General features: G+C 38.1%; 3 protein-coding genes across 3 annotated transcripts; 2 read left to right on the top strand and 1 right to left on the bottom strand.

The window, feature by feature from the left end:
- The first annotated feature begins 43,026 nt into the window (after nt 1-43,026).
- Nucleotides 43,027-49,056, top strand: LOC4335699 (poly(A) polymerase I). The gene is made up of 13 exons (NM_001419308.1): nt 43,027-43,259; nt 43,379-43,501; nt 44,382-44,479; nt 44,994-45,080; nt 45,250-45,380; nt 45,466-45,538; nt 45,649-45,694; nt 45,789-45,898; nt 45,983-46,090; nt 46,446-46,505; nt 47,054-47,115; nt 47,360-47,672; nt 48,358-49,056. Exons 1-13 carry the CDS (start codon nt 43,064-43,066, stop codon nt 48,577-48,579), a joined length of 1,629 nt encoding a protein of 542 aa, NP_001406237.1. The 5' UTR covers nt 43,027-43,063; the 3' UTR covers nt 48,580-49,056.
- A 1,596-nt stretch (nt 49,057-50,652) lies between these two features.
- LOC4335698 (protein TIFY 9-like) lies at nt 50,653-55,302 on the bottom strand. Its single transcript, NM_001419574.1, has 5 exons — nt 55,136-55,302; nt 54,827-55,017; nt 53,227-53,314; nt 53,048-53,102; nt 50,653-51,070 (listed from the first exon to the last, which is right to left on the bottom strand). The coding sequence occupies exons 1-5, from the start codon at nt 55,254-55,256 to the stop codon at nt 50,959-50,961; spliced, it is 567 nt and encodes a 188-aa protein (NP_001406503.1). The 5' UTR covers nt 55,257-55,302; the 3' UTR covers nt 50,653-50,958.
- Nucleotides 55,303-63,501: 8,199 nt separating this feature from the next.
- LOC4335697 (histone H2A.Z-specific chaperone CHZ1) lies at nt 63,502-68,103 on the top strand. Its single transcript, XM_015778581.3, has 2 exons — nt 63,502-64,159; nt 67,786-68,103. Exon 1 carries the CDS (start codon nt 63,582-63,584, stop codon nt 64,128-64,130), a length of 549 nt encoding a protein of 182 aa, XP_015634067.2. The 5' UTR covers nt 63,502-63,581; the 3' UTR covers nt 64,131-64,159; nt 67,786-68,103.
- The last annotated feature ends 1,260 nt before the right edge of the window (nt 68,104-69,363 follow it).

Here is a 69,363-nt window from a genome sequence, read left to right as displayed (position 1 = left end):
CCGGGGTACATTAAAGTTTGGCCAGCCCTTCAAAATAGACCAAGTTTGGCAAGCCCTTCGAAATAGACATTATTACATCCACTATTCTTAACTCACCAAATTTCAACAAAAACGTTCGGAAAATTGTCAAATTTTGAGCCTCTTTAAAGAGGCTTTGTGATTCTTTTGAGATCCGTCGTTATCAGTTGTAGGCTGCACAGTGGTGTGGCTGCTCCTTGGATAGTTGCATGGATCGTCAACCGCAGCATTACTACTGCACAGGTATATAGCAATCAAGCAACAGGGACAGGAAGAAATGGATGGATCTCTCTCTCATGGATTGATCAACCGAAAAGTAACCCTAGCAGTCGTAATACTAGAGGAGGAGAATGAACACCAACACATGTAAGGAACTCGCTAACCCTAAAATAAATAAGCCTAATAAAGAATATGATATATTTTATATTATAAATCTGAATAAAATAATAAATAAACAAACTTAATATAAGATGTGATATAACATTTTAATATTATAAATCTGAAGAGCTGAGCTTATATATTAGAGGTTTATTTATTTGGTAAATAGAGCAGTAGTCCTAGTACGATATGGTATAGTGTGGTTAGCTAGCTAGGCTCGTGCATACGTGTGCAATCAATCGTTCATTTCGATTCATTGGCCACACGTGAATGGGGGAAGAAATTGATGGAGGAGTGGTTTTGAGTGGCACCATGAAACGTTGCTTGTCACCTCAAGATAACATCACCTCCAGTACTGTTCCTTTCTCTGCATTTATTTTGCTGTGCCAACTCGAACCCCTTCGTTTCTTCGCGGTTTCGTCATCCTCTCATCACCAAGCTCGTCATGCATCGCATGCATGCATCACCATATGTATGTGCCTATGCGCCGGTGCACGTGTGTGTGTGGGGTTGTGGTTGTTACTCTTAGAGCACGTTTAATAGTATAGCTTACTACTAGCTCCAAATTATCTATAGTCAATGTAATAGCCAATTCATACAATAATTACTTACTATACTATTAATATCTGGTCCCACGTGTCATACACACATTACGTTTTGTAATCCGTACTGCAGCTGGCTACAGATCTGTAACCCGCTGCTCTTCTCTATCTTCCTTTATCTCTTTGAAATATATTTATAGCTGGCTTATAGCCTGCTATTGTACCTGCTCCTAGAGAATGGACATGTTAGGCAGGCGAGAGCGCTGTGGTTACGTGTGTGCGGTAACATTATTGATCGGTGCTATTTGTTGACACTTAAATTTGACACTATTTTAGATTTATAGCAAGTTATTAATTGTCAAATTTGTGTGAAGGCTGGGTCTGACCGTTACTGTGTGACCAGTTAGATCGGATAATGAACCATGGTCAAACTGCAGGTGCCTGATCGATCAGACTCTTTAGCGCAGAGTAGTCTTAATCCTAATAGACTTTCCTCGTGTTTCTCTTCTATGATCCTAGGGTTTTATTAATTGTAAAACTATGCAAGACCTATTAGGACGCACTAATGACGCACTAATAGACTGCTTTGTTTTCCGTGCTGGAGGGATGGATTCCCAACCCGGGCAAACGAACAAAGCCTTACAGGATATCCTTGTTGGCCTGTCGAGTTTAGGACAAACATGCGATGGTGCGTCTCTAGGTTTCGATGGTTATACATAACATGCTTCAATGTGTGGTGGCGCATTTTGGTGCCAACACCATTTTCAAAGAGCTAACCATGTTACTTTTGTCAACCGGCACTGATGATCTCTCTTGCTAGAACCAACACGGATAGCTTTTCACGAGTAATAAAAAACAAAATAACACTAAACCGACTCGATTGAGCTCAATACTTTGAGCTCGATGTATTGAGACTATGCTTCGAACTAGAGGATTAAAAAAGTAAATTACATGGAAGAATCTTAAATCATTCATACAGTAGAATATGTATATATATGCTTCAAGTAAAAAAATAGAAAAGGATCCGAATAACAAATCCAAAAAAAGAGGGTTGCACCACATGTAAGACACGGTGAACTTCTCCTCATACTTCTTATCATCGTCAATGGAGTCAGCGGCGTGGTACATGACGAGACAAGATGAAAAATGAAAAAAAAAGGGGGACAAAAGTCATGCTTAATTTTATTCTTAATTAGTCTAAAGTAAAAAGACGAGATAAAAAAAAGTGACACAAAATAAAACTTAGGTAATTGTGTGATTCACTCGAATAAAGTATTAGTTCAATTCTCGTAGAAATTATTAGTGACATATATACTAACATGACAACTTTAAAAAATGCTTAACTTTATTCTTCCGACAAAAAGAGAGAAATTAAATTAGTCACGCAAAATAAATGTTTTTTGTTTATTTAAAGAAACAAAGACAAGAATTTTTAAATATTTTTAACCTTTTTAAATTTTAAATTTTAAAAACAAATTCTTTCAAAACTTATTTTCAGCATTTGAACCTTTTGGCCATGCCACCCGAACTAGCGTGACAATTTAACACTGCAACGCCGATTTATTCGGCATGACAGTGTTATTTGGCTACGACGGTTTTGTTGGCATGACAATTTTATTTGGCTACGCTTGTTGTGTGTGACGTCTTAGTGTTGTCTTGTTACGTCAAACGAACTGGCATGGCTAAAAAGTTTAAATTCTGAAAATAATTCAGTTTTAGAAGTGTTTATTTTAAAATTAAAAATTTTAGAAGTTCAAAAAAATATCTAGCCGAACGCGTGCACACTCATAAACAGTGGCAACCAACCATATGTAAACAGCACCCTCGTGGCAAGAAACTACTAATAGGCCATTCATGGCGGCACCGAACAAATATAAAGACAGGTACTTGATCGGTCAAAAATTAACGTTTGCATGCATATGCCGGCCGGGCCTGCCGCTAGCTGCAAAGCGATGATCGATCTGCGTCTCTTTTCGCGATGGGTGTGGGTATACAATGGCAAATAGCCAAATATAATGTCGACCTGACGACAGTCCATTGGCTAATGAGGCTGTCGTTCAAGATCTTCAGGTTGGTTGTTGGTCGATCGATCGATCGAGCATGCCTAAGCTTTTTGATAAAGGGAGATCGTAGGATTATATTCCTGTACTGTACTGATGCTCTCCTTTGGCGTCTTTTTGTTCTTTGTTGTAGCAGCTGAGGATCCAACTGAAACTTCTTTTTGTTTTTTAACAAATCGGTACAGAATGTACCCCAATTTCATTGAATAAAGGAGAAGTAAATTATAAATGTATATCTATGTTTAGTTATACAGGGAGAAAGCGGGGGAGGAAGGGATAATCTAGGGAATGAACTTGGACAAACATTATGTCTCTGCTAAGGCCCTTATCTTTGCGGCTTTGCCCCCACCTAGATTTTTCACGATCAAGGATGGTACCGGTAGCTTCATGTGTTAGAAAACTCTCTGGTTTTTGTCTGGCCTTCCAAATTTCCCAAGTAGCTTCATGATGAATGTTATGACAAAGATGTCTTAGCTCCATCTAGCTCGTTCATTCGCTAGTTTGAGTTTTAAAACTTAATTTGAGAGTTGGTATTTCAAGTGTTTCATCATACTTTATTTTTCAACATTGATGTTTAAATCACTAAGAATACAATATATAATATAAAAATTTTACCTGTAAGTTATTTTCGCAGGAATACTAATTATCGGGATTATGTTCACTCCATCCGAATGGGAAACTCCACCGCCGCCGCAGTCACGTGTCGAGGAAGGAAGCAATCGTCACGGTAGAAATTGGGACTTCGCAGTTCCAATGATGGGGAATGGGATGGTTGAACAAATACCTTCAGCCTCCTCATTGCTCGTTTAAGGTGGATTTCAAACCCTGAGATCCCTTGCCATCGGATTGGGAGCTACCCGAGCTCTTCGTCGTCATCTCCAGGTGAGAGAATCAATGTCGGTAACCATCCCCATCCCTTATTCTCTCCACTCTCCCAGCTCAGATCTGATACCCGATGGGTATTGGTTGACACCGTTAGGTATCAGGTCTGGTACCAACGTGTATCGGCTGGTACCAAAAAAGTATCGGTTGGAACCTGACGGCTATAGGACCATAGCTATAGGGTACTAGATTTGACACTTACGGTATCAGAAATTTGATATACATGTTTGGTATCATCCCGTCCGAAGGGTATCCATGGTATATCAACCCTTCTATTATTTATTTATTTTTTTACGACTTATCAACCGAAAATGCTGCAACAAAATCTACCCAGGTTAATTATGGGTTTATTTGGTTTAGTGCCATACCAAAACATTGGTAATAAGATATTTTGGTAGGGTAGCATTCTAAGTGGGTTTGAATTGATACCAATTGAGAGCATGTGTTATGACGGAAAAAAAGTTCTAGAATTACATCAAATTAAACATGGATATTAATTACCATCCATTTAGCTCCAAAGTAAACCATCATATTTACTATTCTATTCAAACTAAAAAAATCGGTATGACATATTTTGGTATCCTTTTACTCTGTAAAAAAACAAACCTAAAAATTTGTTTACATTCAGTTCTAGATTTTTTTTTAACGGAGGGTGGATGCATGCCTTTGAGACGATGTTATATTTTTTTTCAATGCCACTCCATCCAATATGTGGAGTACAGACGGACGTACAGTCCTACAGGACTAGGAGTACACACGGCAGGACACGGTGGGCCCCACGTGGGAAGCTAGCCAACGCAGCAATGCACCGTGAGATGAGAGGGAAAGCTTTTTGTCACACGCACGCGTGCAAACGTTGCAGTACTAGTACGGAGTGATTGTCACGCATGGATGACGACGACGACACAGCATCCATCTTGTCTTTCTCATCTCTTTCACACAGCATCCCATATAATGCACACTCCTCGTAACTTCACACAGGTTTCTTCTCTTTTTAATTTTTCCTTTTCGTCGTGGTCTTTGACGCGATGTGGAACTCCACGTCGTCAGTCGATTCGAGGGCCTGTAAGGAGGCGTCGACAGCTGGGCATGCATGCACGTACGGCATCAGTTTGCCGGGAGATTTTTTTTTTCTTTTGGGGTTTTTTTTTGAAAACTATAAACTTTATTAAGCAAGAACAGATTTTAGTGGATAAACCCCATTACATATCCAAGGATAATATCTGAAAACAACAAGCCATCCTTATAAAAAGGATGGTTAACTGAACTAGTAAACCAGCCATCTTGATGTAATCCAACAGTAGAAAGAGGAGCAGATCGACAGGGAGCTGCGACACTGCAGCGACGATTGCTACCTTGGGCCTCATATGATGTGCACTCCACTTGACAAGCCGTTAATCCCCATCGGCTGCCTCCATGGAAACGTCACAATACAGAGGTTTGTTGCTGGACCGTGGATTTTGGTGTGAGCATCACCGGACTCAGCAAAAGATTTCCACGGAGCTCGTCATTAGATCTGAGGAACTCAAATAACAAACCTGTCAACCGAAGTTGCGAAGGTGGTTCGAGCTCAACCCGAATGACAAACCCAACGTGGTTTCTTCTGTTAGGGAGCAAGGAAGAGGGCAAATTCAAAGACCAATCAATCTTCAACAGAGATGCATTAGAATGGTTGTGTAAAAGCTTCTGTCTTGCTGGGAGGACGATGATGGTTGATGAAGAGCTGGTCTGCAGATTGAAATTAGAAGATTTTGGACAGTGCATGCATCCATTAAAGGTCTCAAAAGTTTTAGACAAGAGAGGATTGACAATGTGGAACCTGCTTGGATTTGATACAAAAGCCGGAATTGCCACTGATAGGCCTTTGATCGTCAGGACTACCATCGGAAGGGCATCCAAAAGAGGAACCAACGACAACAAAGGCCATAAAAGCAGATCATACCAGAGCACTGCCATAGGAGAGCAGTATCGGAAATCGTCAACAACAGCAATGCAGGGTCGGCGAGCCATCATCCAAGGAAGATTCTTCAGCTTGAGAACGAACAGGGATTATTTGGCGCATCATGGCAAAAGAAGTCTGCGGTTGTGGTGCTGTGGCCCCAACTTCAATATCTACGTAGGGGAAAGCATAGAGAGGCTAGAGGCCATTGCCACCATGAGGACAGGCGGCCTCGTCTCCACCGCCCCCATCTCCATCGCCAGGGAAGGAGAAGGCACAGAGAGGCCTAAGGCCACTGCCCCCAGGAGATTTGGCGACCCCGTCTCCACCGCTGACAGGAGCGACTCCAACATTGCCGAGATCGCCGCCACCTAGCCCCGTCAAATCCACCTCCAACAGCCATAGAGACCAGAGCAGGAGGGGAGCTCCGCCGATGGAGATGCAAAGAAATATCGAGAAAACAAACCGCCTCCACCTCCAATCTTCATCAACCCTAAGGATTTCTAAACCGGAAATTGCCATAGAAAGCAACACCGGAAAACTATAGAACACGAGATTAACTCAACTAACAGGACTACCCGACAAACTATATAGTGGGGGATGATTGCTGGACCCCTCTTCCAACCTTCGCCGGTGGCAAACCGCCGGAATCAAAGGGGAAGAGGGGCCGGGGAAGAAAAGCGGTGAAATTTACTGTAGCAGGCGGAGGGGAAAGGGGAAAGGTTCTCTGGTTTATGAAGGAGTAGTAAATGTTTTGTTTCTTATGGGTAACGGGATCCCGTACGAACGGGACATTTTAAGGGACTCCTCTTTATTTTCTCTGTCATCCAGTTGAGCTTTTACCCATGAGCGCAAAACAACTGCACTCCTCTAGCTCCATATCTCGCTAGCACATCAACAACTGGAAATGAGGGACCGCATCGAGGAGAGGAAGGGACAGGAGGAGAGCAGGAGCTGGTGGTAGGTGGCTCATCGACTAGGTGGTGACGGCTCGTGCTCCCTCCTCACACCACGAAACCTGATACCTGATACATGATAGTAGGTATCTGGTACCTATGGGTACCAAACATTGGTACCTAGGTATCAAGGTATCATGCCTAATATCTAGTATCAACCGTGATACTCCAAAGTATCAGGCATGATATCTGGTATCAAACGAAGATGACGTACTTGCAAACAACGCGGATGAGCAACGCGACAAAGCTTGTGAGGAGCACGACCTCAAGATCTGCACAGACCACCTTGTGACCACCCCCTCGTCCGCTTGGTCAACCGAAAAGGTCAATTAGGCTTAGAGGGGGGGTGAATAGGCTAATTTAAAAACTTAATAAATGCGGAAGCAGTAATTTTTGAAACTTCCGAAAGGATTTTCGGAACTTTCGAAATGCACAGAGCAGCGCACACAAGATGAAAACTCTAGATCTAGAAGTCTATGACAGGGAAAACAAAGCAAAATCAGCAACTAGACCAATAGCGGCACAACCAAACAAAGCTAGAGGAAGGGGATGAAGAAATATCACCAAGACGTAGCTTGCAAAGTTGATCCCGGAGTTCAAATCCTTGAGGGGATTCTACTCTCCATTGAAGAGCTCACTAAGAGCCGGGTCTTAGCTAACCCTTTACTCAAGAGGTTGCACTAAGCACTCCTCCTTCCACTAAGAGGTATCTCTTCCCTTGTGGAGGCGAGATCCGGCCTTCACAAACTTCTCCCAGCCAACCACAAGTAGATCGGTGGCTTGGGAACGACACCTAGCCGTCTAGGAGTCCTCAACCTCCAAGAGTAAAAGATGATGCAAAGAACTCTTAGAGGTGATGCAAGTGCTCACAAATCTTCACGAAGACCACAAGAAGCACCCACACAAACTCGAATCCACACTCTCACACACACACACCAAATCCGAATCAAACCCGGGTGGAGAGATGAATCGAGAAAGCAATTGCTCAAATGACTAGAGAGAGAGAAGCAAGCCAAGGGCACACAAATTTGCAATGGGAGCAGCAGCCCTCACAAGTGAGGGGAGTGGGCTATTTATACCCACAGCTCCAAATCTGCCCGTTGGAGCGCAATAATTCTGATTTTCGGAACTTCCGAAAATCATTATCGGAACTTCCGAAAAATTCCAGATCTGAAAAAATCGAAGTCAACGCACTTTTTGGAACATCCGAAAATACTTCTGAAAGTACTTCCGAAAATTTCCAGAAGCTTAAAATCGGTTCTGTATTTTTTCGGAACTTCCGAAAATACTTCTGAAAGAACTTCCGAAAATTTCCAGAAGCTTAAAATCGGTTCTGTGTATTTCCAGAACTTCCGAAAATACTTCCGAAAATTTCCAGAAGCTTTAAACTCGTTCTGTGTATTTTCGGAAAAGTATTTCCGAAAGAACTTCCGAAAATTTCCAGAGCAAACCAAATAGAGAAATGCTTCCAAGAAAAATAGATTTTGAGCACACGCATCACCCCTTATATGTCTATGCATCATCCCCCTTAATAGTACGGCTTTCCTATGACACAATGCAAAGTAAAAATACAATATACCATTTGATCATTGCCGCATTGCATCGTGATGTCGCATTCACGGGGTATGCATCTCATTACAACATGTCGAGGACATAACAACCTTCACATTTGCTTGAATAAAAAAGTTAGTCCTCTCTAATCGCATTGTTATCAATCATCAAAATCATTAGGGGCCTAGACGTACTTTCATACAACGACCTCCATACTGAGAATGATTGCATCTGACTTTTATCGTCGATGCCCCAGACCTTGTCCCCCTCAGGCTCTCTCTTCTCCCTCCTCAGCCACATCAACACCGACCTCCCCATAGCTGCTTCCTCCTAGCTGACCTCATCAATTCTAATGGATCCTTGACCTAGCTGGCCTCCACACTATCGTTGATACCCCCCCCCAATTTGGTGTAGGAAGGGAGAAGAGGATGTGGCATGCTGTCGATATTGAAGACGACGATGATTTGTTCTATGGCAATGGGAGACAAGATCGATGTAGGCAGAGAAGTATGAGGAGGGGGGAAGGGAGGAAGAGGGGGACAAAGCTTGGAGAAGGGAGGCAGGGAGGAAGAGGAGGACGAAGCAAGCGGAAGAGAAAGACGGGGGAGAAACGGATCTGGCTGAGAAAAACGGATCGATGAGAAATATAACGTTTCGTATTAAGGCATCCCGTTTTGCACGGGATTCCGTGCCATAGTATTTGGCAAAATTAGCTGGAAGACAATGTAAAATCGCGTCACTGCTGATGGATGCCACAAAATTCGTGTAATTTACTGTATAACACCCGAGACAACATTTTATTATTTCTGATAAAAAAGGGGAGAGAGAAATTTAAAACGACAATATCATCTCAGCCCTATCTAATCCCTATTGCCGGCTTTGATATTTTCCCATCGAGTCCCCCACACACAAGCTCGTCTATTTCATTTTGGAGTAATATTGTTGCCACACCCACGTGCCACCTTGATGCGAAATGACCATGTTTTTGTTGCCTCGCACTCTCCGAGCCACTCTTACCTTTGGTGCACTTGGACACACTGTTCCGGTGTGATAGTTGCGCACTTCTGTTGCCCTAGCGTCGGTTGTGATCATGAACTCCACTACAAGTGTGAGTTGTCGCTCTCTCTGCCGATGTGTCATTTTCTTGTCTAGGATCAGCAAGCAACCAATATGGAGCCGTGATGCCCCCCTGGCTCCTCCTATGCTACTATGGATCATCATCCTTGTGGAGAGTATGGGTATCAAATTACCCATATGGCCTACTTATCTGACTAAAGATATGAGGTGGACCGAATACATGTAATATGAGATAGAGTAGAATTTGGTTACTATGTTGTCTCGTATCACAAGGCAAGGTAAGGTAACCAAAGTTGTATAAGGTAAGGTAACCAAATAATACTATGTATACGTAAGTTAATCAAAGTTGCACCTGACTAGATTTCCTGCCTTATAATCCTGGCCTCAACCTATATAAGATAGGCAGGGAGTCCCCTTGTGGGCAACTGAGAACACACCAGAAACACCAAGTTTAATACATCCGGTGCCAGAACACAATCCACTAAAACAAGAGCAAGGTATTACTAACTTATATCGAGGGTCTGAAACTATGTAAACCATTGTCTTCCGCATTCATCGCTTTTCTATCTCGTGCGTAACCCACCTAAAAATATTGCTGGTAGAAAATATCAACAATCCCATCAACCTCGGCTCTGACCCTAGCAAGGCTCCATATCTAGGCTCTGACTACAGTGGTTTCTCTAGCTCCTCTCTTCTTCTCTGACTTGGAGTTTGCCGAGGCCATCACCAGATGCCTTCCTCTTTATCCCTAATTAACTAGGGGCCGGCTAGCAGTCCTCACTGTTGGGAGTAAACACCCTCCCTTTTTGTGCCTTCCGACCTGCTTGGTTGCCATCGTTGGGAGCCAAGGGGACCCACCTCCTAGGGGCCAAGTCTCTTTCGCCGACTCTAGGGTCCCTGCTCACTACCATCGGCCCATGTAGATCTAGAATCGGGGAGCCCCTCTATGCCTCACTAGTAGGGACTCGCCTCTCAACCATCCTTGATGCCTCCTCTATGACTACCTGCCTCCCGACCCCCTCTACAACCTCTGCCTCTAGATCTCCACCGACCACCACCGGCTCCATCTCCGTGTCTAGCTGCACCGAAGGGGACAGTGAGAGGAGCAGAGGCAACATGGTCATTCCTTCAAAGTAACATGAGAGTGTTTAGATGTGGGAAGTCGTAAACGATATATATGGTCGTTCCTTGAAAGTGACATGAGAGGGTTCAGATGTGGTAAGTCATAAAAAAATAAAAAATCAAAATTAGGGAGTGCACCAACAAGTTAAAAGACCTATTTGGGAGAGCTTAATAAAATATTCTGAGAAACAGCTGGTTGGTACTAGTTTATGAGAATACGAAAAAATGAAGTTTTCTAGCTTCTAGTTTATTTTATGATTAACAAATACAGTTTCTCAGAATCTAAAAAAAATTAATTGTTTAGGGAAGATTCTAGTTCTAGGAGAAACTGCAGCGGCCAAAAACTTCCTGAGCAGAAGAAAACTCCCTTTGTAAGGCCATTAAGCCTCAACCAAAAAAGCGAATATTCATATGCCACGCCAGTCAACCGCGCGCGCGCCTCAGCTCTGCGTAGCCAAAGTTGGCTACGCATTCTTCATCTCAGTGGGCCCACAGGCGGGACCCACACCGCCACTAGAGGAGAGAGGGGAGAGGGGCGAGGCAGCCGAACGCTAGGGGAGGATGGCGCCGATCGGGATGATGGCGCGGTAGGGCTCGTTGGCGGGCTGGCCAGGGGAGGACGGCGCCGACCGACGCCGATGCCCACCACCGCGCAGCCACTCCTCGCCGGAGCCCGCCGCCTGCTAGGGTCGCGCCAATTTCCTTGAGAACGGCGGCAGTGGAGACGCCAACTCCCGCGGCAGCAGCGACAGCGAGTCCGACCACCTTGCCCACCTCGCTGACCGGAGATGATGGCGCGGTAGGGCTCGTCGGCAGGCTAGCCAGGGGAGGAGGGCGCCGACCGATGCCGATGCCCGCCGCTGTCGCCGCTCGGGCCACGGCGCGGAGGCCGGAGAAGGAAGGGGGGAGGCGCGGAGGCCAGACACCGCTCGTCACTAGGGAGGATGCCGTGCCGGCCGAGCTCCCGCGCCGCTGAGCTCCGCCGTGCCGTTCGCCGATGCCGCTCAGGCCGCCGATCGGAGGAGCAGGAGAGGCAGCGCCGTGCCGCCGCCGGTCCGCTCGGCTCCGTCAAGTAGTCCGCCGCGCTGCCGCTCGCTTTCTACACAAGAAAAATTGCTGAGAGAGGAGAGAGATGGGGAGGAAAAGTGAAGGAGAGATAGTAGCGGGACCACCACAAACAATATGCATTGTGGAGCATGTGGCAAATATAGTTCTTAGTATAGGTGGCACTGGAGGCTCCTCAAATATTTGGGACGCACTGTGAATCGCCTAAGAAGCAGCAAGGGCGCATGATACCCGGTGGTTGTCCCATAAGTTGTGCTATAGAATCTCAAATTTGACAGTACTATGCAGGAGTACAGGAGTACTAAAATTTTGTCTACTTCTACTGTTCTACACCAGATTTGTTGTGGCGTTCTGTCCATTCCTTGGGCTTTGACTTTGGGACGATCGAGGGGGTTTGGTAGAGAGAGTTGCAGCAGCAGCGAGGCTAGCTAGCCAAGCTATTAAAACGAAAGTTGACTGCCTTTTATGTTTTCATCCCATCTCATGGCTGTCTCGCTCACCATCGATCGATCTATCGGCCGCCCTGACTGGCGATGTGACTTGACGCATCGATCGATCTTGTTTTCACTCGTCTCTCTCACATTCTGGAGCGAGCAGTGGAGGAGTAGTTGTGCACTTGTGCTTGCAAGTGCAATGCATATGCTACCTGCTACTGTTTTACTCCCTGCCCTGGCCTGCACTAGTGCACTGCTCTGCTGCCTGCCCATTCATGAATCATCATGATCTGGTCTACGTGCAGGCAGAGCCAGCCAGCTAAGCCACCTGTCTCTGCAGGCTCTCCCTCCTCCTCGGTAAAGAAAAAACCATGGCCGGCAACCTCTGTCTTTGCCCTGCGCGGCTCAGGGTGCTGGAATCAGGGTTATTTTAGTTTACACGTTTTTTTCTCTATCTAGAGTTAAATAAAGATTAAGATTTTTATGGCACGTTTTTTAAATACTAAACGGTGTATTTCGTGCGAAAACTTTCTATATAAAAGTTGGTCTAAAATATCATATTAATCTATTTTTCAAGTTTTTAATAATTAAAACTCAATCAATCATATGTTAATATATACCACCTCGTTTTACGTAAAAAGCTTCATCTTCATCTTTTGAAGAAAAGAACCCCAGCTAAGTTTACACGTTCTTCTCTTAGTAAGATCAACTACTTCGTTATTACGCTTTTTAAACTATTAAATGATAGTTTCGCAAAAAAATCTATATGTTGAAGTTGCTTTAAAATATCAAAGAAATTTATTTATCAAGTTTGTAATAATTAAACTTTATTACCCGTATGCTAATAGCTTTTTCGTTTTACTTGCACCAGCTTAATCTTCATTTTTATCGGTTTCAAACACGATTGAGTCCCGAAATCGTTGGTTATTGGTTTATGAGAGCCAACCGGTATTTAGCCAGTTTTCGTACGACGTTGATTGATAGTTATTGATTTTTTTATCAGTTTTGGTAGATCGTTGGGAGCAGTTTTTACTTCGAAAACGGAAAGATAAAACCCGGCTGGAACTGATTCAGTAAGGTGAAATAGTCTAAATATACAGTATTTTACTTCCCTAAAATAAATTTACTTTTGTAAATGAATATGTGATCAATGTAGAAACAAAAGTACACTTATTTTAGGAACCTGGAGCAAACTGGCCGACTTGTCAAGCTACTAGAGGTTTCGAATTAGCTTGAAATTTCAAACATCATGGCCTCTGTCGACGTTTGATGTCGCGATTCCGGTATTTGCATATACGAGGATCGTTCGTACTAGGATGTATACGAGATTGTAATAAAAGAGATGGAGACGAGGATTTTTATACAGGTTCGGGCCCCTGGATTGTCAGGTAATAACCCTACTCCTATTGGCTAAAGCCGGTCGTTGCTCTTATTCACCATAATCACACCAGTACAATATTTGGGGTAGCCTATCTAACTGTTGTCGACTTGGCAGTCCGAAGTGCTGACTCGTAGTCGACAACAGGGTAGCCTTCCTCCTCAAATCCGCATCCGGCAAGATCAAAGACAGCGCTATGTCTCTCCCATCAGTATCCGTAGACACCGTATGGGACTAGCCATGCTTATATCTGAATTCGATATCCGGCGTCTTGTCTTGGCGTATGTTGGCTTGTATGTTGATCTTGTGTCTTGATCTATTATTTCGTCCCCCGTCTCCTCCTAGGGGGTCTTGTATTTATACCCATAGATATCTCCTTGTCCAAGTAGAACTAGGGAAACCAATGTAGATACAATCCGAGTAGTTCTTGTCGTTTCCATGTAGAACTCTATTTATCTTTCCTTATCTGGAACTCCTTCTATACCCGAAGGTTGTTTCCGTATAAAACATGGTATGTGATGGGTCCTGCCGAGATTTAGTCAACTACTATTAAGTATGTGGTATCCATAACCCTGACAGCCTCATGGGTAAACCGTCCTTTTGTTTAAAAAAAGAGAAATAAAAAGATCTAACTGAAATCGACTAAGATTTCGATGGGATTTGTTTGAATTGAAATCTGAATTTAACAATTAACGAAAATGGAAAAAGGAAATCCTACAAATACTACTTCCTCCATTTCATATTATAAGACTTCCTAGCATTGCCCAAATATGTGTCTACATTCATTAACATCTATATGAATATGAGTAATGCTAGAAAGTTTTATAATATGAAACGGAGGAAGTAGCTAGTAACAGGATTGCAGTACTTTTTGGTGAAGACACTAGAACGGATACCATCATCTCAATCGGGCGGCAACCCCCATCTCAATCGGGCATGGCGTCTGTCACAAGCTAGAAGTCACTGATGTGAAAAGTTATCTCAATCGGGCAAACGGCCGTCACGGATGAACCTATCTCAATCGGACCATAATTAAAGCACGTCACCGATAGCTTTGACCCAGACCATCAGTTAAACTATAGCCCGTCACGGATGACCTATCTCAATCGGGCCTAAACTATAGCCCATCACATATGACCCTTATCTGTAACGGGCATTAACTATAGCCCATCACAGATGAGTCATCTCAATCGGGCCTAAGTTAATAGCCGTCACAGATGAGTCATCTCAATCGGGCCTAATTTAATATCCGTCACAAATGAGTATAATCCCAAAAAAAAATTACTTTTTTTGCTAGCCCCAGGCCTTTGGTAGCCAAAGGCATGCCGTCCCGCCTCTCTCAGGCAGTCTTTTTTGTACTAAAACGCGTGCACCTAAGAAGAACTTCCCAATCGGTCACCCATCGAAAAATGACTCCAGGCCAAGCACATTTAACATCAAAGTTTTTTGAAGATCAGCTTCCAGAAGAGTAGTTGTAACTTGTTGGTATGAATATTCTATTAATCGTATTAAGCCCTAGGCCAGGATGTCACACCACAACATCCCTCATTCATATACATTTATTCACATACACAACCATCAAAAATCATAAACAACAAAATTGTATAACTCATCCAAATCTACAACTATTGTACCGGTCCTTTGTACAAATAAGTTCATTTGAACAATTCAAATTTTGAATTTTTAAAATTTGACAACTTCGAACAAAAATTAGGATTAATAAATGATTTCAAATGGAAAAGTCACCAAAACCAAAGTTGTAGACCTCATCAAGGTGCAAAATTTTTATTTTGGTCATTTCTCCATCTGACTCTATATAAACAATTTGAAATTTGAAATTCAAAGTTTGAGAAATTCAAATACAATTTTTTTGTTAGTGAACGACTTCAACTAAAAAAGTCATTAACAACAAAGTTGTATAACTCATTAAGATCTATAACTTTAATTTTGGTCATTTTTCTATATAACATTTTTTGAACCGTTTGAATTTGAATTTGAAAATATGACAACTTCAAACAACATTTTCAAATACTAAATGATTTCAACTGAAAAAGTTATCAACAACAAAGTTGAATAACTCATCAAGATCTAAAACTTTTATTTTGGTCATTTCTTCATCTGATAAAGTGATAGTAACATTGTTCATAAAATTGACATATTTCTTATATGGTTTTATAAACAATAACACATATATGTAAAATTTGTGAACAATGTTACTAACATTTTATCAGAAGAAGAAATGACCAAAAATAAAAGTTTTAGATCATGATGAGTTATTCAACTTTGTTATTGATAACTTTTTCAGTTGAAATCATTTAGTATTTAAAAATGTTGTTTGAATTTGTTATATTTTTAAATTCAAATTCAAACGGTTCAAAAAAGTTATATAGAAAAATGACCAAAATAAAAGTTATAGATATTGATGAGTTATTCAAGTTTGTTGTTGATAACTTTTTCAGTTGAAATTATTTAGTATTTGAAAATGTTGTTTAAAGTTGTCATATTTTTAAATTCAAATTCAAACGGTTCAAAAAAATTATATAGAAAAATGACCAAAATAAAAGTTATAGATTTTGATGAGTTATTCAACTTTGTTGTTGATAACTTTTTCAGTTGAAATCATTTAGTATTTGAAAATGTTGTTTGAAGTTGTCATATTTTCAAATTCAAATTCAAACTGTTCAAAAAATGTTATATAGAAAAATGACCAAAATAAAAGTTATAGATCTTAATGAGTTATACAACTTTGCTGTTGATGACTTTTCCATTTGATATCATTTACTACGCGTAAAATTATTCTGACTCATAAATTGAATTATTATACTGCAAGTTAATTATTTTGCTATAGTTCAACTTACAAATATAAACATTTCATATGTAAAATGGAAAAATACTCATCGATGACGAGCTTTAGTTAATGTCCGATGGAGATTAAGTCATGTCAACCGGGGATTAGTATATAGCCCGTCACTGATGAGTCATCCGTGACGAGCCTCAAGTTGGTGCACGTCACGGATGATGGTCATCTGTGACGGGCCCCAACTTAAGGCACGTTTGAGATATGGAATGTTATCTCAATCGGGCCTAAAGTTGGTGTGTGACGGGCCCCAACTTCAGGCCCGTTTGAGATATCGAATGTTATCTCAATCGGGCCTAAACTACAGCCCGTCACTGATAGGTGTGATTCGTGCCGGGCTTAATTTTTATACCCATCTAATATGTCTGTGCGACCATATCTCAATCGGGCACTTTTTCGGCCCGATTGAGATGACTTTCTTGTGACGGCCCACTATTTCCAAGCATGTCAGAGGCCATCACAGATAGAAAGATCTGTACTAGTGAAAAAAAAATAGGGTGAAAAGATTGACATTCCCATGGATTTATTAGCGCGAAGCCGAATAAGAAAAAGAAAAGATAAATATTAATGGGCCACGAGCCCAATACCATTCACAAGGCCTAATATACACATTTTCTAGGAAAATGTGATTTTAACTTTGTTTGAATATTCCAGATATATCAAAAGTCATACTAAAATTTTCCCCTAATTAATATTTCTACATTTTCTACATTTTTCTATAATTATCTAAAATGTCCATGCATTTTTCTAGATTTTTCTAAGCCGTCTTCTAATTTCATGATTTCTCGACAAAAAATCGTTGACTTACCAATAAATCGTCCATATTTCACAAATATTAATGATAGTTGTTTCTTGTCAATGAACTCTAGGTTACCGATAAATATTGATCGGTAATCGATACATATATACGAAGTTACGAACATAGTCGATCTCAGTATGAGTTGGTGTCCTATTTTGAATTGAAATTTTGTTTGGTATTTTTCTAGATAACCGAGTGGTTTCATAGTAACCATTGTACCGATGAATGCAATAAACCCCAGAGGTCAATGATTTTAATGAAAACAGGAAAACCGCTTCTAGGAGTAGTTTTCCGAGATCTGTTTGGGTTTGTGAACCATTAGTATTGGAAGTGGCCGCAGATATTCAAGAGAATCTTAGAGAAATGGCGTAGTGCTACCGTGCTCCTAAACTCAACACTTTACGTGAATAGTGATGTGACCACTTTAAACACTACTTGGAGCACATATTTATCTTTTTTTTGTTTTCTCTACGTGTACATCGAATTCTGAGCTGATTTTTTTTCTTTTGCTATATGTCATAATATTGTACATCTAAGATTTTTTTTCCCATTGTCTTCTCTTTTTATAATTTTGTAAGTCTGGCATTCAACTGTAGCACGTCACCCTTTTATAATAGTTGAGGTTCTGGTAGACCTCCTGCACCTGCAGATGCTCGGTGGGGGCGAATCCACGAAGGTTCCGGTAACTCGAGTTTCTTCCTTCTGCTTGAGCCGGCCCACTACTCTTATCCCCCTTCGCTCTCTTCTTCTCTCCATCGGATTGGATCTAACATGATAGGGTAGCTTGAGCGTGCTCTCTAGTATCCACGTTGGATCCACCCCTACTCAATAAGTGCGACTAACACGTGGACCCCTAAATAGCAGTAGGGTCCCGTAGCCCACGTATCCCTGCGGTATCCTAGTAATTGGTTGATGGGAGGTACGCACGCACGTATGCACCGAAAGGATTAGCTATAGCCTTTACGACCCGTTTGGTTGGAGGGAGTTTTTAGGAGGGATTGGGAGTTTAGAGGGATGAGGTTATTAAGTGTTTTGTTTGGTTGGGAGACATGAGAATTTTAGTAGGACGGGGATAGGAAATTGAGGAAGAAACTCCCTCCTTTTCAATACCTGTGTAGAGGCAGGTAATTGGGAGGGAATTCCTCCTTTACTTTATCTAAGCAAATCTCAGCCATCCGTTTTTATTAATGACCTAATCTCTAACTAAACTCCCTATCAATTCCATCACCTCTACCAAACAAGATATTAGGATTAAAAATCAAATTCCCATCTTAATCTCATCATCAATTCCCTCGTGTAAACTCCCAATCCCTTTCCCTCGAGTTACCAAACAAGCCGATAGAGCTCTCTTCTGAGTAATTAATAATTAAAATAATTAAAAGGCGACGTACCCGTCGACAGCGAGGCGCCTGTGGTGACTTCGTCAATCTCTCTAGTATTTGCTGGCCCAGTCTTCGAAGATGCTCATAGCGGTAGGGTTTGTGTGCGTACGTTCATAGGGGTGAGTGCACGTGCGTTGTGAGTGTCGCGTTGTACTGTCTAATTCTCAAAAAAAAGAAAAACAGAGAGAGAGAAGAGTGTAGTATGACGTGGCATGCATGGATACTGTTGCAAGAGGCTGCTTGTATTTGGATTTGGATCTACCATGTTTGCAGATTGGACACGAATGGCAGAACGAAGATACGCACGCCCCGCCCTACTCCTACTAGTAGCTTTTGATTGCCCCTACTGTAGTAGTGCTCGCTGTACAGTATTCGTACAGACCGATGGGTTTGCACAAATTGTTAACAAATTTTAACAGTTTGACCCATTCCGAAAACTAATTTTACAAATGAATCACGGCTAAAACTTATTTTTTAAAAATAACCTTTTTTTCAGCGCCAAATCGTATGGCGCTGAATTTAGACACCTCAGCGCCAAATAGCACGGTCCTGAATGCACGTTGGCACGCCGACTCAGCCTCTCATCTACGGTGGCACGGTATTCAGCGCCAGTTGACGTGGCGCTGAGGTGTCTAAATTCAGCGCCATACGATTTGACCCTGAACAAAAAGGTTATTTCTGAAATAAGTTTTGGCCATGGTTCATTTGTAAAATTAGTTTTCGGAAAGGATCAAATTGTCAAAATTTGTGAATGGGTTTGCTTGTTTGGTCACTGCTTGCGAATCGTAATGTATACTTCCTCGATTTGTTCCAAAATACTATATAAGTTTAATTTTAAGTAATCATTGTGTCAGAATTTATGAAAGTAGATAAGATAAATATATTGAAAGTGGATAAAAAGAAGAGTAATTACATTGGGATTTGATAATGTGAAGTATTCTTTTTTATTATTTTCGTATTCTTATAAACGGGACATGTAAAATGACCTCAGTTTGGACGCCCGATAGCATAGTACAACGAACGTGACGCTGGCTTCGCAAAATGGTACCTGTAACAAGTACAATAATCGGTTCTTCTCCCATCTCAAATAATAATCCAATCTAAAATTCGCTAATAAATCAATGCAACCACTAGGCTACTACATGTCCTTTCACACAATTATATTCCTATATAGGAGTATATATCTCTTGCTAATGTAGCTAAACAAAGGCCAAGAAGATATGATATGATGTAGCTTTGCTCCAGGAGAGGAAGAGGATCCCATTCAATGCGATTCACATCGTATAGTGCGTGCAGTAGCACATGATATACAAACACTATACATGCATATGCCTTGTGCCTAAGCTTACCTTGTATGCCTAGCAAGCAGTGATCGATCTCTCTCTAGCCAGTAGTACCTTTTCTTTTTTGCTCCCTTTGGGCACGCAACATGGTAAGATCAGTACACATATATGATATACATATATGTATGCTTATATGTGTGTCACGAACTCACCATACTAGCTACTCCCTCCGTTTTAGGTTATAAGACGTTTTAACTTTATCAAAGTTAAACTACTCTAAGTTTAATTAATTTTGTAGAAAAAAGTAGTAATGTTTTTAACCCAAGACAAATATATTATGAAAAATTATTCAACTATAGATTTAATTAATGAAACTATGCTGGTGTTGAAAGTATTACTATTTTTTTCTTATAGAGTTAGTCAAACTTAAAGTAGTTTGACTTTGACCAAAGTCAAAACGTTTTATACTTGAACGGAGGGAGTAGCTAGTACCTCGATCATCTGCATCAATCGATCGAGATATATCACCCTTTCAAACTGCGATATGATTGATGATTTCCCGTTTATTTGTCTTCCTCTCTCGTCTTCATATCCTCCTGCGCATGATATGTCGTATGACCATGCATGCATTCTTGGCATGCAGCTACCAGAGATGGATCGATATATTTCTAGGGTAAATATGTTGCAGGCCCTAATATTTATAGGTAAAAACAAGTGTAAATATGAAAAATACATAGTACAAGAGTACTACTTCCGCCCCGAAAATACTAAATACTTATTGTTTTGAGTTTTTTTTATGTAAAGTTTGACCATTCGTCTTATTTTAAAGATTATGTAATTATTATTTATTTTGTTTGTGACTTGCTTTATTATCAAAAGTACTTTAAGTATTACTTATCATTTTTTATATTTACACTAATTTTTTAAATAAGACGAATGGTTAAACGTTACGAGAAAAAAGTCAAAACGGAGCGGCATCTAATTTAGTATGGAGGGAGTATATTTAGGCACCTGGTTTTAACTGCATGTGTGGCTGCATGTTGATGTGGGAGTTATGGTTGATGTGGTCCTATTACAAGCATGCAGTCCTTGCAAGGAGTTTGAAGGAGAACAATTGGATTGGTGGGAGAACACAACTTTTTAGGTGAGGAGCTTGAAGGAGTAAATAATTGCGGTATTTTGACAACAATATTCCAAGATTATTTATCTTAGATGTAGATTTCTCATGGATTTCGTTATTTGCATTGGTCTTTGTGATTTCTCTTGGATGTAATTTGAATCGTAAAAAGTACTTGTATTAGGAACGGGGAAGAAGCATATATATATATATATATATATATATATATATATATATATATATATATATATATATATATATATATATATATATATATATATATATATATATATATATATATATATCTATATATTTACTAGTAACTTTGCATGATGAATGAATTCCTCCATAATGACCATATATATATAAAAGGCCCCTTTACACTACATTGCTATAGTCATCATGATCAAGTTTTCCATTGGTCGTCCTTTCATGTCAGTGTGTCTTTTTCTTTGTGGCATCCCCACAGGAATCATATCATGGCATACATGCATGCTCGATCGAGATCAACCCCAGTAGCTCCAGTCTACGCTCCACTCCATGCAAAGACGACACACCACCAATTTTCGGATGCAGCAGCATCAGCAATGCATGCATGCATGCAGCTAGCTATATCTAGCAGAGATCAAGGGGGGATCATCAGGTATAGGGAAAAGGAGATGAAAAAAAAGGGCCAAGATGCATCCAGCATAGCTCAAGATGCTCTGATCATATCACTTAGCTAAGCTACATCCATGAAGCCAGTAGTACACTGTTTCTCACCTACTCCATCGGTCCAAAAAAAAAAAGGGACAAACCCTGGGGTTTCCGTGTCCAACGTTTGACCGTCCGTCTTATTTAAAAAAATTAAAATGACAAGTCACGCATAAAGTTTTAATCATGGTTTATCATCTAACAACAATAAAAATACTAATTATAAAAAATTTCATATAAGACGGATAGTCAAACATTAGATACGGAAACCTAGAGTTTGTCTTTTTTCCGGACAGAGGGAGTACACACTGAGTGAGAGAGAGAGAGAAAGAGATCAGGGCAGCACTCCATGGTGATCCTTAGTCCATTCTCATCATCATTCAGGCTTCCCCAAATGGCTCCTTGCTGGAATTATAGATGGGTGGGGTTCTCATGCTACCTTAGCTTTTGCTTTTCTAATTTATGGCCTGGATCACTACTGCTATACTGCTCATCTGTTCTCACTGTTGGAGTTTAGCATCTCTCTCTCTCACACACAGTGTGTGCCTGGACTGGACACATGCATGGTGCCACAGGCCCACAGCAAGAACATACTCCCATGCATTGGAAACATGTTCTTAAAATCCTGGTAGAATTAGGTATGTATGTTGGAATTTCATGGCCTTTTGACCTCTTTTTTAGTGCTACATGTAAAGGTGCTACTTAATTTTAAGCGAAAAAGAGTATCCCAGTTGAATGGTTGGCAAGTATATGTTGCACTCTACGTGGGGTGCTTGTTTCGTTAATTAGTTCCTATACTTTACCAAGCCACACTTAGTCATACTACAATATATTTCTTAAACGTGTTTTTTTTCTTTCTAACGGTTGTATCGTACCACACTTTTTTAGCCTTAGATTTCACGTGTCATACTATCAGTTTAGAACTAACTATGCCACACTTATGGTCAATTATTTTTTAGCTACGTACAATTTTGCTTTATGCCATAATTTGTCTAAGTCTTAGTTCTGGTATCCTTAGGCATAATCCAAATATTCCCTACGTATGTCTAACCATCTATCTATATCTATATTAAACTAGAATCAATGAAAAGGTGTTTACTATGCTAATTCAAAATTCATTTAAATTACATACTCCATATGCGATGCATTTTTAGCAAAAATTTAGTGATAGCATAGATTTGCCATTGATGACTTCCATCTCTTCTAGCACGCGTAAAAGGGGTGCACTCACAGACATGTGCGTGTGTATTCCATGTAATCGAACAATGCATTGCTCATTTATAAACATATGGCAATCTAACTTAAACTCACTACTTCATTGGGTGCATGCCCCCTCCGTACTCGTAAAAGTAAAAAAAGTCGTTTAGGATAATGTTTAAGTCAAATCTTAGAAATATAAATCATAAATAATTCTCAAGTTGTTGAGTTTGAAAATGTAAAAATTATATGAATAGATTTGTCTTGAAAAATACTTTCATAAAAGTATACATATATCACTTTTCAATAAATATTTTTGTAGAGACAAAAAGTCAAAGTTGTATTTTGTAGACCATGTCGCTGTCCAAAACGACTTCCTTTATGAGTACGGAGGAAGTATATAGTTAGAATTGTACTCCCTCCATCCCAAAATGTTTGACGCCGTTGACTTTTTTAAAAAATGTTTGACCGTTCGTCTTATTCAAAAAATTTAAGTAATTATTAATTCTTTTCCTATCATTTAATTTATTGTTAAGTATATTTTTACGTATACATATAGTTTTACACATTTTACAAAAGTTTTTAAATAAGACGAACGGTCAAACATGTTTAAAAAAGTCAACGGCGTCAAATATTTAGGGAAAGAGAGTATTAATTCTTTTTAGACTGGGGTAATAATATTAGTTCTATATATACCGCCTCCTCTGCACACAGGTACGTATCGGTGCATGGGATCAATTGAAGTATGCATGTACTACTCATTGATGATCCATAATGTGTTAACCCGATCCCCATTTATAGCATTCGCGTGTGCATGGAAGAATGTGCATGTGCATATGCACTTCTGCGGCATAGTTAATGCGCAAACACATAGTACTCCCTCATCAGGCCCAAAATGTAGCCCGCCTTCGCAGTGATGAAAATTTATCTCACAAATATCATAACTTCTCCTCTTACTCCTTCCTCTCAACCAATCATAAATATCTATCATCTAATTTATCCATACGCTTTACATCTCGATCACAACCGGTTTTTATTTAATTTTATCTTTATCTGAAATTAGTTAACCTATGTAGAGTGTAAAAGAAATCCTTCGTGAAAGAAGTGATTATATTTTAGTACTAGGATGGAGGAAATGGTAATCCCTCCATCCCATAGAAAACCAATATAGTACCGGATATGATATATTCTAATACTATAAATATATAGACAGCTGTCTGTTTAGATTTGTATAGTACTAGGACGTGTCATATATCTGGCACTAGATTGGTTTTTTTTATAGAACGGGGGATATATGGGCTGATGCTATAGTATTTGCGAAGAATTAACTGCTTGCACACATGCACATATGATCATAATGAAGCCGTACAACTACTACATGGTAAAGCAGCTAGCTAGCAGCAGGAGCAGGGGAGGGAGGGCCGGCCTGCAGGAGAGGTGTGGCACCACCATTACATTCATTCATTCATTCATTCATGTACAGGAAGCAACACTGCAGCATAGCATATGAGAATGATGGCTCTCTCTCTGTGCCCCTTGATTTGTGCTGATAGCTGCATCCTGCATGCCACACCCCCTTCACCTTCGCTGCACTGCATGCAGCATATATACACATGCAACCATGTACTGTGGAGAGTACTCCTCTCTCTCTCTCTGGACAGCACGCATGGTGATTGTGTGGCAGGGGCAGGTAGCACAAACACACACAAGAAACAGCAATGCAGAAGCACTGCAGCAGAGAGAGAGAGAGAGAGAGAGGGCATGCAGGTGCAGTATATTTGCAGGACAGCAGCAGGAGAGATTAGGCTTGGCAGGAGCTCAAGGGCATTTATACTGGGCCTGTCTAGCTAGCTCGACGTATGCTGCCTTCGTCCTAAAATATTTATCGTTTAATTTTTTTTTATAATATTTGATCATTCGTCTTATTTAAAAGATTATAAAATATTATTTATATATATTATCAAAAATACTTTAAATATAACTTATCATGTTTTATATTTGTACTAATTTTTTTAAACAAGATGAATGGACAAACGTTGTAAACAAAAAGTCAAAACGATATCTAATTTGGGACGGAGGGAGTATATATATACAGTACTGTGCTATACATGCCATTGATTGCATATAAATGTACATATGGCGCCATTCACATTCAGGTGCCTGTGCCTGCATTATGCTCTGCTCAATCACTAGCTAGCTAGAGAAAGCTAGCCGGCCGCGCCGGCTCCTATATGTTACAGTATGTGTGGCAACATCAACATGCGATGATGACACTACGAGACCACACACATGATCAGTTTATATCACTTGAGTACCAAGTGCATGGATGCATTAATATGCATATAAACAAATTAAATGCTCTCTCTGATCATTAATTATATTTCTCAAATATTCACAAATAGATATCGTCCGTAGTCGAATAATGTGTGCAGACAAACCTCGTAATCTTGTATGTAAGAATTTTTAAGATTTTATATATCTGAAAATGGTACTAGCTAGTGGATTCTTCATTAAGGCACTGTTTAGATCCTCCAAAATGGTAAAAGTTTTGCCATTTTGTAGCACTTTTTATCATTTTGGATCTAAACACTAGTAGCAAAAGTTGGCAATTTGGTATTTGGCATTTGCTAGTCCATAGTAGTAAATTGTGCCAAAAAGTGCTTTGGGACCACTCCCTCTCTCTTTCTCTCTCTCACTTTAGTGCTAGAATGGCAAAACTTTAACATGCATCTAAACACCAACTAGTACTTTTGTAATGCCAAAACTTTTGCTACCAAACTTTTGCCATTTGCCATTTGCTATTCCAAATGGACCTAATCAGCCCTAAAAATGATTTCATGTTGTTATATATTACTTTCATATAAATATATGATTAACAAGGGAGTAGGTGTTGTTTCAGAAAGCATGTAATGAAGCCTCAAGCACTTAACTCCCCAATATATATAGATACATTAATTTTCGATATGTGAAAAATAGCACTGTAATATTTAATTTATCGTGAAAATACCTTTTGATTTAGTTATAATTCTAACATGTTTGACTAACATATTTATAGAAACAGTCATGATTAATAAAGGCTTAAGTTTAACACTATGTCATTAATTATCCTAATTAAACAATACAGTACTCCATATTTCTTTTGACAAAAGAAGTACTACTAACCAATCTAGGATACGTACACCACAACCAATTAAACTGTAATTAAGTGAAAAAGTAAGTGAGGACTGTTTGTATATATAGTACTAGAAGTACAGTGAAAAGACGTGGCACGCATGACGCATGCATGCATATGATATGGGTGCCCCTTGACCGATTCGACTTGTCCTTGGCTTCAACTATATATTGTCACGATGATGAAGATACAGTGAGAGGTATAGATATACTCCCTCCGTCCTAAAAAAAAATTCATTCCTAACATTCTAAGGTTGAATTAGTGAAGATGGAGGATAACTAAAATGTTCTTAACCATTGAAAAAATTAGTAAGAGTGATAGGTAGATAAAAAGTATTGAAAGAATTTTTACGTGCTGAAGGTAGGTAGGAAGGTAGAAGTTAGTTTTTTATGAGGTAAAATTTAAACTCTATAAGTTGAGTTTTTTTTACGGAGGATCGGAAGTGGACAGTAGTAACAGTACATATATATTTTTGCATATGCAGGCTCAATCAACTATAGCTTTCTTGCTAGCTGGAGTAGACATATAGTGCTGATTATATCGTTGATCGATATATATATATATATATATATATATATATATATATATATGTGCATGCATGCGCCTTACAATGATTTCTCTGAACAGATCGATGCATGCATATTGGATCAGCATTGTCTCTACATGGGCGTCGGCACTTGGCCAAACTTTTGCGATTGGATATCGAATTGATGGATTAACATTATTTGAGGTAGCTAGGCTATGCAGGGATAGTGGATACATCGGTAAGTCAGTCGATTCATTCATATATACATTGGTCTCTAGGATCCTATAAGGATGTGTTTACTTCTTTGGGTGTAAAGTATTTAAAGTATATGGACATACATTTAAAGTATTAAATGTAAACTAGTAACAAAAGCAAATTACAGATTCCGCATATAAATTGCGAGACAAATTTATTAAACCTAATTAATCTGTCATTAGCAAATGTTTACTGTAGCATCACACTGTCAAATCATGGCGTAATTAGGCTTAAAAATTTTGTCTCGTAATTTATATGTAAATTGTGTAATTGGTTTTTTTTTTCCACATTTAATGTTCCATGCATATGTCTAAATATTTGATGTGATGTTTTTGGCCAAAATTTTTTGAAATCTAAACAAGCCCTAACTTACTGTAAGCTATTCAATTTAAGGTGGTGGACATATGAACCATTTAATGGGACTCTACGTCTGTGACTCATATCAGAGAAACCCATCCATGCATCTCTCTCATATATATAGATTGCTTCAGTAGCAGAGCCACCGCCTGGCTAGCCCGGGCAACCGATCCGGGTCACTGGTGAAAACTCTATTAATTGATGATGAAATTATATTATTATAGTATATACTAGTTATATTGAAGTTTTTTCGGACTTAATTTTTTTTTCCTTGGCGTCGCCGCCACTGGATTGCTTCAAAATGAGCTTGCCCCATGTAAAGATATAGATATATATACGACAAACTAGAAGCAACCCGGTGTATGCATTACAATGAGCTTCCCCATGTAAAGACATACTCCAGTGGTTGCTAAACGTACGTCAAACTAATTGCGATAAAAATATTAGAGAAATTAATATTTATGAGGGAGTTAAAGAGAAAGCCAGGCTGGATCTATCTCGGTCTAACCTCTAGTTTGGACTCATATTCTGAAATACGTTGATGATGTGGCTTAATGTGGAGCTAGGCTTCTTCGTATATATAGTACTTATTGTTTAACGGGATGTAACCATGTAAAAAAAATACGTACGAGTCTAAAATAATGATCCTTTAGGCACTTCTTTCTCTAATTCTGGTCAATAAAAGCTTAAACTGACGAGAAAACATGAAGATCAATGCCACTATACGCGAGGAGATTAAACATACCTAAAGCCACCCCTCCTACCAAAAAAAAAAGATCTTAGGAGGTGCTTAGATTTATGGGTGTAAAGTTTTAGCGTGTTATATCGGATATACGGACACACATTTAAAGTATTAAACGTAGACTAATAACAAAACAAATTACAGATTCCGCCTGTAAACTACGAGACGAATTTATTAAGCCTAATTAATTCGTCATTAGCAAATATTTACTGTAGCACCACATTTCAAATCATGACGCAATTAGGTTTAAAAGATTCGTCTCTCAATTTACATGCAATCTGTGTAATTAGTTATTTTTTCGTTTATATTTAATACTTCATGCATGTGTTTAAACATTCGATGTGACAGGGTAAAAAATTTTGCCAGTATTTGTGGCATGGTAATTGTTTTCATGAGTTAGATTCCTAGTAGACAGCAGGGTGCGTGCCAGCAATAATATACTGGCCTGTACAACACATAGCCTGGTCAATCCGCAATCGATCGATATGCAATAACACACATATGTATGGAGTATATATGGACAAGTAAACATAGGTACTACTAGCATGTAATGCATCAAAGGAGTAATTATGATCCATGCATACACAGCAAAGAACGAACAAACGAACACGATCGACGGGGACATGGGGAATTTTTCTTTTTCGATGGATTTGGTGTGCGTGCATGTCAGCACGAGAGATGATCAGTGTGGGCCAGAATGCAGCAGCAGAATATATCGATCGCGACCTGATCTCGCGTCAGTTCATCGCACCAACATTGTATACATGTGCATGCAGCTCGGCCATCGATCTGGTCGGCGTTAATGGCAGCGAGCTAGCTAGTCTGCAGGCTTTTATTCACTACAATTTGCTGGTATACATACGTAGGGCCTGCTACTCCTGATCCGAATTGTAGTGTGTGTGTGGTGAGTCTATTCTACACCTAGGTATAGAATAACCCCCCTCCTCCCTTCCGATCCTCCTCTTCTCTCTCGCTTCCCCCTCCCCCCCTCCCGATCCCCTCCACACCGCCTCTCCCTCCCTCCCGCGATCCCCCCTTCCCCTCCCGATCTCCGATCCTTTTTTCTCCTTAAAACATTATCTTTTCTAGGAAAATAAAAAATAAATTGCTAAATTCAAGACTTGAACCCATGACCTCATAGTTCAAAGCACATTCTTCTAACCAATTCATCTAATGATGCTATTTGTTTCAAGAATTTTGTGAGAAAGTAATATGATTATCAATTGTAATATCTTTCTCTACCATCGTAAAACAAAAAACAAAGATATGTTACTACGAAACTCATAATATGTACTATGCTCCAGTAGTAACATTATTGTAAAAGTACAGTAACACGCCACGTTACTGTAGATCAAATAGGACGTTACTGCACTTCTAACAGTAATGTCGTGGTAAAATTGTAGTAGACCAGAAATCGGAATAAAAATATATGAGTTAAAGCCTCACATGCTAACCATATACTTATTACTGCACAAAAGTAGAAGTGTTACTACATAATAGGTGCATGTTACCACTTTCAAGTAGCTATGTTACTGCACGATAATTGTAGTTTTACTATATCATTTTTATGAGATGAAGATCGAATAGGTAGGCTATAGGTAAAGTCTGTAGGTGGTTTTGAGCGAGGTCTGATTGATGTAAGAGTGTTTTGAACAATTTTATACATTTGGTAAAACTAAGTTACTGCATATATATGCCCTTGTTACTGCAAATTACATATTCTGTTATTGCATGTGAATGGTTAAAGTTTAAAATGCCAATATTTGAAAATCAATATCTCACAAGATAAGTATTATTTTTCAAAACCGTTTTCATAATGATGCTATAGTGTTACTGCATGTGGAGGGTAGAACTTCAAAATGCATCTACATACTCCCCTTCTCAAGAAACCGTTCTTCATCCCTCTTCTCAAGAAAACCGGTCTCCTCTCTCCAATATAGTGTTATTGCATGAATGTATATGACGTTACTACACTTTTGACAATAATATTGTGGTGAATTGCATTAAATCAGGAATTGAAAGAAAAAATATATAAGTTCAAAGTCTCACATGCTAACTATATACTTGTTACTACACGAAAGTAAAAGTGTTACTGCACAGCTTATACACGTTACCACCTGACAGTTACATATTACCGCATGTTTATGTAGTAACACTATCCAATAACTGCAGTAAAACACGTTGTTACTGTAGAACATATAGAACGTTACTACACCTTAAACCGAGTTACTACACCTTAAACCGAGCCAATTCCCCTCTCTCCATGTTACTGCACTTCTTTTCTTACTATACGCATTCGTGCAATAACGTTATTAAGAAATCGCAGTAACACACTATATTACTGTGAAACTTATAATCGTTACTACATCATGTAGTAATCGTATGATGTGATTACAGTAACACATAGCAGACAATAGTAATACATATGATATAGTATTACTGCTTATAGAGAGTTAAATTTTTTAAAAATAATCTTTTAGGGTAATATCTCTCACATCATGTACTACTTTTAAAAACCGTTTGCACCATGATGTTAGAAAAAAAGTGCTTATCAAAAGTCGATCCGACATGACTATATTATGACTACATTTCAATATTGTTACTACAAGTAATATATGGTGTTACTGCACGATGAACATTACGTTACTATGTCGTTTGGAGACGAGAGCTGAGAAGAGTAGAGGTGGTGGGGAAAGTCACAGGCGGGTTTGACCAATTTGGGGGACCTTTGACCAGGTGGGAAGGGGGGTTTGCCCTCTTGGAGGGAGTGGAGGTGGGTTGGAGGGAGAGGGTATAGAATAGTTTTTCTATATATATATATATATATATATATATATATATATATATATATATATATATATATATATATATATGTGCTCCAAGATTCAAATTGAGTATATACCTAATTTGAATGAGTATGAAATTTTTTTTAAATGTTTAGATATGAACATTAACTTTTTTACTAACAAGTTTGAACTAAGTTTGAACTTTTTTTTTGTTAGATTTTGGTTCTAGGTATATAACATCCAAACATATAATTCGTTAGGTATGTAATAATGAATTGTGAAATAAAGTTGAGTTTGAGTTATTTTGCTGTTAGGTATTTGTATGAATCAAATTCATATACCTAGGTATATACTCACAATTTGAAATTTTTTTTAAAATTTGAGAGAATTTGTGTGTTCTATACCTTGTAGCCCGGGCACCATGGAGTCCCATATAGGTATTTATAGTTACAACTAATTAAAAACTCGATATACATTGAGACATTCGATGTGTCAGTAGTCTACGTTTAATACTTCTAATTAGTATTCCAATATCCGATGTGACAGGGACTAAAATTAGTCCATGTAATCCAAACACCACCAGAGTCTCATCATTCAAAACAAGAGCCATTGATCATTCTCATACTTCATCACAACCATCCAATATATATTAAATATATGCATTTTCTAGTCCTCAGTAGTTACTAAATAACTGAATATTCATTGACCTCCTCATATATAGTACAGTTATTATTGCTTAAAAAGACCATATGAGAAGTCATGTGGTGCTTTTGTGATTCAGATCAACCCATAATCCTTCTCGTATATACACATTGAAATTTTATAATACATGCCAGTATCCCATGAAAAAAGAAATATGCCATCTGGTTTGTACATCCCGTCATCTAGTACTACAAGCCATATGTGCCATCTGGTTTATACAAAAAAGAAATTATACTGTTAAATAATTTTTTTCTGAATTGAATTCTAAATTAAGTAGTACTAAAATTTTGGCCGCCTAATAACCGACTATTGCCAAAAAGGAAAAAAAATAATTTCTGCCAACAATCACTTATTGCCACTGTAAAAATAAAAATGGCACTGAAACAGACAAGTCCTAAATTTGATTGCTATAGGTGTGCGTTGCAGCTGACATGTTTTTCCTCCACTATTTTTTGCAAACATATTTATACCCAAGTGAAAGAGGTGAGGTATTATATACGGGCATATTTAGTTCCCCTGGCAAGTTTTTTCACTCTGTCACATTAAATGTTTGGACACATGCATAAAATATTAAATATAAAAAAAACTAATTACACAGATTGCGTGACGAATCTTTTAAGACTAATTGCTCCACAATTTGACAATGTGGTGCTACAATAAACATTTTCTAATGACGGATTAATTAGGCTTAATAAATTCATCTCGCGGTTTACAGACGGAATCTATAATTTGTTTTATTATTAGACTACGTTTAATATTTTAAATGTGTGTCTATATATCCGATATGAACAAAAATTTTCAACCCCTGATCTGAGCAAGTTTAATAGTACAGCCCACTATTAGCTTCAATTCATCTATATAGCTAATCTAATAGCCAATTCATATAATAGTTTCTTACTATACTATTAATATATGGTCCCACCTGTTATACACACATTGCGTCTTAGAGTCCATAATACAGCTGGCTACAGATCTGTAGCTTGTTGCTTTTCTCTCTTATCTTTTATTTCATTAAATATGTTGTACCTGGCTAATAGTCTGCTGCTATTGTACCAGCTGTAAACACAGCCTACAAGTTATCAATCCTCAAAAGACTTAAAGCCGATCGAGGTGGGCCCGTGGGCCGGCCGATCGAATGCTCGCACGCGCCCTCAGCTATAGCCCTCGATCCAGTCTCAGGTGGTGGGCGTGGGGCCCCACGAGCAGGCTGGCTGGGCCCCCTCCCATGCAGCGCAGCAGAGCCCTGTGCCTGTGCGAATGGGTGGGCCCGGGGTCGGAGGAATATTTTGCATTGGAAGTGACTATATAGAGACCGCACTCTATATTGTCTTAACCAGATACTCATCTTAGACATAGTTGCATACTAGTACATCAAATGATACATGTTTTTTTTTCTTCTTATAGATTTTTCTTTTAAATTATTTATCCGATTTATAATCCGATTACACCATTGTGTTCATTACAATTAAATCTTTACAACAAGATCTTACATGACTATATTTTGATAAAAGAAATATATATGTTGTAAATTACTTTTATTATATATGTAAGTTACTTTTATCATATATATAAATTACTTTTCGATTTGATTAAATTACTTATTATACAATCATAATGTTGTGAGTTGTTTATTTTATTATCTTTTTTAGTCAATTCCATATTTTGTGCTGATTAAATTTAATTTTTAGATAGACTCACGTTTTTACCTCTATAATGGAACTACTTTTAATGTCATGACAAAGTTACTTCCTTTTTGTCTTAAGTTACTTCTATAATATATGTAAATTACTCTTAAGCTTTATTGAAATTACTTTTATATATCTAAAAGGTAATTTAGTGAAATCTAAAAATAATTTAGATATACTATAAAATTAATTTGTAATTTTTCATCAAAATATAATCATGTGAGATCTTGTTGTAAAGATTTAATTCTTACGAACACACCGTGTAATCGGATCATAAATCGGATGAATAGTTTAAGAGAAAATTTTATTTAAAACATAGGTGATAGAAATATATTTTCTACTTACTTGATGGGGACTAGTACTACAGTTAAGACATCTAGGTAGGGTCTCTCGTTAGCACTAAAACGAGAGGCCTCTTGATTTAGATTTTGCCTTTTGCATTCCCCTCGATCTCTTCTTCTTCCTCCTCCAAACTCCAGGAGTCTTCGTCCCCACCACGTAGCCAGATTTTAAGTTTTTACTTGCAACATTTGACCACTCGTCTTATTCAAAAAATTTTGAAATTATTATTTATTTTATTTATGACTTACTTTATTATCTACAGTATTTTAAGCATAACTTTTCATTTTTTATATTTGCAAAAAAAAAATTGAATAAGACAAGTGGTTAAACGTTGCAAACAAAAACTTAAAATCCCTTATATTGTGGGATGGAGGGAGTAGCTAAGAGGGATATGCATGCAGAGGTGCAGGCCCTGCTTCAATCTAGGGTTTTCCGCCGGCCATTCATCGTCTGCCGGCCGCCGGCCGGCGGCGCAGCGGCGTTGCAGTGGGTTGATCGATCGAGCAATAGAGCTAGCTAGCCCGGCCACACCCACCATGTGGAGAATTTAATGAATGAGATCCGATGCACGAGATCGAGGCAGCTGGGCGGAGGACCACACAACCATGGGTAATTTTGTGTTCTTCTTCTTTTTTTTTCCCACTTTTTTTCTAATTACCACCGGCCGGTTTACATGGAGGGGAGATCTGTCGTATATGCACGCATACACTGCTACGCACGCAAGAGCACCACATACACCCACACGAGCTAGCATGCATGTTATTTAAGAGTGCAAGCGGGCAGACCCGTACGTGAAACCACTTAGGCCATTCCCAACCCAACATACTAGATATAGTTTCCATAAACTTCACATCATCAAGAAACTAGTACTAGACACTACTCTTCCAATGCAAACACCACTATTTATACTTAAATTTAATATTACTTATCTCACATGATGTATTGGATGTTGTGTAGAAACTATGTCTCATGCAAGACATGGTTTCCTTCTCTTTCCTCGTTTATTCACTTGCCACATCATTTTTCATTCTAGGTGGCAGTCTATTTAATGTTATGGACACCATCCTAATCATTGGGTTGGGAATGGCCTTATAGCGCTTATTTGTATTATAAGTGTATTCGCGGCCTGCGGGTTTGCACCCTCTTGTTATTAGTATCAACACCGGCCTCTTGATTGTGGATCAAATAACGAATGGACTTATCGCCGGAGCTTAGACGTGATCTTATCCAATCAAGCAAGCAAGAGATAATCCGAGAAATGCCATTGACAAACATCAAAATCCAAGAAATATCATTGACAAGCATCAAAATTCAAGAAATGTCATCGATAAGTGTGAGTTTCAAGAAATGCCATCGTACGAACGGTTTTGTTCTAAAAATGCCATCGCCGTTAGGGTTCCGTCTATCCCGCGCCGTTAAATACATTGTTCATCCAATAGCAACTAACGGCGTGGGATGGACGGAACCCTAACGGCGATGGCAATAGCACATAAAACACAACTACCACTAACACAAAAATTAAGAAAAAAAAAGTAGTATCACCTCCTCGTTTGGATTGCTCTAATAAATACTACGCATGCATCCAATCGGATTAGATATTATGAGGGTGGAGCATTTAAAATATGAATTAAAGAGAAGAGAGAGATGCTAGTTAATGGTATGCAAAAGAAAAAATAAGTGTTTCTAATATATTTTAGGATGGATGAAGTGCATCTAAAATAAGTGGTATCTTTTTTAAGTAGTGTCTCATTCATTCTCAGTACAATAGTGTAAATGCATGAACTTCTCGCTCGATCCCATGCATGCAAGCATGCAAGCTAGTTGCATGCATGCACACCGGCCAGAGAACAATGGTACAATTAATCTTTAATTTACAGTGCATGCATGATGAACCCTAGGATTAGTGTCGGAGCATTGCCTTCCTTTTGTTGTTAGTGGGTTATATACATAGTTAATTTAATTATAACCCATGAAAGCACCTTTTTCTGCTGGTTATGCTCCTAGTAGTACTCATCATACATTTTCAATTAATTTCTAGCTCTACAAACTCGTACGTCTATATAGTATAAATATCTAGCAGCTTTAATTTGCAAATCGAGGGGACGTGTCGTACACGTACTACGTACTGACTCCCAAGTAAAAGGTCATCATGCATGCAGAGATAATTAAATTAATTTAAGCACATCTTATTCACCAAAATACTGATTAGTTAATTAATTAAACCCTACAAAAAGTAGTGTACTCATGGACTAGAGGAGAAAAAACAATAATCATCACGAAACTACGATCGAGATACACCCATAGTACACATACTAGTACTTAATTAACGTATAGAGAGACAATTCATATGATCATTTCCTAATCTTGCATATGCCAAATTACAAAAGCGCAAAGGTAGGTAGCTAACTGAACTTGGGTTAGTCTCTCCCCTTTTGCATACATGCATGCACTCTACTTACTCCTCATCATGCTTAATTGAAAAGTTTTTACTTTTTACCAAAGCATCATCTTGGTCATGTACAACACCTTGGCTTTGTGCATGCATGATAGCATGAGTAGTGCTTGTGATCAGTATGAGTAGTGGAGTACTAATAGTAAGAGCAGGTACAATAGCAGACTATAAGGATAAGTACTATAAGCCCCTACATATTGCCTCTAAATTTATCACATATGATTAGATGATAAGGGGGAGGAGAGAAGTTAGAAGAGAGAGAATGAGCCATCCCTCAGAGCAAAGATAATAGTATAGCTCACTTCTTACTATTAGCCTATCTTAAAGCCGATATATGTACTAGATTAGCTATAAGGTTGGCTATAATTTTCTTCTCCTCTCTCTATTTCTCACTTATACATTTAATGTATTTGTCTTGAAGATTGTGTTAAGCTAGCTCTTGCATGAGAGCCAACCTCTTAATTTTTTGTTGTCTCTCTCCTCCACATAAGTTTATAGTAGGCTTATAGTTCAGTATTATACTTGCTCTCATGTAAGGGGCAACCTCTATACAATCTCCAAGAAAAATGCAAGATGATGTGAGAGTGGACTAATATTGGGATTTGTATATTATATGTGATATGTTGTATGTGTTACCTCTTAATTAATGAGAAGATGACATATTCTAAATTAGATGTGACATCCACCTCTACTATAAAACTTGCCCTAGGCCAGCTATAAACATATTTCGAGGAGATAAAATAGGAGAGAGAAGAGCAGCAGGCTAGTACATATTTGTAGCCAGCTGCAACACGAACTCTCAGATGCATGTGTGTATGATAGGTAGGACCAGGTATTATTTGTACAACATATGTTTATAGGTAATGGTTGTATGAATTGGCTATTAAAATGACTATGGATGATCTGAAGCATGTAGTTGGCTTATACTATTAAATTTGCTCTAATACCAAGCTTTGATCCATTGAAGTTAGTGCACATAACTAGTTCATAACAGAAACAAAAAGGGCCACTCATGCCCCCCCTCTATTTGGGCCTTAGATAAGGGACAGGACGAATATACTCTCTATTTGTAAAAAGGGGTTCCAAAGCAAGGGCCAACACAAAAAGCCCTGATTAATTATGCAAAGGACATGATGATGATGGTGTGTGTGCTAGTGATGGTTTGAGACAGAAGCATACTACTACTACTACTAATACTATTCTCATCCATGCATGCATGCACAGCATGCAGCAGGAGAGAAAAAAAAGGGCCATGCAGGGAATATTTGGGGGCCAGTGGCATTCATGCATGTATGTCCCTAGCTGCTGCCTGCAATTGCATTGCATATATATGGTCCAAATCTCATCCATTTCTCATTCATGATTTTATTTGAGGAGTTCAAGATTTTAAGTAGTAGCCGATGAGAATATAAAAAAAGTTAGGTTTTTCATTTATATGCTTCTAGGTTATTTGGTGGATTACATAATTATAGATTTTTAGAAATATTTAGGAGAGATATAGATTTCTGAAAGAAGTTGTAGCCAAAGGCCCTAAATTATTAACAACATTCTGCCGTCAGCAGTAGATGTATATTTATTTTGGTAGGTGACAAATATGGCACAGGTACAAGTGCTGACACTCCACTGGGGGCACGGTGAGATGGCAAAAAGTTTAATACTATACTGCTAGACATTATATACTCTGTGTTTGTGTGTGCATGCAGATGCAGTAGTGTGGTGCTTTTCATGGGAATGTGTGGGCTTTTGTGTGCATAGTGAAGGCCATGAGTATGGACACAATAGAGCTTTCTATGCGTTTGTTTGTTAATTAATTGATCATTCGTCCTTTGGCTTCTGTTCTATAACATTGTTACACGCATATGAAGGTACTGTATGTCGTCATCACAGTGATTGGTGTCTCTAGCTAGGTAAAGTTATGTATCTCGCATTTGTGACTACAAACTGAATCACTCCATTATTAACTACCCGGCCGGTAATGTACTGTGTACATGGCCCAATAAATTTGAAGTCTTCGTATGTTAAAGCTAATTATCCATTTCTTGAATATTTTTAGCTTAATTTTAATGCCCAAAATACATATACATTTTGAGTATTTATTGTTCTATCCTTGATGATGAACTTTATGCTAGTAGAAATTAATTTAATAGTTCTTGTAAGATCCTCTTCATTCCGGTTTGCCCTATAGAGTATTATATTAAAATGTTGTGTAAGAACAAAGAAAAGTAAAGGTCGATTCATCTGATTGGTTGTATAATCATCCCGACTAAAAAAACAAACCTAGGATAGGAGGAGACATATTCTTGTACAATAAATCTACACAGTAACCTGTCCAGATTCATTATATATATAGTACTAGGTTATGCTATTGTCCCCTCCTATCCTAGATTTTTTTTAACGGAGGAAATTGGCGGATCTAGGAAACTTTTAGAGTCTGAAAAAAAATAAAAGCAGTATATAGCTAACTAGTAGCAGCATCGTCATCAAACATGACATGACATACTTAATAATATTATATTATTTAATTTAGTCAGAAAAGGCAACAGGAAATAAGAAAAGCCACCAGCTTGGACACAACAAAAAACTAACAATCTGTAATGCCCTCTGAGGTGGATGCATGCCTGCATATGCTTTCTACATGCATGGAATATAATATAATTAGAAAATGAGAATGAAATATTTTGATATCATTATAGCGTGCGAAGCGCACGAAGAATTATACATGAAACCCTAGCTAGCTATAGTACAACTAGCTAGTTAGAACGATGTGCCACAGTACACTGATTGGCATGCATATTTTGTTAAAGCATCGATCCATGCAAAAATATTCTAAGAGAGAGAACCAGTGGCGGAGCTAGAATTTTATACCTATGGGGTAAATTAATAGTGGTTAATATTTAAGTAGGATCATTTCTTTAATTTTTTTGGATTTATACATGAAAATCGAGGTTTATAGGGTGTTTTTCAAAAAACTGTGGGGTCAGCCGCCCCCACAGAAATGGTCTAAATCCGCCACTGGAGAGAACAAATACAAACGAGATCGATGACAATGAACTAAAATAATTTTCTTTCAATCTTTTTTTTGCGGGGAATTTTCTTTCAATCTTGCCATGCCTTGATTTAGTTTGTCGAAGCATATATATACTCTCTACGTTTCATATTATAAGTTGTTTTATTTTTTTCTTAGTCAAAGTTCTTTAGGTTAACCAAGTTTATAGAAAAAAATAGTAACATTTACATCACCAAATTAATTTAATATTAAATATATTTTGATAATATGTTTGTTTTGTATTGAAAATGTTAGTATGTTTTTTTTAAACTTGATCAAATCTAAAGAAATTTGACTAAGAAAAATATCAGACGACATATAATATGAAATGAAAGAATTACATGATAGTTGCAGATAAATATACATATATGCATGCATGGATTCAGCATACAAGCTACAGTGTCTGATGAAATATGTGTGTGTGTGAGAGAGAGAGAGAGAGAGAGAGAGCAGTACACAGATTTACAAAACGATCGAGTTGCCACTTGCCATGGCACCGAAATTAAGTTAGATAGCTAATGGGGATCGATCGATCGAGCAGCAAGCTATATAGCCTAGCATATGCATGCATGAATCGAAAAAGACAGACAGATAGACAGACAGTGAACCCCACTACAACATACACATATACCCTCATCACCGGCTATCATTGATCATCACTACATGCATGGAAAGAGATCGAGTAACTTAGCTAGCCAGCACAAACTAAAGTGCTCACATAGATGCATGCGTGCCCTTGGGTATATATGTCTCGTTTTCGCAAGAGACGATGCATCTCTTTCTCTCGTGGGGTCTGTTTGGGGAGCTTTAGATTCTAGGCTGAAAGAGCTGTCTGGTGAGAAATCTGGGAAAACAAGCTTCTGACTTCTAATTTATTTTCGTTGATTCCATAACTACGGCTTCTCAGAATCTGAATAAGAAACCGAACTATTTAAGGGAGTTTTTAATTATGTGAGAATCTACTCAAAGCTCCCAAACAAACCTATAGTCTCGTATCTCTCCCACATTTTGCATGGCTAGGATATTGCTTGCTCGAGCAAAAGTGGGCATCGACATCGAGATCCATGCGTTGTTCTTGCATGCATGTGGCCCATGTATGCATGGCATGCTTAAATATATGTACTATGTGTCGAATGTGTGTACCTTTGCATCCATGGTTTTTTTTTCATAAGTTTTGATTCTCTCCTCTTAATTGTTTAGGAGATTTGTGCAATTATACTGAAGATAATGTGGGGGCAGTAAGGACGACGTGGTACATTACATGAGGACCCATATATATGTAGCTAGTATGTAAATGTCGCCAAGGTGATGATGATCACTAGAGTTCCACGCATGATATATATGGCTCAGATGATCACTATTCACTACTCCCTTCGTTTTATAATATAATTTTGTAAACTTGTAGCAAACTTGCAGCCTAGCTGCTAGCTCCACAAATTAGCCGTGAAATAAATATTGAAAACACAGATTAAGCAGTAAGATTAATATTATCATTATTTCATTCGCTACACCCGTGGAGCTAAGCTATACTACTACACAGAGAAATTATAAGATGTAAATAAGCTGCAAATTGAAACACAGCTAGCTAGTTACCACGTAGCTGCTTTCGAAGCCCAAGGTGAAGTATACGTACCGGAGGCCCATACACCAGTTGTGGAAAGGCGACGTGCCTGGCCCTGGCCCATATGCTACATCGTGTGATCTATTTGTAATGGAATAAGTTCACTTTAGGTCTCTCTCCTTGACGTCGAGTTTGAAACACGTCCCAAAACTGCAATACCAGATATAACGCGTCTCTCAACACCTAAGAACAAGTTAACTTCTATTTGTAATAATGGAATAAGCTAATTGGTTTTGCAACATAACAACAAGCACAATGTGGTATAAAAGCAGGTAGTAAGCAATAAAATAGTTTTACTACCAAGAACAAGCATCGTGGAAGGTGGCAATAACAACTATCAGATAGTGACGTTTGTCTTTCTTCAGTAGAAACCAACAGGTGTAATTAAAGCGAATCCGTCTCCGCACTCTCCAGACCTATAAACACCTTTTGCAGTCTTGCTATCTCCATGCACATCTCCCCGTCTTCCAGCACAATGAAACCATTGTTTGGCATACGTTTCTTCTACCGCCGACGGACTCCTCGCCTTCAATGAATGATATATATAGTGATATGAGTAACTGACGGAGGCTTCATGGCTTTATATAATCACCATCATTACCTCCCATCCCAACCCTGCAACCCATGCGTGGATCCTATATTAACACCATATAAGATTACACTTGCTTGCAGCTTGGACCAGGGTATAGCAATCCTTCTTTGATACGTAGAATATCTAGATACCATGCTCAGACAGGGAGATCAGGTGAAGAGGATATCAGAAATGGGTGAAACCAGCGTCCAATTCGTCGGATAAGATCCATATGCCGGCAGGGGCTGCATTGTGGAGCCGAACGGCGTCAACTTCATCAATCTCCAACTTCAATAGAACATCCGGCTCCTTGAATTAAACTGCTCCTGCCCAAGCTGGACTTTGTCCTCTGCCCAGACGATGACCCTTGGGGCATCAAATTAAACTCCCACAATCATTATGATTGTAGATATATAATTGAGTAAACAAGCATGCTTGCATTAATTCCTGCAACAAATATTCATGCACTTAATCTTTCGAAAGCAGAGACGGTCTACACTATCCATGTCCATGGTGGCCGCTGATTCCCATTTCCCTTGCAAACATGGTACTCGAGGGATGACTCACATAGCTGGGATGGCTGCTGGCAGCTCAACATGCTTAACCTGGTCCAAATTGCAACACAATGCAAAGATATATGGCCTCAAGTGAAAAGATTAACATTCACCTGGTCCATAGTGCAACTATGGTAAGAATAACTTGTCCATAGTGCAATTCACTCTTTTTTTTATTTATGTATTTTAGAATCCACTATCTTCTTTGATTTGTGCATATTTTTTCCTTACTGCATCCAAGTCTTGCTCTTAGACATCTAAGAACAAGTTCTACATAATTGAATATTTTGACTCCAATAGGAGTTAAATGTTTGAAACTGTTTATATTATTTTTAAAGTATCAAAATATTTCAGCCGTTGTCTTTTGATATCGATATCTATTGCTACCTGCAACCTGTTTTTTGCTACTTACCACAGCTGCATATATACCGCAGCTTGCATGTAGTGTCAATATGAACCGTAAAGGACAATCATATGCGTTATCTGAATATAGATGTAATGCATCCCCGTAAACTAATATTATGATTTTTAGAAGGCACTTAGTTTCCCATTTCGTCATTATTTGAGTCACGAAAAATCTATGCATAAGTCATCTATCAAGCCCGCAGCAACGCGGCGGGGTATCTACTAGTTTGTACAATGAACAGTGTAGGGGAGGCTAGAGATTGGTCTTTTTTTTTTCTCTTGTGGGCCCTACCTTATATTCACTTTTTGCATTAGCATATGTATTAGCTACCACCCACTTATTTTTGGGACCATCTTATTGCCAACCTTGTTAATAAACATTGTTGTTTGCCTTAAAGGGTGTGTTATACCCGGTTTTAGGGTTGACGGATACAATTCAAACTCAACCGTTAGTTGAGGGATGTAAGTGAACTTCTTTCCACTTGTAATTATTTTCGGCCTCATTTTTTCACTTATGCTTATGCTTATCAGCTAAAATTTAAATTTTCAATCATAAATTTGGAGTTGATTTTATGGGTTTTTTTTATCGAAATTTATTTTTTAGCCTTTACTTTTAGATCGCTAAGAATACGTATATAAAAGTTATATTCACAAATTATTCTTCGTTTGTGAATAAGCCGTTAGTGAAACGATGGGACCTTTGTATATCAAATATAATCTCAGGTTTCCCTCAGTTTATTTACGAAGAGATACGTACGTGATGATAGTGAAGTGGAGTAGAGTCTGGTAGAGATGGATCGATTCAATTCAAGTACTCGTAGTGCTATTTCGCGATTTCCATTTTCCATTAACCTTTTTTGTGAGGGATCCGGTACGTTGGTAATCCTGGCCTGCTAGAGCGTTGTGGGCTTTATTTAGCCCATAGAGCCCATGTCTCGATCTCTCCGGCCCACCATCTGGGAATGCACCTACTGGGCCGACCCAAACCGGCCCATTACCTGGGGCCTGGTAAGTGGGCCCCACCGGTCAGTGCAGTAGAGGAGAGTCGCAGATTACCTTCTCGCCGCCTCATCCATCCTCCTCCTCCTCTCCTCTCGCCGCCGCCGCCGCCGCCGGGATGGCGCTGCGCACGCCGGAGCTGCGCTTCGCCGCCGCGGCGGGGCTCGGGGCGCTCTCGCGCCCATCCCGCGTCGCGCCGTCCCCGCTCGCCGCGCTGGCGGCGCCGCGCCGGCGCAGGCGCCGCTCCCCGTCGCCCTCCCCCGCGCCCTCCGACTCCGACTCCAACCCCGCCTCCTCCGCCCCCGCGAACGCCGGTAAGGGTTCTTCTCCTCCCTCCTCCGCGTCTGGTGCCCCGTTCGAACTGTGCGGCTCTGCTAGTGCCCGCGTCGTCGGTTATCTTACTTGCCGGATGTTGGGGTGGCTTGGGGCGCAGGTGGGGCGGCGGCGGCGGCGGAGGCGCCGGAGTGGAAGAAGGTGAGCGCGAAGCGGTTCGGGATCAAGGACTCCATGATCCCCGACGAGGCCTGGAACGTCCTCCACCGCCTCCGCAGCAGAGGTGCGTGTGCGTCCATGTCTCTTCCTCTTTTACCGTACACAAGACTCAAGTGTTAGTTAATCTGAGTTCCAGACATGCTCGATTTCTTGTATGGGTTCTGATGATGCCCCGTGGTTGCGAACATGCAATCGTTTGGTGGAATCAAGCACCAAGTAGTGGAAATGATCACTCTGTGTCCCTCGTGTATCGTGTATTATTCCCACGGTTTATGTGGTGGGGAACATAAACCAACATCCTGAAAATTTCTCCGGTAGGAACAGGAACATATCGCTTCCCGTCTCTGGAGAAACAAAAAAAAAGTTACACATGACATTTCATTCGACTGACATCTGTAAATCTGTTGATCAGGATTTAGTGTAAAACTGTCATTTTTATGAATATTCCTTATGGCCATTGTTTAAAAAATATTTATTTTGACATATTTGTTTTATTGTTATATTTATTGTGGTAATTTGTAGTCTATTGCAATGCTTAGATTTAGTGCTAGCCTGTTCTTAATAAGAACAGGTGAAATGCTGAATTATTATCTGAACTGAATTTACTCTGCTTTATCATCAGATACCTTGCTTGCTCATCTTGTTGTAAATTTCACTAAATATGTCTGAGAAATTGCCTGTTTATGGCAAATATTATTGCATTTTACTGTATTCGATTTAAACTACCATGTTTTGTCTTTCCTTTTTCTGAACTAGGTGCAATCTTATATTAATTGAGTATGCTATTTGATTGAACTGTTTTTTTTTTTTGTAAAAATAAATACTCTAAGGCCACAGTGATAATATAAGATTTTGTGTTACAGCTGGGCTACCGCTCTTTTTTTTTTTAAAAAAAGGTACTTGCTGTAATATAATATTTGATGGTTTCTTTCTTCATTTTGCAGGATATGATGTCTACCTGGTTGGTGGTTGTGTTCGAGATCTCATAATGAAGAAAACCCCAAAAGATTTTGACATAATAACCACAGCTGATCTTAGGCAGGTTATAATTCAAATTACCAAGCTTCTTATGCTGATGAAGTGATGTTCTTATTTTTGTTAGAAGGAGGAAGTGTTGTTCTTACATTAATTTTTCTAGCTGAGGTTTGTGGCATGCATTTTCCTAGAGCTGGTTTTTTTTACTGAAATTGGTTCATAGGAAGTTTACCACAGTAGTTTGCTTTTGCTTTTGCAAATATCAACGTCAACAAAGATAAGTAAATAAGTAACTTGCTTACCGTGCATTTGTCACCTCCCTTTTTCGCAACGGCAAGATTAGATTGTTCAGTGTTGACAATGATATATTCCGTGCACTAGAAAATGTAATATCCAATGTTCTGAAATATAGGAATATTTCAAGCATTCACGTAAAAAGCCTGCAAAATACTTTATATGTTAATTTTTCACTTTTGTTTGTGAAAAGTAAAGTGTGATTGTTAAATGTTGATACCAGGATTACATCGGTTAATTTATAATACTTTATAGAGATTAAAAATATTACTTTCCAACTCCTGCAGGTGAAAGACACTTTCTCAGGATCAGCTGTTATAGTAGGAAGGCGGTTCCCAATATGTCATGTATATGAGAACAATTCAATTGTTGAGGTTAGGACATAATCATTCTTACTATCTGTCAATTCTGGTATCCTTGACATATATCTTAATTTTGGGTGCTCATTGCAAACTGCGCACTTTGATTCTGACAAATTAGATTTTCTTTCACAACCTAAGATTTAGAGCGACCTGGATATTTCTGGTGTCTTCTTGTTGGCAGGTATCAAGTTTTAACACTTATGCACGAGGGTCAACTAGCAATCAAATTTACACGTCCAAGAGCCCCCATTGTAGCAAAAATGATTATATCCGATGGAAAAATTGCCAAGGGAGGGACTTCACTATAAACGGGTTAGTGTATCTATCCTTTTTAATGATATCTGCTGGCCATATTGCAGGGTCTAGTGTATATTTTTCTCAAGATAAATGTTTGCAGGTTAATGTTCAATCCATATGCAGAAAAGATCTACGACTACTTCGGAGGAATCGAGGATATTAAGAAAGCTAAGGTAAGCTGTACCTATTTACTTTATATGTTTATTGGTTCAATTTCCAATCATCCTATTTCCGTGTTCATGAATCAACTCATCCTGTAATCTTCTTTATGCCCTTTCACTAGGTTCGTACCGTGATTCCAGCTGGCACATCATTCCAGGAGGACTGTGGTCAGTATCTGAAATTCAACTATGCTTTTTCTAGATTTTTCTGCCTTGTTTTTCATGTGAACTTTTGGTATTAATGCTATCATGTAATTAACAGCTCGTATTCTACGTGCAATCAGAATTGCAGCTCGTTTAGGGTTCAACTTTCCAAAAGAAACTGCTTATTATGTGCGAACTCTTGCCTGCTCTGTGGCAAGACTTGATAAGGTCAAGGCTTGACATGCACACTGTCTTTTTTTAGAATGTTTTGGATCTTTTTCTTGTTTGCCTCTAAATGTCTATCTGCTACAGGGAAGAATACTCATGGAGATCAACTATATGCTTGCTTATGGTTCAGCTGAAGCTTCTTTAAGGTTGCTTTGGAGATTCGGTCTTCTTGAACACCTGCTGCCTTTTCAGGTATAACCATACTCTCCCCTGAGCATATATATACTCCATCCATCCACTTATGTAGGGAATATTTTGATTGGGAGAACTCTTCAGAATTAGACTTTTGACATTGGTTGCTTATGCAATATACTATTAAAGCTATAAAATCAATGCCATAAGAAAGTAATTTGAAATACGATTATATTGGTAATTTGTTATAACTTTTGATGCATATAATTTTATTAATTGCATTTGCTGGTAAAAATCTACAAGTCTTGCATGCGCTATTAGTGGATGCATGGAGTATCTAGATTCTAAAAGTTAAGTTTTCATATGGCTGTTAGGTTTTCTGCTTTTGGTTGAATGATTTGAATGTACTGTACAGGCAGCATATTTTTCTTCAACTCGTTTTAAGAGGAAGGATAAAGGAACTAACATGCTACTGGTAAGTTTGATTTTGAGCTATTTAGTTAATTGAAGCTGGAAAAAGATCATTCACCTCGGACCGTGATTATGAACCATTGTTATCCTCGAAATTGTTGCTTCTTGATGATGTACAAGAGATTGATTCAAGTGGACCTTCTGCGACAAGTTAATATTGCCGTGTTGCAACTTTGTATGCTGCAGGCTTTCAAAATAAATGGCAGCCCTTGTTTCTTGTGCTCTGCTTGTTTTATTTGTGTTTGCTTTCCATAACAGAATTTTGTTCATGTGCACTTTAATTTTGTGATGGAGGTCATTATGAATTACTTTTAAATTCTTGATCATGGAAAATTTTATCAATTCAAATTCAACTTTTTCACTAGCTGTGTGTAAACTGTAAAGCTTAGCTTGTTTAAGTTTTTTATTGTTAAATCTGGATTAATCAGGAGTAAGGTGTTTATTTTCTTTTGAAATCATCAATTTCATGTTTTGGTGGTATGCTGCTAATTGAGATATGCACAATGTATTTCAATGTAGCTTTAGTTGCTAATTTGTTTGTTGTGTATGCAGGTCTTATTTTCTAAATTGGATAATTTTCTTGCTCCTAACAGGCCATGCCATAATAGTTTGTGGTGAGATATGCATTATTCAACTTGCTATTTATAACCGAGGCCAAAATTTATACATTGATTGCTTTATTTCTAGCTGTTTGGATTGTTTAAACTGACAAAGATGGAATTTATGAAGCTAGTATGAATGCTACTCAAGAACTAAATGTTTCAAACTTCTTTTGAAAAAGCACATGTTTTTATTTGAGATTACTTGGATTCACTATTATTCTGCAAAATGGCATTTTATTCTCCTTCCATTTTACAGGATAAGTATTTTAGCACTTCATGAAGCATTAGTACGCCAACCGCGTGATCCTTTAGTGGTAGCTACTTTTGCCCTAGCTCTATACCTTGGAGGTGATATGTCATTGGCACTAGATATTGGAAAATCAATCAACCGTCAACATAATACCGGATTTTCAGAGCTATTAGAACCCCAAGTCTGGGATGATAAGCATTTGGTAGGCGAGGTGCAAAGCCTAGCTGTCTCAATGCGGCGGGCATTAACTGAAATGACTGATGAATATTTTGTTGCAAATGCTATGGCAAAAATTCCTCAGGCACCATCCTCAGATCTTGTAAGCACAATATACTTCTACCTTCCATTTTTAGTTTGGACTCTTTTTTTCATTTATTGGAAGTCATGAGATCTGTCTATTAGTATCAAGTTACTCTGTTTAGCTATTTAGAAATATATAATACGGAAGCTCAGTCATACTTCTATAATTTGATGATGAACTTCTATCATGGGGAAATTAATAAGCTGCATATGTTCGTGCATTTGAGAAACCAAAGGAAAAAAAAATCATTGGTGTAGCATATGTTATAACATGTGAATGAAAAAAATTATTGATCATGTGAACTGTTAAGACAACTTTGTACACATCTGTTGTAATTGAAGTTCACTTGTTTATATATTTGCGTAAATGTATACAAATGCATGTGTTCCAACTTGTCCTACATCTATGAAAATTTTCAGGTGTATGAACTCAAATATGTTCATATTTACCGAGATGCATAAGATCCACTACTGTTTTTGTTTTGTTAGCCAGGCAACAATAATGTTGTTAAATTGTGACAAAAAAAAGTTCATCATTTCCTCATAAGAAATTACTGGTCCACCTTGATAGAACTTATTTTAGACAATAATATCAGTACGAGGGCTTTGAATGTCTATTTAGAACATTTCATATTTACAGTCACTGCAACAGTTTACATCATTTCCCTGTTTATTTCTGTTAAAGATAGCTCTCTTCCTTGTAGGTATTCATCCCACTACAAGCCTACCTAAAGGTTCTCAAATTAATTGAATGTGTTCAACATGGGAAAAAGGAGCATGGCTATGAACCGAAGAGAGATGGAAATATTGATTATCATGATCTATCTTATGGTACACCTGCAGAAGTAAGAAATGTCTTTACACTGGTCGTCTTCAACACATTATACCCCTCAAATACGGAGAATCAGCAGGATGTCAGCTCTTGAAGATGAAACTCTTGGCGTGATCATGAATAATTCAGGGGTTTGCAGTGGATATGCTGCAGCCTACAGGCTGCAGCTTAGACCAAACATCACAGGGATGGCCTACTGAAGTAGCTTCCACATCTTGAATGGCTTGAGCTCCTTTATGAAATCACGGCAGAACAGCAGGTCAAATTGCTGGATATGTTGCTCAGGGTATTATCTCATCTAGCATGATGGCTATGTCATCGGCCCAAGTGTACGGCATCAGTCCAGCTTGACAGAGCTTCAGGTTTTTTTTTTTTTGTGGCATACTTTCTTCTAAGGCTCTTTTTGGTTCCCTAGAATTTAAAGAAATGTGTTCCATTAACATTTCTACAAGCATTATAATCAATAGCAATTGCATTGTGAATTAAGGAAGACGAGCCTTATTTTCAAACTTTTCAAAATGCTACTAAATTATGAAAGTTCTTCAAACGCTTTTCAGCATTGGTTACCACCAATCGATGCCCTTGCATTCGATGACACTTTCTTCAAATATGCAACCAATTGGTGCTCATTAAAGTTGCCCAAAATCATCGTCACAATTACAACATTTACTGATATAGTAAAATCATTCTTAGAACACAGCATATCTGCATTGCCCCTTTTTTTCTTGTGGACTCTTGTTTCTCTGGAACGGTATTGCATGTGCAGTCTCCACTTATTTCAAGTTAATTTATCAATTTTTAACTTCTTTCACCAAACAAACCAATGATGCTTGTACACTCTACCTTCCACTTTTGATGGTTGCAATGGTTGGTGTTTATGGAAAACGAAAAGAACCGTGGAAACGTCTACGGCTCTGCAGATTGGTGAAGAACAAATCTAGTGCAATTGTGCAATATGGAAGGTTCACTACTCTAGTTCCTTGTCAATGCCTTTATGGTAACACCAATTCCATCATGCTTAATGTATGCTTAATAATCTATATGGTTAAAATTCATAACCATGCCTATTAATTTACAGGTGGTGAGCTGCATTCCAGACTCACCTTTTTTTTTCCCCATTTCAGTTCTCTCTTTTGCTCCCTTTTGACCCCTTTTTTTCTACTTTTGCAAGGCAGCTTGCCTCAAACCAAGACTCGTCCAACAAAACCAACCCAAGCAACCTGGATTAATTAGTGGATTTTTACCACGTTTTCAAATTTGATCGTGAGGCTGACTGCTCACGCGATAGTGATTAGTGAGCAAAAGGACGAGAAAAATTGCCCAACTTCTCCTAGCTGTGTTTTTGGTCGACTTGAAGATTTGTCCACAAGCTCTTTTTTTTCTTTTGGATGTTCTCTGCTCCAATCGTTTCACAATTTGACTGCATCAGCCACAGCAACAACCACACACACCCAAAAAAAGAAAAACGTGTTTGCAAATTTGTGAGGTTTAATTGGACGCTTGCAGTCAAAGGTTAGCTTGGAATACTTCTAATTGTAATGGTAAGGTTGAGGTCGACTACTTGAAGGATTATCGTAAGCATATTTCCTCAAACTCCAAAGTGGTATAATCTTTTTATAAAAACTTTCTTCATCAACATGTTTTTTTAAGTGAACTTCTTTTAAAAGTCGACTATCACCGTTTCTGTCCTCGAGTAATTGTTATAAACTCAACTTTTTATCCGTCATCCATCGGCACTATAGAACGGAGTTGAATTCATAGCCGTGATCCATAAGATTAGTGCACATTGTTTCACCTGATACTCCACGTTGTTACCAAACATCCTCTGATTATTTGTATTTCAAAAACATTTCGAAAATCTAATGTTGTATCTACCATTAATGAGAGTGGAGAGTCTGATATAATGACCATAAATTTTCCAGCCTTATTGTTTTGCTTATGCTTATCTAAGTCAAAATTTGAATTTTAAAATTTAATTTTAGAGTTAATTTGAATTTTAAATTTTAATTTTAGAGTTAATTTACTTTTGAATACTCATGAATTATTTTTATTTACTAATAAACCTTACAGATAAGCATATCATAAGCGAAATAATATGGGTGTTCGTTCCCAGCACATGTTCAGTCTAAAAAAACAAAATAACTCAGGCACATGGATGGAGTAATTTGTACAACTACATAGTATAAATCATAAATGCATCCAATATTCACTCTAAGCTTGCTTTACACATCCATAAAATCCATGACCTTGTAATCAACTATAGATACTACTATATATATAAATCAATATTACACACAGACCTACATATGGAGTATGGTTAATCTATCGATCGATCAACACTAAACAGGATTATTAACTGGCCCCTGCCTGGTCTGTACCCTCTACTAATGATGGAATCAATGAAATAATTATTAATAATAAACGATTAATCAAGGGGACCAAATCAACAGTAATTAGCTAGCTAGGAGGCTAGCTAGGACGCCGTGTGCTCCTCTTCCTTCGCAAGAAAAGACTTGGTGGTGGTCGACGTCGTCGCACCGACGGCAGCGGGCCCACCCACCTGGTACGGACCCAAGCTGGTCAACCTGCACGTTTCAATATCAATTAGTAATGAAAAAAAAGAAAAGAAAAAGGCAATGCAAAATATATATATATATTCGTTAGTTAAAGTGGGTAACAAAGTAGCTAGGTTTGGTGGTGATTATTGGAGTATTAACTAGGTCAACACCTAGCTACCCCAAAAGGATGGAAAGTGACACTGGCAACGTCGTTGAGCAGGATGGTAATTAGCCAACAATTTACTACACTACCCTACTACACCTGTTTGTTTGGCTAACTTCAATTTTTAAATTTTTAAATATATGATGATGTTAACTTTCGAATTGATCATGTGTCTTATTTGAAAAACTATCTAAGTATCACTTATTCGATCCCTTTTGGATCGATCATTTGTATTATTTAAAATGCTGTATAGGTATCATATTATTTTGTTGCGGCTTAATTTTGTTGTTGAAGATAATTTAAAGGCTACCTATTTTTCATCGTATTTACACTAATTTTTTTAATAAAAAGAATGGTTAAATGTTATGTTTAAAAGTTAATGGTTATATATATATATATATATATATATATATATATATATATATATATATATATATATATATATATATATATATATATATATATATATATATATATATATATATATATATATATATATATATATATATATATATATATATATATATATATATATATATATATATATATATATATTTGAAAGGAAGAGAAATCAGTGCCACATTTTTCAAGTCTGGGACAAACGAATTAGACCATGTTTAGATGGGACTAAAACTTTTAAGTTCCTATTACATCGGATATTTGGACACTAATTATAAATATTAAATGTAGACTATTAATAAAACCCATCTATAATCTTGGACTAATTCACGAGACGAATCTATTGAGCCTAATTAATCCATGATTAGTCTATGTGATGCTACCGTAAATATTTTCTAATTATGGATTAATTAGGCTTAAAAAACTTGTCTCGCAAATTAGCTTTCATTTATGTAATTAGTTTTATAAGTAGTCTATATTTAATACTTTAAATTAGTGTCTAGATATAGAGACTAAAGTTAAGTCCTGTATCCAAACACCACCTTAGCCAACACACAACCAGAACCAAACCGATCTTTTAAAGCACAATCAAATCAAAGCCTTAATGATATGTGCGTGTGGTGTGGTCAAAGACATATCTTTGCTTTCAGTTAGTTTATTGCTTCTTTAGCTGCGATAAGTCTTAATTTGATTCGGTAGCTAGTTGGTCAATGAAGTAGTACAGCCCCCATATATCGATTTCATTGCGATATATATATCATCACCAAATCGATCGAGATATTGCATATGCAAACTTGCTATCCTCCACACACATGTCGATATGATCCATAGCCCATAGACTTTCCATGCACTAATTCGTCACGACTAAAACGTGGTTGTAAGAGGTCGATGGGCACTGCTCATCCGGGCCCACACGGCTTCTGGGGTCTCCGGTCAGCTCACCATGTGGTAGCTTTAGCTACCATGAGCTTCCACAGTATACAACTATAGGTAGATAGCTAGTCTCACACTGAAGATTCCAATTAGAGAGAGAAATAATGAAAATGTTAATACTCTTTTATTTAAGTGTAATTGAGTTCTTTTTGAAAAGGTTTGATCAAATCATTATTTCTATGTACTTATACATACTCCTTTTCTTTTCAAATTAATTACTTCACATTCATTTTGTCCTAAGTCAAATATTTCTATTTTGTTCGTTGATATCTAAAAATTTGAATAATGCAAAAACATGTGATTATATATTGTGAAAGTTTTCTCATAGTGAATACAAAACATAAATCTTATGATGTTAAATTATATAAACTTCTGGAAATTGGTGGTAAAAAATACAAATGCTTAACTTATGATAAAACTAGAATAATAATTAATTTGAAACGCAGGGAGTAGGAAAAAATGTGTATTTAGGTGACAAACAAAATATATGAAAATTGCATTGTCTATACCTCTCTTTTCTCTTGGAGAGGAATCGTTGCAGAGATTTAGTTCTTGTGAGTGGCTCTGCAAACAAGAAGAGTTGAAGAACAATACTATAAGCCACAGGAAAAAAAACAGATTAAAAAAGAACATATTTTTGTTGTTCTGCTGATTACTTTTCGCAACAATTCTACTAACATTAACAAACCTTTGGCAAAATTGCCTACAATTGCATTGCCACGAGCGAGTCCTTTTGCTTTAGTTGCCTCGGTTGCCATCCTCATTATAGCCTCTGCCTAGGGATGGAATATGGAAAGGGAAAGCATTGAGAAGATTGTATCTCTATGAAATTGTACTATCTACCACTATCAAGCTAATTTAAGGGAGATAGTATATCATTGTGCGCATCCCTTCCAGCCATCATGCATGAAAAACAAGAACTCTTTTAATTTAGACTTGGTGCAGTTCGATCCTACACCATGATTTTGATTGTAAATTAATTCTATGTTAACGCTGTATGATTTTTAATGGACAGACTTTTCTTCTCCTAGGAAAGGTCATATCATCGTAGTTTTGTCTTTGGGTAATTAATCTATATTATCCCCCTTTATTTTGTTTTGCTATTAAGTCACATCACCTTAGTTTCATTTTTTTTGAATGTTTTAAATTGTTATAAACCATATCATCTTAATTGTTTATAATTTTTTATTGATCAATCAAAGATGAAAATTATATAAAGTAAATAATCATCCAGCTATCTTACATACTACTTCCATTTTTTAATATTTTTTAATATATGACGCCATTGAATTTTTACAAATATTTGACCATTCGTTTTATTCAAAATTTTTATGTAAATATAAAAAATATTTAAATCATGTTTAAAGAATATTTGATGATATATCAAATCAGAATAAAATAAATGATAATTACATAAATTTTTTTAATAAGATGAATGATCAATGAAAAGTCAACAGCATATCACATATAATAAAAAACAAAAGGGGTATTATTTATAATATTTTTATACATAATTCTCGCAGCAGTAACGCGCCGAGTTTCGTTAGTTTTGTAATCACACGCGTTCTGTGAAGGTGAAGGTACAAGTGTTCAACAGGTGCCCCGGTTCGCTGGCCGTTCTATCTCCGACGACAGTATTAATATAATATTACTGTGTTAACAACTAACTAATCGCGGATAATCTCCTAATAATTTGTGATTAATTAACTTAGACGATAAATATATATTAAGTAAATTGCATCGCCGGTACATGAACTTGTCAGGTGAGTGCAATCTAGTGCACGAACTTGTAAAATGCTCGTTTTGGTGCATAAACTTGTCTGGTGCGTGCGGAGGAAGGAAAAAGGACACTACCTGGTTAATCTTATTAATTTAGGGGCTCATTAGGATACCATGTAAACATATATACGTGAAGATTTGCTATTAGAAATACACCTCTTTAGTAAAAAATAGAATGGATATAGTGATTGTAGAAAAAAGATTAAAAAAAGCAATGATATAAGGGTTAGAAATATATGAAATTCATCACTTCCATGATGAAGAATAAAGTAGAGACGAAATTTATAAATATTGCATATCTTATATATACTCACTACACATATGCACGTCACATCCTAATCAACATCAGCTTTATAAAACGAACATTGCCAAGCTATTTTAGTCCTCGTTCGCACGAACTAGACAAGTTCATGCATCGAAATAAGCATTTTACAAGTTTATTCACTAAGTTGCATCCAGCTAACAAGTTTATATACTACCAATATAATTTACTCATGTATATTACACACCTTATCGTGGGAGACGTCGAAGACGGCGACTGAACCGTTGTAGAAGAGCGTCATCGGAGCGGCGGCGGCGGCGGCGCCGGGCATCTCCTCCGGCACCGGCGCCGTCGACGGCGGTGGCGGAGGTCCGGCGGCGGCGATGACGCGGCGCAGCAGGTGGGGCCCTATCCTCGCTATCGCGCTCGTCTCCATCCCTGCTCTCGCAACGCAAGCAATCGACTCAGATCGATCGAGAGGGACACGGAGCTAGCCGGCGGCGGTGAGATGAGATCATCGATCGACGGCGACGTCGACAGACGTCACGTCACGTACCTCGGATGGAGGAGGAAGAGGAGGCGGAGGAGCCGCCGCTCTTGGCGTGGCGGTCGTCGGCGTCGGCGGCGGCGGCGCGGAGGCCGAGGAAGTCGAGCTCGACGGGCGCCCTCGTCGACATGGCCGGAGAACGAGAGCTAGCTAGCTAGCTTAGCTAGAACACGTATAGATTAGAAGCAGCTGCAAAATGTGGTGTTTGTTGGGTTGGGAGGTGCGCGCGGGGTATAAAAAAAAGAGGCCCCGCGCCCATTCGTTTTTTCTAACCAATGAAAACGATGGATTAACCCGCACGTTTTTAGAAAGCTTACAAACGCTAATGTATTTTTATGATTAACTTGAAAAAAATATCAATACGTTGCAACAGGTAAATACATTTTTCTTAGTGGTATAACAACTCTATTATGAACTGAGCAATAGCTTGAAACATTATAATTGCTATACACTATAATTGAAAACATGTTAATCAAAATTTTTTCTTCGTTTTGAGCCGAAAGCTCATTACTTTTTTTTCCTTTTTAGCCCTAGCACAGTCTGATGTCTCCTATCTCTTCCTGCTCGGCTTGCCTCTCTTTCGTCCAGTCCACAAATACTTAGTTATCACAGCTGGCAATGTCATTCAGTATACCGTCTTGAACCTTCGGGAGAGAATCCTTGTGTGCCCTCCCATAAAAATCCAGCTGATTCTTTTTTGATCTCCCTGGCCAAGGGATTTTGATTCACTCGATCTCCTCTTTCTGTTTCCCAAAAACAGAGCAAATCTGTAAAACTCTGGATAAAAATGGAATGGGGAAGCTCGTCGGTCGGTCATTATTGGTGACAGTTAAACGAAGATTGAATCCAACGAATTAATTAAAACCGAATTGAAAGGGAAAATCATGGGGGAAACTATGAGGGAAGGATGGGGAATCAATTTTTGCAATTAATTAAAGGAGAAAACGTAAGGGGAGGTAGATCGATGTGATGGCGCAGTTAGGGTTCAGCCCAGGCGGCGGCTGGAGATTAGATCCGGTGAATTAAAGCCAAATTGTAAGGGAAAATCATAAGGAAATTAAAATAATAAGAAATGAGTAGGGATCTATTTTTACAATCAATAAGAGGACAAAAGGTACAAGAAGATAGATCGAGGCGGCGGCAGAAAAACTGCTGCGGGAAAAACTAGAAAAAAATAAAGAGGAGAAAAATACGGACAAAAAAGGATCAGAAAATAAAAACAGCAAGAAAAGAAAAAAAAAGATAGAAAAAACAGCCAAGAAAAGAGAAAAAAAGACGGACAAAAAAGTATTACCGGAAGCTTTATAGATTTTTTAATTAGGTATAGATAGATAAAAAATATAATATATTTATTCGTTTGTTTGCCCACTCAGTTTAATTATCATAAATCATTCGGTTATTTAGCCATTTAACAACAAATATTTTAGAGAATATATGTATAAGTTGTACAACAAGTTACAATAATAAAGAAAAGAATCGAAAAGGGATACAAGGCCTATGTCTTGTGGTATTGATTTGCGACCGACTATCAACCATTATGTGTGCTAGCTAGCCGCGGGTAGCTGAGGACCCCCGTGCAGCCTAGCTCTTATGCTCTATTAGTCCTCTTACGGAAATATAAATCCCTATGGAGGGATAGGAATACATGTCCTTCTAGAGAAACTTATGTTCTTTTTAGAGAAACTAATGGAGGGACTTATATTTCTGTGAAAGGCCCTCCCACCCAAACAGCTTAAACTGTCGTGCTCACCAGTCACCACTTTGGACAAAAGCATTATTAGTGATTGAAGACTCCTATATATTATTGTGTTCTTTAATTACAAATCGACCATGCTATCAAAACAATAATGGTGTCGATGCTTGTTGATTTAATTTCTACGGCCACACCTCCAAACTATTGAAAAACTCGTCGTAACCAGGAAATAAGGTTGCCCAATAGTGTTGAGGATCAATCACTAGAACTGAAGCGACTCAGGGAAGGCTATTAGGATTTGGTCAATTGATTCGTCCTGATGGCCATGTTGGTTGATTTTATCAATTCATTATTGGTTAGTTAGGAAAAGAATTAAATTCCATCGGTTTTATTTTCCTAACAAGAAATAAAGTAGAGATAAAATCTGTTATGTGTGATCGTACAAAATAGATTTAAATTTATTTGGAAATAAACCCCCGGACCCCACTAATGTCCTTATGTCTAGGAAGAGGAGAAGAGGCAAAGGCGACTTCACCGAATCCTCTCTACCCTAAAGCCCTAATTCAATCGCCCGATCAATTTTATCACTGGAAAGGATTCGTGATGTATGTCGCAAGAAGAAAAAGAAAAGAGAAGAAGAAGAAAAATAAAAGGATTAGATCATCGGCTTAAATGGCTTCACATCAAGGTCAATGAATCAATTTATTTCCGCATAAGAAATTAAGGTGATTATATTTAGATTAAGAAATTAAGATTAGATTGAGTAAATAAACTCTAACTTGTCGCTGGACATGCTGCGATCAGATATGGTAGCTCCCTTGCGTGCATGCAATCGACAATCAAGCATCATATGCATGGGTGGACAACCGAGGGTGACATCACACATATGCAGATATAGAAGTTGATGAAATTTTGGATACTTGTGACACGCTTTTCAAACTGCTAAACTGTGTGTTTCGTGCGAAAACTTTTCATATGGAAGTTGCTTTAAAATATTAGATTAATCTATTTTTTAAGTTTGTAATAATTAAAACTCAATTAATCACACGTTATTACCACATCATTTTACGTGAAACACTTATCTTTATCTTCATCATCTTCAGTAGGTTCAAATACCACTATCTCTAGCCCTACTCCTACGCTCAAATATCCATCGAGATTACTCTTCAAATTTTTTTTAGAGAAAAACAAAAACATATACTAGTTTACCTCTACTCTTATCCCTTCTTACTATAAAATTATAACCCACTAAGTGCAATTAAGATCCTAAAGCTCAAACCTCAATGTGTCACATCATCATTAATTCTCAGTTGTTGGATCAGTAGATTCGATCATCTTTGAACCGTTGGATGAAAAAAACACAGCCGAATCCATCTCACACCGTCACCACGGGAGGCCCATCTAATTTTATCGTGGACCAATTCAATAGTGATGGATTTTTGTACCACTTCAATTTACCAAATGCAGCCACCAATCTCAAGAAAATATCCCGCTACAATGCGCGGGGTTAGGGTTTCAGCTAGTATAAATTATGGCTTCGCCCCACTAATCGTGAGGTGAGATAAGGTCGGAACGTGAGAGCATGGATATATCGATCGGATGTGTATGCATGAGAGATCTCAGACAGCAGAGCCACGAGAAAACGACCCGATCGATGATACGCATGGTCGACCAACACAACTGGCACGTACGCTTTAATTTTCTCTCGTCTGCTGCTAGTCCAAACACACACTTTGTCTTCGCGTGCTAAAAATTGCATATGAGAGGGGATCGAGTAGGCAAAACTGGACAAGCAAAAGGTGATTCGGGTACCAACCACTTCTCATTGTACCAAAACCGTATATCATGTGTTTTCAGGGGAGGTTGGAGGTGGCCCATGCTGATCTCGCTCAGTTAAGAAGAAATATTAATTAATCCATTGAATATACTCCTACTATGTATCTCCTGTGTTAAATTATAAAGTATTTTAACTTTGATTAAAGTTAGACTACTTTAAGTTTAACTAAATTTATAGAAAAAAATAGTAACATTTTCAACCGAAGACAAATATATTATGAAAATGTGTTGAGTTACCGGTTCCAAATTTAATGTTGCAAATATTACTATATTTTTTATAAATTTAATTAAACTTAAAGTTATTTGACTTTGACCAAAGTCAAATTGACATAATTATAATTTGAAAAGAGATAGTATCTTAATTAGAGTGGTCTCCTACTAAGTGATCACACAAGTTGATGGTTAGCGAGGGCGTTGCATGGGATATTATTATTGATTTAGTAAATATGACAAATGTGTTGGTTGCATATCTATACTTTCTATAAAGTTATAGCCCATTAAGTTTAAAGCTCAACACGCAATCATGCCACATCATCATCCACTAGCAATAATTACATATTTAACCCATGCAAGCATACAACATCATCTACAATTTATTTAATTCTACAAATCAACATGCAAGTATATCCAATCATCATCCCTCACATTATTTGCACAATATTTTAACAATTTTATCTATCACTTTTATAATATTTAACATATACTTATCAATATGTTTCACATTAAAACACGAGTATTATTTGTTTGTTTCATGATAAGTACTGGTAAATCTTGATGTTTTATTATTTTTTTCCCTCTAGCTTGATTGTCGGAAAAATTGCTTAGTAATTTTCGCAGCAAGGTGTAGGGAATCACCTAGTTTTAAATATACACACTACCACATAATCATTAATAAGTGGCACACACAATATTATGGAGTTTCATAACAAGTGTATGGGATACCTACCACATACGAGAGGCACATATATATACCTGCGTCAATGGTTACTCCCATAGTTTTCAAAAAAAAAAAAAGGTTACTCCCATTCACACGTGTCTCTTAATATGCAGTACATGTTTCAAATATATTTAAAAATAAATTTTCAAAAATGATGGAGACATGTTATGTATCAAAGTTGTACTGATCTCGACACGATCTATAATAATTTTATAGTTGACAATGTTTTTAATTAATATTGCTTACATGCTAGATTATGCATTACAAAGTTATCAGATCTATTTTACAAACTAATTTTTCGAAATTTTAATGACTTTGATGGATATATGGTCTATATGAAAATTGCAGATCTCAATGGCATGATCTACAACTTTGTTAACAACTTTTCAATTGATATTGTCTACATGTCAGAAAATACATTTCAACTTGTAAGATCTACATTTTTTCTTAGAAAAAGACGTCAGATGATGCCATATATATCAAAGTTGTATATCTCAATGAGCTTGCAAGTTGATGATCTTTTCATTTAAAATCATTTGGAGTATTAATATATGTATTACAAGTTAAGGTATCATTACTAACTGAAGTCATACGTTAAATTGTAGGATCGGTTAGGGACAAACTGTAGGCATCTAAGTATATATGTTTTGTGCAGCCAAACTACCAAATACAAGTACAATGATATATAATGTCTATTTTTGCAAGCATTCACTACATGATGATGTAGCGGATATTCTATCCTTATCGACCAATACATGTCTGTTATGCTTAATTCATCCACACATTTCCTCTTCTCCCCCTCATTCCAACCATTCTCTTTCAAATTTATTCTCATCTTACCTCAACAACTCCCAACCAACCCTTATTAAGTGAGAGGAATTTATTAAAATTTTAGGATAATAGTTATTTAGAAAGAAGCATACTTACCAAGTTGGTCTGTCCCACCGCTATATAGTTAACGTTACTTCTTTCAGTGAGATCGAAAATGTCCCGTCGGTTTCCATCGATTAGAACATGTGTTAATGCATTGATATATTAATTCATATGGTGTGAGTGTGATATTAATGTGTGTGTGTATAGTGATGCATGTGCGTGTCGTGTAATCGGAAGAAGATGATGATGAAGAAGAAAAAGTCGTCGTCGACCGGCCGGTGGCCGGCTATGCACGTATACCACATGCGTGCAGGTGTGTTGTGTGTGTTCTTCTGCGTTGCTTCCTTCAATGCGGCTATTCCTGACTAATTTCCTTCCTCTCGCTGTTAGCCTTGCGTGTATGTGTGCTCGGTTCGAGCCGACAGCATATGGCTGTGTTCTTATCACAGTTTTCCCAACTCCTCTCCCTCGTTTTTCGCACGCACGCTTTTCAAACTACTAAACTGTGTGTTTTTTGGAAAAAGTTTCTATACAAAAGTTGTTTAAAAAAATTCATATTGATCTATTTTTGAAAAAAAAATTAGCTAATACTTAATTAATCATGTGCTAATTGACTGCTCCGTTTTCCGTACCGAAGGGGGAGAATTCCCAACCAGAAGATGCGAACACACCCATATATATATCATCAGTCTGTGCAATTCCATCCATGCGTACACACTATTGTGCCGAAAGACATATACTCCCGTTTCAGCTTATAACACTTTTTAGTATTGTCCACATTTATATATATGTCAATGAATCTAGTCATTTATATATGTCTAGATTTATTAACATATATATGAATACGGACAATGCTAGAAAGTCTTATAATAGGAAACGGAGGAAGTATTTAACTATTTACCACTCTTATAATTGACAATTAAGTATTTGTCGCTGGATTCATACGAGGATCCACACATATAATAGATTGCAAGTAACAAATTCTTAATTAACACATCTTAAAGGTGGCAAATAGTTAAATGCCTCTTACTGTGCGTGATATATATTTTCCTCCACTTCTCGGTCCTTCCCCTCCTATAGTACTGTACCACCTAGTGTATACAAGTACTGTAAATAATAATAATAATCAATTCCAACCAAAGAAAAACAGGGGATATATTTTCTTGCTCTTTAGCTTATCAATCGCGCATAGCCAAAAATTTTAAAATTTAGAAATTAATTTTAAAGTTCATGAGTTTTTCTTCACAATTGTTTATTTTTCAGCATCTGACTATTAAGCCACTAATAAAAACATACATCTAAAAACCTCTATCCACAAATTAATTTTTAGCAACTAATAAGTGTTAGCAGATATGGGCATCGAGTTAGGTCCACTTACTTTATATTTCTTTCAATTTTAATTTTGTAGAATTAGTTGGTTTGATAAGATCCCCTTTTCTTGTTGATCAACAAAAAGAAATAAAAGATTTTTTTATATAAAGTGCTTATTTTTATTATAACAAGTCCTTTATTTAAATATCCGTTGAAGAGATAATATATCTCATTATCTTTGAGCCAATATCCAGTTTTAGAATTTGAAAAAAAATAAAGAAGAATTTTCTTCTTTTTCTATTAAACATTAAGAAAAAAATATAACTAAAATGGAATTATTGGAAGCTATAGGCGAAACGATGGGATGCCGTTGTTGTACGAGAAACGTTGATGTCCGTTATATTAACGTACCAAAGGGTACTCCACCACCGTTTTTTTTGGAAAAATAAATTGGCCATGTTGACCGAAAATATGCGTATTAGAGCAATTACTGTACTGCCTCATTGTACCATCCAATCTAAATTGACTAAATTATATATAAAAACTCGATTTATGTCACTCAAAAAAGCAGAGGAGTGTGGAGGGTCGTAATTAAATGGAAGAAAATTTCTCGGGAAGGGCACACACATGTCAACTATTTGAAAGTAAGAAAAAATTAAAGAAGTGATTCGTGCTATATAATATATGTACGGTGGTGACAGAAAAAAACTTATAAGGCGAGAAAACAAGTTGCCTATACCACACCAATGCCCGCCCCGTGTACTCTAGCGTACTATAGCTACCTTTTTTTGGAAGTGTGACATCTAAGTACGCTGGATAAAGATGAAGAAAACTTTAGAACCAAATGTAGTATGAATATATATATATATATATATATATATATATATATATATATATATATATATATATATATATATATATATATATATATTAACATGGTAAAAACGTAAATGTTTATAACACACATAATCACTCCTATAAATGTGCACACGCTCACCCTTCGTATAGTATAAATACATTCAAAAGATTAGACCGACATATCTTAAGATTGACAAAGTCGCCATATCATATATGGACTCTTCGCTGTCAATGGACATGTCTACTATACCAACAAAAAAATAATTAGCCACAAATGTAACCTCCCGTGCTAATGTGGTTAGACTTTTGGCACTATTGGTTTAGGTACTTAATCGAATTTCTTTCTTGCTTTGGCATAAGAAGCTTGGCTGTGCGCAACTTAGATGCATAAACCTGAAGATGTAATATAAAGGTACTTGAATAAAAAGCCTACTAATTTTGCTAACATAAGATACCGTACTCTCTTAATTTCTTTTTAATATACGATGTAATTAACTTTTAAACATACATTTAATTAATTTTATTATTCAAAAGAAATATATATTTTTTATTTATTTTATCATTATTTTTTCAAAAAATATTTAAATAGGAAATTTGTTTAAAAACATATTAGTTCATTTTTTCTAAAAGAATATATAATATTTAATCGAGCATATGCTAATAATCCGCTTCGTTTCGCAATAAACCAAGCTAAGCTGGCCCATGGCCCATGGCAAAACGGATGATGCCCCACAACCTTCATGGGCCTGTGCCTGCAATTGTTTCGGGGCCCAACAACACCTCTCAGCAGAATCCATAACATCGAAAGCCCATCTCTTCTCCCCTTCGCAAATCAACACAACACAACACAACACCCACCATCTCGGCGTCTCCCCCTCTTCCTCTTCCTCTCCTCCTTCCTCGCGTCGCTCGCGCTGTCTCCTTGAACCCTAGCTCTCCCCTCCGCGATGGCGGCCACCGACGAGGCACCCGCCACCGACCCCGCGCCCGCGCCCTCGCCCTCGCCGGCAAAGCGCAAGCCCGACGCCGAGGCCACCGACCTCGCCCCGCTCGACCCGCCACCCAAGTCCGCCCGCCCCGACGCCGACGAGGCCGCCGCCGAGGAGGCCGCCAGGGCGCGGGCTGCGGACAAGGGGAAGGGGAAGATGGTGGTCGAGGACGAGGACGAGGAGGAGGAGGAGGGCGGCGGCAGCGACGAGGACAGCAGCGACGACGACGACGACGACGACGACGACGACGACGACGAGGAAGGTGGGGGAGGCGGCGGCGGCGGTGGCGGGGACGACAGCGACGACGGGTTCTGCGACGACCCGCTGGCCGAGGTCGACCTCAACAACATCCTCCCCTCGCGGACCCGCCGCCGCGCGCCACCGCAGCCCGGGGCCTACTTGGTGCCGCCGGAGGAGGCCGCGGAGGACGACGACGACGAGGACGCCGACGTCGACGTCGACATGGCTCGCGGCCACCAGGCCGGGGACGGGGAGGACAGCGATTAGGCTTCTCTCGGCTCAACAGTCTCGCTAGGGTAATAATGCCTCTTCGACCCCCTTCATCCACAATGCTTTTCTGATTAGATCCATTTTTGGGGATCTAGCTGCCGTACCGATGTATTTGAATCGTGCTCCTTAATTTTCTACTAATTCATTGTCGAGTTAATCTATAGGTTTGGCTGGAATTTAGTCCTTTAGCCTTGTCCAGTTGGATGTTTGTGCCGTGTTTCCATCACTTGGGATGTGAATGCGCATCTGCATTGTGCATATTAAGTGTGAATATGCCTTTTTATTGTCAGGTAGAAATGCTTTTGAACAATTGGACAACACCTTCCTAATTGCATGTTTTTGAAGCTAGATTTAGAACCCTATGGGTCAATCCCTTTGCTGAACCAGGATTAGAGCGTTGATAGAAATGGTCTTCTATGATTGCCAAAAAAAAAAAAAACATGTGGGTTCACCTGACCCGCAGGTAACGTGTGCAAACGTCACACACTAATGTTGCATTTGTGAACGAGTTTAAGGCTGAAGCAAGTGCATTGTTGTGCTCAAATGAGTTTGTTTTTTGGAGATTTGGTGAACTTTTCCCAAAATGATCCTGTCTTGCATCCTTTGAATCTATGGTCGCATTGTATGACTTGGGTAGGTGTGCCTGTAGATGTCCACTTAACCTAATTTTGTGCTTTCATTGTTTGTCTTCTGTACTTGTTTGATATAGTATTGTCTTACAGTTAGTCCTCATGCATTTTCAACCATTGGATGGTTCAATTGGATACCCTTTTAAATCATGTAATGTTGAAGTATCTATTCTTATGCTGTTACCGTGGAGTGCTTTTGTAACCCATTTTTAGTGTTTTGATTCCTTGCAGATTCTAGCTGTCTTTGTATATCTAACTTTAATGCTAGAGCAGATTACTGTGTTTGCCTGAATTGCGATTCTTTTATCAGAAAAAAACAGCCATTATAGCTTTACTAATTTGAATAGTTTTAAGATCCCTTTATTAAGTTTGAATCAGACTGGATAGTGAACAAGCTATGCCGGGATAGTGTCATACTCTCATTTGACGTGTGAGCACTTGGAGTAGGAGCCAGCACTATAGGCTTTGGATTCTTATAAAAGGTACTTTAGATTGTGTTTAAGATTTTTTTAGTTGACATATCCCTGTTATTTGGGCATTATGTTCCGTGTATCACTTTTGAGATTTTAGAGCTTTGCTCAGGATAAGCTTAAACAAGCTTCCTCAGAAGGCTTGAAATGACCAGTACTCAAGTGATCCTAGTGAAGCTTGGCTAACTCAAGGCTTCCTTTGGCACTTGGTTGAATGATGCTAAGATGGAAAATAGAAAGGTTCTGCGAGTGTTGTCTGATTTGTCATTCTATGAGTTATGAGTTTAGGAGAGACCAGGAAGTGGGGTTGGTTGGAAGTGAGTTTGGATAGAGTCTTGGAAAAGTGCATGTGGGTTTCAACTGTGGAAGTGCCAAGTGCATATGTGGCTAAGGAATAAGATTGGGGGATTTGCATTTTCTTTCCTATATACGATGAGCCTATCAGCACTGAGCTGATTCAGGTGGGATTTTGACTTGATTTTTAGCTAAGAAAAAGTTCAGATCTATATTCCCGGTCAACGAGACCATGAACCTGGATCAATTTGCTCACCCCATCATCATATATTGCTTTTTGTTATGCAACTGATCCATTTCATTGAATATTTCAACTTGCTACTGTAAAATGCATTTGTAGAGCATGTTGCACAATCTTCCAAATAGAACATATGGTGCAGGCGTGCAGATTTTGTGCTTCTACCTCAACAAGATAACAGCTTCAATCATCAAATTATATGTTTTTTCAATCATATTTTCACAGAAAGAAATGTGACTTCCAATTTTTTTATGCTGCATAATTCATATTTGAAAACATCAATCAAGGTTTTCAAAATGAACTTTTTATGTGTTCAGTTTCAATTTTACTTTGTTATTACTACTTATTATGCCAGAAAGTAATATTGCTGTGCTGCACATTCTGATACAAGCATGTGAATAGTTCAGGCACCAATCTTTGAACTGCTATCTGCTATGTTGCTTGGTTGCATGAGTTGATACTCGATAGTATTTTTCTATTAAGCCTTTTGGACTGTTTGTTATCACATAAGAACTATATAAAAACCTAGTATTTGTGCTGGTTCTTATTCTATTAGCTGTTTTGAATTACTAGTACTACCTCCGTCCCAAAATATATAGCAGCTGCTTGGCTGTGTACCTGGACAAACACTTGTCCAGGTACATAACCAGAGGTAGTTATATTTTGTGACGGGGTTAGTAGTTTGATTACTCGCAGTAGCAGCAACTGCATTATAGAATCAGTTTCTGTTTTTTGTGAAGTTGACACGTACATACTTTACATGTCAATTTCCATGATTATTTGCCCCGCGCCCACCATTTACAACTACTTTTGCTCAACAAGGTTCAAACCTCTTTATCTCCTTCCAAATACTGCTGTCTGCTTATTTGCTTAGACAATGATCATAGTGTACCACGTGCATTGGACATAAGTCAATCCATTCCTATATGCTGATGCCATGTCATGACCCACCTTGAAGTTTTCCTTTCCCCTTAGTACCATGTATTATTTTCATGTCCTCTTTAAACCTCTATTTAGTTTGACTTTATCTTTGTAATTTTTTTCCATCAATCGATGGTTCTGAATAGTAAATATTGAGTTGTCAACTTGCCATACCCTCCTGCTCCTGAAAAACTAGCTGTTATGCCTATATGTAGACTCTACAATAGTTCTAGCACAAATTGTGTAGATATTAGAGGCTTCTTACATTTTGTTGGTTAAAATTATTAACTATGGCATATTTGCAGTTGGGCTTTGGTTTAATTGGTGGCCAGCCTGTGATCGGAAATAAGTTTAGTTAATTCAATAGAAATCAATAGGAATTTTCATCTTTATACTAGCACTGTGCCTGCATGTTGAGACAAAACAAAATAAATAGACTGTAAGTTCTGAGTTCTAGAAAGGGAATAATACTTGCCCTAAATCTAGACAATTATATGCCATATAGCAATATCTTATCAACCAGCAGCCACGTTTACATATGTGTAGGCCACGGAATAGTCTATCCTATGGCTATGAAAAGCATACTATCACCAACGCCAACTCCCATTTGAAGTACCTAAGGATACTATGAATATTACAAGCATGACCAAAAATAGCAGAAATATCACCAGTTTCTCTTGTTTCTTTTTTTTAGTAGAAGAGAGAGATAGAGATAGAGGTTTACAGTAATATCTGAAATGATCAGTCAGCTACTTCCTACTTGTTTTTCCAAAGAACTGCATAGTGCATAGTTATCTGGGCCCCTGCCATGTGTTGCGACTAGTGGCTTATTAATATGCTTCCAAATCCAACCCTGCTACTGACCACTCAATAGTTGATGTGCTTCCATCCATTGCTGATTGCTAAGTTGGGACCGTACATGAATAAAGTTCTTTCTTGGTGCTCTACTAAGCACATGATTGAAACACGATCTACAGGGGAAAAAAATATATCCCCATGACGTGTGCTGTTCAAAAGATGGCTGTCATGCATCCTTTTGGTCATTTTAGATAGAAAACCAATAAACACTTTTTACTAATACGATGCTTTTGTTTGCGCAGGAAGAAATGGTGGTTGCCGGTGCTAGGATATTACTACCTGTAGGGAGACGGTCTTGGATAACCTGATTGCCGAACGTTCTGTAGTCGTTAGAGCTCTGTCACCATGGTTTTTCAGCATCGTTAAAAGGTTATTTGAACTCCTAAAAGGAGGCGCGACTAGTACTTTTTCGTGATTTCAAAGAGTTGTCGACGAGTATGCTGTGATCATGGTTGAACAGCTAACATCTCTTTTGTATACATTGCACTTCCAGTTCCTGGTGACTGTTAACTTTCTCCTTAGTTGATTTAACCCTGCATTGACATGATGCAGTTCTCCAATGATCTTGTGTCCTTTAATGAGATTGAAGAGCTTCGGAGTAAATTTTGGCAACTACTAGTGTTATATATGCTGTTCTGGGATTTCTGTTCCGAGATAGTTAGCTCATTCTATTTAGAAATAACGGCAGCTGTTGCTTGTGAGATCTGCTGCTGTTGAGGTAGATTTTGGAAGTTTGTCAAAAACAGGAACACCTCTGGAGTTTCCATGTAGCCCAGACTGGTTAGTTGGTTGTGATCTGCTTCTGCTTCTAGTTTCAACCTGTCGCGTGATCACGTCAAGGTTGGTTCATTTCATTTGACAGAGGACGGTGATGTGCCTGTCTGGTTCTGTTTATAGAAGTTGATTTGGGGGGACGGAAGGAGTAGTCATCCGGGTCCTTGAAACGTCTTGGAGGAGTTATTGTATGAGAATATTCAAAAAATGCCATTGGCAAACACTAAATTCAAAGAAACACCATTGACAAGTACAAGTTTCATAAAATACCATCAAACAAGCGAAGCGATTTTATTCTAGAAATGCTATCGCCATTTGGGTTCGTTCATCGCGCACGGTTAAATACACTATTCATCTTATAGGACTTGAAAGAGAGCTGCTAACAAAACCCTAACGGCGATGATACTTTTTTAGATAAAGTCGCTTGTACGGTAGCTTTTCATGGAACTCATACTTGTAGTTGTCGATGATATTTCTTAAAATTTAGTGCTTGTCAATGACATTTGATTTTCTCGTATTGTATCCAGTGGTAAGCTTGGTAACCACGTCATATAGTTATCTCACTGAATAATGGAAAAACCGGATAAATTATAAAAATTCAAAATTTTCATTTATTTATTTTTAATTTGGGTCACCAGGCGTTACCGTACCCGGGTGGTAGTCCGGTTACCATAATATTCCACCACTAAGTAAAAAAAAAGAAAACCTTTATCGGATTTGATCCGATGGCTTAATTACCACGACATTACTTTACCACCGAATGAAATGGCATTCCTATTCAATTCTAAAATTAGTCGCTTTCATTTTTCATTATAGGTCTCTATTCCATAATTGTACATTATATATGTATATATTGATATATGTAAATCTATTCTTGACCAGGTTTATAAAAATATTAAGAAAATCAAGAAAAATATGAAAATATTTCATACCATCTCTGGTCACTTGCACAAAGTAGAGGGTTTCTTTATAACCCGGTTAATATCCACGCAGTAACCGGCATAAAGGAAACACTAGTGTAGACTCTTTTTCTTTTTTTTTTCTTT

This window comes from Oryza sativa, chromosome 4 (genome assembly GCF_034140825.1).
Source record: "Oryza sativa Japonica Group chromosome 4, ASM3414082v1".
NCBI lineage: Eukaryota > Viridiplantae > Streptophyta > Magnoliopsida > Poales > Poaceae > Oryza > Oryza sativa.
This window is presented reverse-complemented; position numbering and strand designations above follow the sequence as displayed.

Coding starts and splice junctions, on each gene's coding strand:
- LOC4335699 (NM_001419308.1), top strand. CDS start 43,064: ATGGCGCTGCGCACGCCGGAGCTGCGCTTCGCCGCCGCGGCGGGGCTC. Junction 45,695..45,788: donor ATCATTCCAGGAGGACTGTG/GTCAGTATCTGA, acceptor TGTAATTAACAG/CTCGTATTCTACGTGCAATC. Junction 46,091..46,445: donor AACACCTGCTGCCTTTTCAG/GTATAACCATAC, acceptor TGTACTGTACAG/GCAGCATATTTTTCTTCAAC.
- LOC4335698 (NM_001419574.1), bottom strand. CDS start 55,256: ATGTCGACGAGGGCGCCCGTCGAGCTCGACTTCCTCGGCCTCCGCGCC. Junction 53,103..53,226: donor TGTAGGCAATTTTGCCAAAG/GTTTGTTAATGT, acceptor TCTTGTTTGCAG/AGCCACTCACAAGAACTAAA. Junction 51,071..53,047: donor CTCTCCAAGAGAAAAGAGAG/GTATAGACAATG, acceptor TGAAACGTGCAG/GTTGACCAGCTTGGGTCCGT.
- LOC4335697 (XM_015778581.3), top strand. CDS start 63,582: ATGGCGGCCACCGACGAGGCACCCGCCACCGACCCCGCGCCCGCGCCC.